The sequence below is a fragment of the Lygodium microphyllum genome, chromosome 2 (genome assembly GCF_053477565.2).
Source record: "Lygodium microphyllum isolate KBCC chromosome 2, Lygodium_microphyllum_v1.1.10, whole genome shotgun sequence".
NCBI lineage: Eukaryota > Viridiplantae > Streptophyta > Polypodiopsida > Schizaeales > Lygodiaceae > Lygodium > Lygodium microphyllum.
In genome coordinates this window covers 40,168,648-40,240,736 of record NC_141136.1, presented here as the reverse complement: position 1 = coordinate 40,240,736, position 72,089 = coordinate 40,168,648, and the positions used below count along the sequence as shown (strand labels likewise).

Below are 72,089 nucleotides of genomic sequence, written 5' to 3'. Positions count from 1 at the left end.
GATCTAATAGTTCACCTGACCCACACTAGATAACTATGTCTAAGCCACCTTTCCCTTACATGTAGTCTATCTACAAGTCATAGGTCAAAAGCTTTGTCTTCTTGCCTTTGTACTTCTTCTAAGTTTGCAATCCATAAGATGCAACATCTACGGCAACATAAGATGACCATATAGACATATCCACTAAAATCTTCTTCATGCCACCCTTGCCAAAGTTTTTAGCAATAGGTAGACCTATCTCATTGGTACATATCTTTCCATCCTTCTAGAAAATTAGATGTTTCCACATAGCATCTCTATAGGATTCACAATCCTGGTAGTCATGCTTAGCACTATAGCATCACATACATCTACGAACAGATTCACTCCTAGGTAGTAGGAAAAGTCTACGAAGGAGCAGCTCTCCCAAGGTCTTCCATTTTAGCCAATTTTATCTATAGATTCCCCATATTCTTTACAAGTTGGAAGACCTTGGGAGAGAATATGAGAGATCTATAGATAAAATTGGGTAAACTGGAATATGGGTGTAGAAGGTTGTGGTTGAGGCAAAAGGCCCTCCATAGGCAACCAAATCTCATGATGCGATCAATTGTGCTCTCCTTCTTTGCCTCTTGGCTATTTCATATGACATAGCTATCTATACACCACCTCAATCAATCTTTAATTCTTGCTCTATAGCATCATCTTCAAGAAGTTTCTCCAATTTGATATGAAGTGGTGGATCTACAACCTACAAGGAAGAGGAACCTCCTCTATCTCTAAAGTCACTAGTTGTGTTGTCCTTAGTTATGTAGGTAGTTCAGACCACCACTTAGGGTAACCTCTTTGATAGTTCTTTTTAGCTTGGCTGTGTTGCAGCAGTTGGATAGTGACTAGCTTCGAAACCTTTTATCAGATTATGCTAGGCCTACTCCTTGTGGATGTCATGCCTCGGTTTTGTCAGGGGGTAGGGTGAGCATTGTGTTGTGCTTTAAGTTTATGTCTATTTTGTATCAGCTTGATGCTTCCTTTGGTTGTGTTGTGCAGATCCATTGTGAGATTCGACAGGCTAGGTCGCCCTATCCCGTGGGCCAATAAGAGCGAAATTTTGGTGTCAAGAAGTTCTTAAAAATAGCTAAAAATTATGAATATCAAGGGAAAAATATTCAACGTCGAAGGCAGTGGCTCGATCTAGGACGATTTTAAGCGCCAGAGTGCTTTAGAGGCGCCCGAGCAACACTTGTTGATTTTTCATAATTTTTCAAACTGTCGTGTGGGTTGACAAGAGTTGCTGGCCAATGCGGGATGCCAAGCCGGACGCCCAGGATTTTTCAGAGCTCAATTCGAAGTCCGGACGGGGAAATGGCCAAGAAACCGATCAAGATGCGAAGAGGTGAACAAATTTAGCCAAAATGGGCAAGTGACCCTTAGAAGCCCAACTTTTAATGTGGTATGAAACTTTCATGCAAAAGAGAGATGCAAGAATCGTGGAGAGAAGGCGCCAAACCACGCCTAAAAATTGCACTTCTTGGTTGATGGAGGCATCATGGCTGCTGCAAACAACCCCCCCAATTGATCATGGGACTTGAATCCCCCCTACTTGCTGGTCTTATCACCGTACTTCGCTCCTCCAATGGCAGTCTCTATGAAGAATTCTGATTTCAGTATTTCTCTCTCCTCCCTCTCTCTCCCCTAAAGGCAGATTCATGTGGTGAAGAAGAAGAAGAAGAAAAATGGATGACGAATGCTTGTCCAATGAAGATTGGATTGCTCCATGGTTCAAGAGGAATGAAGATTGCTGATTGTGGATTGTCATGAGTATTAATGGCTGCTGGAAATCAGTCCCGAGATATGACAAATAAAAACCTGCAACCCGCAAAGAACGGTAATCTCATTTTTACAAAGGAAATTGATGTTTTATGCAATTTGCTTCATGAATATTTGTTCCCATGGGATGATTATGCATTACAATGTTGTTTGCAATGTCTTCCAACTATTTGAAATCAGAAAATCAAAAAATCATAAGTGTTGTGGATGAAATTAGTAGTGTAAAACCCGTAAAATACATGAAATATGGGAAAATTGGGTGTTTTTGAGATATAAATGAAAAATATAGTAAGACACACCAACTAAATCTGTGTTTTTTCTGCAAATGAACCTAAGGGCCACAGCCCACAACTCACTTTGTATTTTTAGTCATTTAATATTGCAAAAAAATATAAGAAAATAGGAAAAAACCATTAAAAATAAGAAAAAAATAGATTTTGAGTGTCGAAAATTAAGGAAAAATAAGAACCATGTTTGTGGATGTATGGGGGGTCTGAAGTATGAGGTTTAGCCTCAACTCAGTCCTACCTTTATGTTTTAGTGAGTTTTTATTGCTTTTCGTACAATGAAAATGTAGAAAATGAACCCTAAACCTATGCACCATGCACAACCTGAACGGGTGAGGGGGTAGAGTGTATAAAAAGTTTTTAAATGCTGAATGGAATGATGAAAATCTTGTTGGTTTCTATGCATACCATTTAGGTTGGTCGATAATTTAAATTAAGGACCTAGTAGCACAAGGGTTTCTCGGTGCTAGGTTCATGCTTGCATGAAGCATGAAATGATAAAATGTATCAGACAATACCTCCTGGATACATGGCAATTGCTTTCTAGAGGAATGTGACCAACATTGAGTGAGTAAGTTTGTCCAAGCTGTAGGCTAGGCGTTGGGTCTAAAGGGAAAGAAAGTGAGGTATGGTACATTACTAGATACGATCAATTAGTACCTTGAGTGAAAATGTGTGTGATATTGTGTTATATATGTTTAGCGACGCATCGAGGGGTCAATCCCCAAGGTGTAGGAGAGTCGCAGTGAGGTAGCGACAATCAGCCATGGGAGGACGTCCTATGTTTGTACTTCGTGCTATTTGGCAATGTGCTCAGACTCCCTCTGAGGAGTGTTAATTGGGTTAGAGTTGGACTATGAGACGTGATACAAACACAATATGTTTAGGAAGATGATGTACGTGTCATTAACGCTCCTGGTCCGCGAGGCCGTGGGGTTGTTGAGTGCATGATAGAGGTCTGGCTAGTGCATGAACCAGTGCCGGCCCGTTTCAAGTCCCATCATTTTGGGACAAGATATAGAGTGGAGTATCTTTAAAATTTTCTTGAGCTTAGATACATAGATTATGTAGTTGGGATGAAACTTTTGGTTATATGTCTAAGATTATGTAGTTGGGATGAAACTTTTGGTTATATGTCTAATACTCACTGAAGCTTTTAAGTCCTTAGTGATGCAAGATGATTCTAATGATAAAAATATGCTTTGTGCACAGAAGATACAATAAGTTGTGGATTCGAGTGTACAAATAATTGAGCTTGGATATGTCACTTATGAATTTTGAAAGAGGTTTAGGGGTTTATGTATGAGTCTTGTTGTGGCATATAATTATCAACAATAGATGATTTATCGAGAAAGGGTGAAACGTGAAGTGAAAGAACAAAGGATTCATGAGGAGCAGCCTTCACTCCTTGCTACCGAGGCTGAGCATCAAATTGCTAAGAATATTTCTAATGAGCTTATTGAGGATTGGAGCACTTATGCTATAGAGGAGGCTTATGCAATGACTAGTGATGCTTTGAGATGCCATACTGATGAGTTCTTTATAATTATTATGGATGCTTTGAGCCACCACATAGATGATGTTTATGCAAATACTTTTTTTAGTTGTGAGTACCTATGATGATGATGTCTTAAATAAGCCTCAAGTGGATGATAGGGATAATGCATATGTAGATTTTCTGAGTGCTTATTACGAGGAAGCCTATAAGTCCCATGTACTAATGGATGCAAAAAGTAAAAAGTGTTTGTAGAGACTAGTGATGCATTGATGACTAGCTATAACATGGATGCCTTGGAAGAGCTTGTTGTGGAAGAGTTAGCCATTGCATATGCAAATTTTATTGGTGTGCATGAAGAGTCGTACAAAGCTCATGTTTACTTAATGTAGGGAATCAAAGGGAGATTGGTGACTTGTTGGATGTACATGATTTGCAACACATAGTTACTCTCTTTGAGACAGTTCATGAGGTAGAGGCTATGCATATAGAGAATCCTCTGTATAATGCTCCACCGCTAGAGAATCTTTTGGATGCTTTGTCAGAGGCCTTGATAGGTAATTCAAGGATGCTTCAAGATATGGACTGCTTCACTATTGTCGGTCATGGTCAACATGTGTTGGATGCAAGTGAGGCTCAATTTATGTTTGATGTGGTACACAATTGTCAATATAAGTAGCTTTCCATGTGTTGGATCCTAAAAGAGTAGGCATGTTGTGATAGGTGTGGTTCAACAGGTATAGATGTTGACTAATAGGATCTATGATCCAAGTGGATGGTTGCTAATATACATGATCAAGGAAGCACTCGTTATTTGGATGTTTGACCTAGGTGGATGCATCGGTGGCATATACCAGAGGATGTTCAAGTTCAGAAGGGTGGATGTCATGCTACTACACGAACGTAGTGTGAAAAACCCTTGAGTGCATCACCATCTGGCTTTCTTATTAATCTAGAGAGTCAATATCATATTAATCATCAGTGTTAGTGTCCATAGTATGGATGGTTTAAAATTACGGGCATTTTGGACCATTTTAGCTTATTTTTGGTATTTTGGATATTATTTCTTGTAGATATCCTCAAAAGGTGGAGTAAACTTCTAGAATAGGGTGTCACGCATAAAGTAAGTTGCTTTTTAGCCAATTTTGGAGATCTCATGCAAAAAGAAGAACTCTCAAATTCGCATCACACACATTGCAGTTTGAAGGCACCAAACAACACTCTAAATGAGAGGAGGGGAGAAGGAGTGATCCGGGAGAGTTCTGATTTAGGTTTCTTAAAGTTCTATCCCCCCTTTTGAAGCCAACCGAACCATCAGATTTTGCATCTGAGTAGCAGAGCAGAAGCTAGTGTTTGGTGCAAGTTTTGGATATAACAAGGTGAAACAGGATATGATGAAGGGGAGACTCGTTGTAAACAGGTTTTCTTAATCAGGGATTTTTTTGGGATACTTTGAGCCTTAGATCTTCTGCATGTATGTCGTCTCTCGTTAGTCTCTACTCTATGTAATCTCTATCATCATCTTTGCTCTCATACAAGAATCTACCTAATCTCTTACTACCATTAATCCTTACTTAAAATCCCTCTAACATCATATACATCTATCTATCCATTACTACTCTAATTCACTCCCACAAACAAAGACCCGGTGTGTTCCCGCATATGCACAGATTATTGTGACAATAGATTGTGGTAAGCCTTCTTATTATAGGGAAGCTATGACTAAGGATGATAATCATAAGTGGCAAAGAGCTATGCAATCAGAGATGGATTCTTTGGAAAAGAATGTCAACTAGGAGTTAGTTCATGCAATGCCATGTAAGTGGTCTATAAGCTGAAGGTATCTCCATCTTATACATTGCCTAAGTACAAGGAAAGTTTGGTGTCCAAAGTATTTAAGTAGGACAAGGGGATTAACTTTGATGCAAGATCAAGATAAAAAGATACTCTATTTGTGTTAGAAGGAATACATTGGGGAAATACTGGAGCATTTCAATATGGAGAGGGGAAAGATTATGTGTTCCATTGCCTCCATATGGGAAACTTAGCTAGGATGACAACCTCAAGTCAAATAAGCAAAAGGTTAAAATGGCCAAGGTTTCTTATACATCCATAGTTGGTAGCTAGTTATACACCATGGTTGCTACACATCTAGACATTACCTATGCACAGCAGGAGTTGTTAGCAAGTAAATGGCAAACCCTAGCAAAAAGCATTGGGAGGTAACAAAGAGTATCATGAGACACTTGAACGATACCATGTCTATGTGCATATACTTCCGAAAGAAGAATGCATCTATTCTCATATATTTAGGTGTTGATTTTGTAGGTCTACTACAGGTATTTTCTTCACTTTCATAGGTCATACGGTCTCTTGGATCTCTTGATTATAATGTTGGGGGCTTAAAAGTTACATGTGCCTAGCCACCTACTTGTACTTACCACCTACACACTTGTATACTATGGGTGGCATCTGCCCATCACTATCACTTTATTTTTTATTCTTACTATGACAATAGAATAAGGAAAGGCAAGTCGCACATTGTGACTATTGTAGTTCCCATGCATTGGTCTCTCTCTTCTTTGCTTAAAGCTCCATAGCTCGTACTTTCGATCATGCTTCCACTTTTTCTCCACCTTTCAACTAGTATCAGACGAATGAGCTTCTTCGACATTTGTTTCAGTCCAAGAATAAAAACTTGCTTCAAGTTTTCATGGTAGCCCACCCTTCATTCTTCCAAGATCTACATTTAGGCTACACTTTTTTCCACCTTTTTGAAGCTTGTTCTATGGACTCTTGAGGCTCCATTGTGGCCTATACAACCAACAGCCCTTCAAGATAGCAACAAATAGTTTGTGTTGTTTTTTATAGTCCCTATATTTGACCTAGAGCTCACCTTCAAACATTGTCTTAGCTCCTCTAGCCATCACTTGGCATTTCTCCTAGGGTCTTTAGCTCACATTTGGGAAACCTTTTGGAGAGTCTACCTTCAATCACTACTTTAGATTTGGAGTGAGATTTTGGCTGCTTAGCAAGTCAGCCTGTGTTGCATTACATATTGCTTCTCTAATGCCTATGGCATGCTACTAATGTACCCTGATGTTATGCTAATGCATGAGGTGTTATTTGGATTGGATAGAGCTTATTTAGCTCAGTTTTAGCAAAGTTCATTCCTATAATAAGATCCAGACAGCAAGCATTCAACAATGGAGATTTATATATTGCATGCCTACATGCTATTCAGGTCTTCCATATGCTTATATTGATGCTCGGCATTGATGCTTATGCCTAAATATGTTAATGGTGACCTTCAAAGCTTGGATTCGAGCTTCATTGGATGTATTTGGATGTTAGCCATTTGGTTCAATGATTCTTCACTTGCGGGTTGAAGACATATTAGATGTTTACGATTTGGATGTATCATTGATGCACTTGGGCTTCCCAGATGTTATGTGCCTGATGTATTGAGCCTTGTTGTGCTCTTGAACATATTAGATTTGCGTCCAGTGGGAGACATTTGTATTTACATTGTAGAGCTTAGTTCTTTGAGTCAACGGAAGACTCTTTATATGCTCTTGGTTTATGCATACACTGTTAATTGCAAATATTCATGAATGTGGATTGATTTGCTTTTGAGCTTGGATGCCTTGTACCTATCCTATCATTGTCACAGGGGTTTCAATGGTGGATACATGCTTGATATACACTGTTGTATGTATCTAAGTATTTAACACCTTGGATGTCTTAACAGTTCATCGATATTTCGAGGTTTATGCTTGTCTTGTACTACTAGTTGTATTACATATCCCATTTGCTACCCAAATATTCCCAACAATGGGAGCTTACTGTTGTGGTCATTTGCCTACAGATGTATGGTCATTTATTGTAGTTTTATAGACAGCAATGCTAAAAACTATTTATGAGCACTTTATTTGAGAGCAAATGCCTTGTTTAAGTACCCTATTACCTATTGTTTGTGGACAGCTATATGCTATTTAGTGCCCCACTCTTCATTCAGTTTTGGGACTGTTTTGCTATGATTACAGCAACCCATACTGTTATACTTTGTCATCCTTTGCAGACATAATGGCAGGTACTTCAAATGCATCCAATGACAATGCTATTTTCAATATCAAGAAGTTGGATGATGGTAACAACTCTCAGTAGTATTGGAAGACACAAATACTTGAAGGGTATGTATCAATGAGTTTTGGAGGCTATGTTTGTCAAAGCCAATTGAGGATTCCAAGAGTGGTTTATTGACATGCATTAGAACCTTGAGTTATACTGATTGAGGCCTAGAATGGGAGCAGCAAATCACTGTGGATTCTGGAATTTGCACATGTTTTTATGTCATGGAAATGGACAGCATCAACAACTAACGTACATGATGATTGTTGTGGACTAATGTATGGGGCATGTCTAGCACTATTGAGTGCTTATCATTGACTTGATATCATGAACCACATTACACCATTTGCAATAGTAGGTCTAGCTATAATTCAGCATGCTTCTGGCTGTTTTTTTATTCTTACTTGGTAGAACAACATGGTATATGGGTAGCATAACATATATTGGGACTATTGGTGGCTATTTCTTGGAGCCTCTCGAGAATTATGGTGTATCCATAAAATAGCATTTGTTGCATATCTGAAATTTGTCTAAAATATGAGTGGACAATAGCTCAAATTGTCCCTAATGGCTATCCTACACTGGTAGTGACTAAGAGCACTCTTGATGTAGCACTAAAGTATGTATTTGCACCTACCAATGCTTGGTTAGGTTCATATGGTTGTGACCTCAATTGTGGCTGGTCATGAGCATTGAATGCTCAATTTTGGATAGTTTTGTTGCCGGTTATACAGTTCATTTGTTGGTTACAACTTGTAAGAAGCTTATCTAGTACTTCCACTATTTATATGAACATTTGTTGATGCCTATATGCCTCTACATTGACTCCAAAGGGTTATGAAACATGTCAAAGATGTATTATAGCCATTTTAAGATATGAATACTCATGTTTTAACAGACAACATACTATTATAGATTGCTTGTCTATCCACTGTTAGACAATGTGGTTGCATAAGGGGTAACAGACAAATATACTATTGGTTGCTGCTTATAGATTGCTTGTCTATCCATTGTTAGACAGTGTGGTTGCATAAGGGGTATGCAGGAGACGAAGTCCACATGAATAGGATTCGTGTCTAGATGATTTGCCACATGTTTGGGGGTGTTTTTGACATGTTTGTAAGCAAAAATTTATTGGTTATTGAAGAATTTTATTGTCATAAAGTTAGCATATTGAAACTATCCTACTTTATAGTGAGCTATCTATGCATCCAGAATGAAAGGTTTGGAACTTCCATGTCTACAATATCCTCAAATGAGCTGAATTGAATTGATTGAAGGGTACAAACTGATGTACTTGTGATGTTTGGATGCTATTAAAATATCTTGATTAGTGAAAGATTTACTTGGTTCCAGTTAAGCTTCCAGACAGACATCCAACTCTCCTGAACAAAAGGCACATCGTGCTTGGCTTGAACATGCTCATAAAGTCTTGCATTGGCTCTCATTGTGCATTAAGAATGCAATGGTCATGCAAATAATGAATTGCAGTCTCCTAAAGATGCTTGGGAAATCTTGATGAAGTATTATGGCACTACCACTAGTGCACATAAAATTCAACTAAAGCAAAAGTTCAACACCACAGAGAGGAAAGGATAGTCTGTAAATACAAGATTATGTAATGGAGATAAAGACTCTTGCATATTAGTTGGCAACTATGAAATTGAAGTAGAGGATGAGGATTTAGTTGCAGTGACCTTGAATGGTCTTGGACCTGTATACAAGTCATTTGACACATCTACATCAATGAGATCCAAAATGCCTGACCTTAATGAGCTAGTTGCATTGCTTATTCATGAAGAGGTGAAACTGGGTTTAGCTATTGGCTCCAGTAGCTCAAAAGGTAAAGATGTAGTGTTCTATTCTAATTAAAGAGATCGTGGCAACTGTGGTAGGGGTTTCTTCCATGGTCAAGGGACTCTACAAAATGTATCTCAGTATGTACGAAATCAACAACAAGGACATATTGCTAGAGGTGGTGAATACTCCCAGGCAAGGGGAGATCCAACTCTAGAGGCACAGGATATTGGCAATCACAGAGTATGCATGATAATGCAAACAAGGATAAGGACTATCAATACTATGGGAAATATAGCCACATTGCTAAAGAGTGCTGGAAGAAGCAAGCGAATCAAAGAGGCAGAGGCAGCAACTATGCCTCATTGTCCAATCATGCAAAGCATGAGAGTGGTGACAAGTTATTTGCCATGGCATATATACGGAATAAGGCTACTAATCAAGAAAAGTTAGATGATATTTGGTACATAGATTCAAGATCATTTTAAATCATATGATATCACATGGCGAGTGGTTTGATGAAATGAAAGCAGGTACAAATGGTTATGTATACACTGGAGAGATGACACCCAGCATGACCTAACTCATATAGGAGTTAATATGTTTGTTATGCATGATGGCAAGAAGAAAAAACTATATGATGTCTTGCATATTTTGTCAATCACGAAGAATCTACTATCTGTTGGTCAAATGGCTAAACAAAATTTGCAAGTACGGTTTAACAAAGATGGTTGTTTTATTGAGGAATATGGCAAAGGTTACAAGCTAATGGCCAAGGGAAAAAGACATGGCAGAATGTTTATATTGGATGCAAATATTCCTAAGTTGAAAGCTGCAATGTTTTCTCATGATGATAGAAGTGTCAAAGACATAGATATCTAGCATAAACGCATTGGATACATAAATGTTTAAAGACTGAAAAATATGCAATAAAAGGATATTGTTTCAGGGTTGCCAAAGTTTAAATATGTTCATTTTGTCAATTTGGCAAACAAGCCCGCTTTCCATTTGTTAGACATATACAGAATAGCAATAGACCCTTGCAGCTTAGATTCAAATGTATGGGGACCCGCACATAATGTATGTCTTGGAGGGCCTCAGTATTATGTAACTTTTGTGGATGATTTCAGTAGCTATACTTGGATATACATTCTGAAACATAAAGATGAGGTTCTGGATAGCTTTATGGATTTCAAATCTCATGTAGAGAAAGAGTTCAACTATTATATCTCATGGCTATGGTCTAATGGTAGTGGTGAATATGTGTCAAAGGAGTTTGACATGTACTTGACTAAGCATGGGATTAGGAAACAGTTGACATGCAATTATACTCTACAACAAAATGGAGTGGATGAACGAAAAAATAGAATGATTACGGAAGCAGCCAAGGCAATGTTGAATGAGAAATATATGCCTCTTTCTTACTAGACTGAAGCAGTTCTAATTATAGTTTACGTTGTGAATCAAACAGTTATAGCTAGTATACATGAGAAGACACCATATGAGCAGCTTTATGGATGTAAGCCTGATATTGGACACTTGAAATTATTTGCAAGCATTGCATAAGTCCATGTACCTGATGAGAAAAGGAAGAAGCTTAATCTAAAAGCAGTAAAGTCTGTCTTTATTGGTTACTTGCAAGAACAAATGGCTTAAAAGTGTTATATTCTATCTACTTATGAGACTTTGATCAGTCATGATGTAGTATTTGATGAGCTAACATCCTAGTATGGTGCTAACCAAGTGTATCAGTTCATGATGAATCTTCTCAAAGTACATATGCAGAAAATGGAATGCATGATACTACTATTGCTAGTGGACTTACCATGATGTAGCTGCCACTATGAGTCCTTGGACAAGTAGATTGCATAATCATAGATCTCATTCCGCTGACACGGATATGTTAGTGAGGGGGGGATTCGACATGGGTAAAGGCAAAGGGAAGGCACTTGATGATGTAACAGGTCAATTGACATCAGGGTATGATTCCACTGATAATCTAGATAGTGAGTTTGGAATACCTCAAATTGTTATGTCTGGTATTAAGCAAAGGTATGTACCACCTTCATGAGAGAGCAGAATCACATAGTGCACCTTAGCTACGAAGATTGTAGAGAGAAAGAAAACCTGTTGATGACAGATTTCCTTATACTGGGTACTCAGCAAAACACTATGCATGCAACATGACAGAAGTAATGAAGTACAAAGAACCCACGTCATTTGCAAAAGTAGTTAAGGGTAAGAACTAATGTAAAGCAATGGATAAAGGGTATGATGCCTTGCTAAAAAATGTAACTTGGGTTTTAGTCAAGCTACTTGAAGGCAAGATGTCTATTGGATATGCAAGTGGGTTTACAATGTCAAATTAAATCAGATGGCTCGCTTGAGAGATACAAAGCCAGGTTGGTTGTGAAGGGTTGTACCCAACAGTATGGGTTGGACTATGAAGAGACTTTTAGTCCTATTGCAAAGATGGCAACTATACGGATTGTCATTGCATTAGCTGCATCCAAAGGTTGAAATCTATATCAAATGGACGTAAAGAATACCTTCCTGAATGGTGATTTGATGAAAAAAGTTTATATGAATCAGTCAAAGTATGTACATGATGAATATCCATCTTATGTTTGCAAATTGAAGAAAGCCTTATATGGATTGAAACAAGCACCACATGCATGAAATGCAAAAATCAACTCATTCTTACAAAATCTTGGATTTTAGATAGGTAAAGGTGATCATAGCTTGTTTACTAAGAAGGCAAAGAATGGCTATGTGATTTTGGTGGAGTATGTAGATGACTTGGTAATTACACGTGATGACACACAAGGTATTGATGAGATCAAATCTATACCACATGAAGAGTTTCAAATAAAAGATTTGGGAGATCTAAAATTTTTTCTCATTATTGAGGTCATACAAACACCTCAAGAAACCTAGATGTTACAAAAGCAGTATGCACATAACATGTTGGAAAAGTATGGTACGTTGGAGTGGAAGCCCATGGATACTCCACTAAAGCAGAATGTCAAGCTGATAGTTGATACAAGAAATTAGATTCAAAATGTCTAGCTTGATTTATCTTACCATCGCTCGATCTAATCGTAGTTATTTAGTTTGGTTGATCAATCAATTCATGCAAAGCCCAAGAAAACCTCACTTAGATACTATGAGAAGAATTATGATGTATGTAAAGGCTACACTATATTATGGGCTATTTTGTGAGTATGATATGCCTCTTGAGCTTAAAGAATACAGTGATGCAAATTAGGCTAGATGTACATATGGCAAAAGATCGAGAAGTGGGTATGCATTTGGCCTTGGTAGCAATATGATTAGTTGAAGCAATAAAAGATAATCCATTGTGCTCTCTCAAATACTGAAGTAGACTACAAAGGTATAGCCTTAGCTGCATACCAAGCTATTTAGCTAGTTAAGATGTTAGACGACTTGGGAGTATATGTGAATAAACCAATTAAGTTGTATTGGTGTGCTTCTGGTAAGTAATCATGTTTATCATGCCAAAACAAAACAAAAAAGTATATTACCATTTCTATGAATAAACTAATTAAGTTGTATTTGTGTGCTTCTGACAAGTAATCCTGTTTATCATGCTGAAACAAAATACAAAAGTATATTATCATTTCATCATAGAAATGGTACTTTAAAACAAGATAGATCTTATTCATGTGAAAACAAAAGACCGGGTGGTGGATATCTTTACCAAATCACTCGATATGGATAAGTTTACTCACTTCAGATTGCTACTTGGGATAGATATTGTGAGACTGAAGCTTGAGGAGTGTGAAGAATCAAGCTCAATAAATGTATCGACTCTCTCCAACAATAGGGTAGCTAGTTTATAGACGTATCATAATAATGTCAATCAAAAATAATTGCAATAACGACCAAGCCTCTTTCACATTGTTATGTAGACTTGGGCCTTACATGGTTGTGTGTAAGTTAGAAAGAATGCAAAATAGAAAAGAAAAAGACCATAGAGAGGATTGGCTCTCTGTGCTTCTCATATGTATGTGTCTCTCTCCCTCTCTATATCTCAAACAAAGCTAACACCATATCTTGGCTTTGACCAAAAGCCATATCTCTACTCGACAATTGGATTACGACACATACCATATATATTTTGGTAACTCTACATGGAAGATCACTCGTGGTAGCCTTAATGATAGCCACTTAACTTGACATAGCATTTATAGTGAGAGTTCTAGCACTTATTTTGGCTAAACGTAGCAAGCAATACTGAAACACCGTGAAAGATATCATGAGATACCTTAAGGACACTCCAGATATGTATATTCGTTATGGTGGCCAAGATATTGAAGTCATGGGCTACACAAACTCTAATTATGCAAGACATGCAAATAGTGGAAGCCTAACACCTCTAGCTATATCCACCTTTACTAAAGGTGGTTATCCTTGAATATTAAGGGTGCAAAGTATGCAAGTATATTACTGCATTCAAAACACCTAGGATGTGTATTCACTGTGGATGCTCATGTAAAAATGCTTTCTTTGCCTCATGTAAGATATATCTTCTAGGCTTCATTTAGGGTTTGATCATACTCCGATTGCATGTTGCACTCCAACCAAAGAATCAAGCACTGCTACAATACAAATGCTTTAGTGTGTTGCGCATTGCCATGTATGATCTAGATACTTCACAAAAATCCGCGTATGTTTCATTAACAATGGACATTAAGGTTCACTTGAGACTCCACTTTGCTTGCTATGATTCATCCAATGCTTACTAGAAAATAACAATTCAATCATTCCTAATTGATGAGTTCTAAATTGTTGATTTATTGAAAATCTGACTTATTGACAGACCTAATTTCTAGGTCCATTATCTTGAACATACTGTTGGTTCACCATAGATTTACTTAAATCTATACTGACACAGCAAAGTCGTAATCTATTGGTCTACCATTGAATATACTTACAATCTAAACTGCCAACAAGTCTATAAGGTAGCAATTAACCAGACTCTGTAGGAGATTTTACACATCTGAAGAAAGAGGTCTCAGAAATTTTGTACTACCTGCAGAATAGTTTATGCTTGGAAGAGACCCAGAAAGGACTGGCCATATCTTACATTTAAATTTTCTCCTTTAAGGTTGCTCATCAGATAAAGATTATTCATTTTTCCTGTTTCTTGCTAGACATATCACAGTTATACAAGGTTGTCATTAAAAGAGAGTTTATCATCTTAGGTTATCATTTGCACATGTTATTAGCGTATATAATATCAGAATGGCCACCTTACCTATTAGAGTGTAGGGCCTTCAACAACCATCAAATGTGATTTAGAGCGTCATAAAATTGCAAGATGTCAGCAGAACCCAGACATCATGGTGACATCAAACACATTATGGGGATCAATCAAGCACATCTTATTCTATCTAACATTTTCATGCTCAACGCTAAACTCTCATAAAACTGTGGACAGCATCTAAAGATAAAAGACAGGAAGTTCAGCTTCTTGTATTTCTGGGGATGAGCAGGAAGAATATGAATTTCTTCCAAAAAAAATTTGCCTATAAGCAGCCTGAACATTATTTCAAATGATAATTCAACACAGCATTAAATTGTGAAATAGACCAATTCATAACTTTCAGAATGTCCTGAAGAATTGTCAGTGGTTGCCTTTCTTCAGGTATATTTTGCACATGAATACCAAGAACACCCCCAGCCCTCTCCTTTTGCTCTGTGTAGAATTTTCTATACACCATTACACCTGTTATGCCCTCCCCCAAAGAAAAAAAATCAAGAAAAGCAATAGATGCCTGCACCTAAGTAGCAGGAACAAAAAAAATGCAGAAAGCACAATTTGAAGTAGATATCATAACCATATGACGTGATTACTGCACAACCTAGTCCAAAAACATATTAGCTTTGGAAAATTCCAGGGGCCCTGCTAGAGCTATGTTGTATTGAACGATCGCTCAATGGCCTGGTAGAGCTGCATTACCATGATATAATTTATAGAAATGTTATTCCCTATGTATGAAACTCTAGAAACAAAACTGTGTACCTTCAGTGAGAGTTTGAACACTCGGAAGAACCGTCCTCAACCCTTCTGTCTTTAGCATTTCTTCAAAAGACACATATTTACGTACAGCCTGCAAAAAGTCAATGAAAGGCCACTCAAATTCAGCTGACACAAGACTTGATTAAAGCACCTGCATCTACAAAAGAATAACAATCAAACAAACTCTTAACTCTATAAATAATTTGTCAGTCAAAATACAGTAATGCAGTTATATAATATATATATACATTCCTCGTGGTTTAATGAAGTTGATTTTAATAACAACTTGTGCGCTCTTCCAATATCCAAGTGTGCAATGGTGCAGAAGGTGCAGATAACCATCACTAGCATAGGGAGGTGCAAATTATTTGAGGTGATTAAAAGTGTCCATCTTCAACATATGTTGGATGAATAGGTAAGCATCATAGTTAACCCGCATGGAAATTAGGTGACTTCGTATGTTTACTTTGTGATCACATTTACAAGGCCAAAATTCTCCACATGGAGGGCAGCTGACACTAGACTGACATGGTTATGCAGCCCTGATATAACTAGAGAGGCAGAGCTGACAGATTCAGTCCCAAGGTCCCTTGCTGGGGACTATGGGTTATTAGCACAGTATGAGCTGAGAGTCAAACACTGATGGTGTCAGGATTCCAAGAGGCAACTCAAATTTGGTACTCAGGTGCCAACATTCCAGCAGCAAACCATCTAAAGTCAAGTTCAGGTTTATTTCTCTATTTCATATGCAGCTCTTCTTGGTAGGAACAACAGGAAGGAGACCAAAAGCAGGCAGTTATGAGAAATCGATGAAAAAACTTAGTAACATTCCTCAGCTTCTAAAGGCTATACTAGACAGTAGTGCCATGCCCATAAGGCTAAATGCAATTTGAAATTCATTAAAAGCATGGTTTGCCAGTGCCTTGGCACTTTTAAATGATGAGGTGGCAGCTACCATGCGTTGCTTCAAGGGGGTTCCTCATTCCTCATTTTCCTCATTTTTGAGTAGGGATTGGTTGTATGGGAAAAGGACGTGTTTGGTCTTGTCAATCTCTCCACAAAACCATCTGTAAGGCATGCACTATCCAAGATAATGCTACTTCGCAAATTTCTTTTGTTTTTATCATGGTTGTAAACATGGATGTAATCTTTTGTAGGCTTTTACTTCCATTCAAATTGAGGTCCCCATCAATACTGCAAATTCACATTGGCAAGAAAGATCGCACATGAGAGAAAGACTGCATCACAGGGTCGTGAACTTTTTAACTTATTTTCGTTGGACAACAAAGTTGTGCATGTGTGAGATTAAGTTAAAATGTCAAAGGGGTTAGAGAATCAAATCATCTAATGACTTGGACTAAGGTTTGTGGAAGCTACAAACACTTTCAGGTTCAAAGTGGTTAGGCATTTGAAATTGAGGCTGTGCAGTGGCCAAGACTTTGGCAGGTCCCAATTATTTTTCAATTTGCTGAATTACAATGAGTGGGAATTTCAATTGCAGGTTGCTGTTTGCATCAGCAGGTCTGCCACATGTCAGAGATAGACCTGCTACGTGGCAGCCAGCCTCTCCAAGGAGCCATGCAGGTTGGGGAAAGGGCACAGAAGGGAGGGCACGAGCTGGACAACCTGTTCCAGTACAGTTTGGGCCAGAAAAAATACCGTTTCTTCTCTCCTACTGCTGTTCATTCTCTCTCCCAGCCTGTAGATGCTGTCACCAGCCTAATCTGGGCCTCTAGATGCTGTCGCCAGCTTGGACAGGGACTGTTCAATTTGGGGCTGAAGTGCTGCTATTCACAATTTGCTGCTCTTGGGGCTGGGGATTCAACAGAAATTAGGGTTTGCATGCCTGTCTTGGAATGTATGAATGCGCATTTCAGTCAGTATCAAGAATTGCTGCTGTAAATCAGAGGATTATCAGCAGATTTGAAGAGATTGGTGATCCCCAACAAGGGTGACTTGCATGCAACTGGATAAGACTCAATTGGCTCCCCATGCATCCAAATCAAGGGGCCAAAAACAGCAAATGGTTCCAGAATGGTCAGAGATTGTGACTTGGCTTGCTGGAATTGGGGGAATTTCAGTTGAAGGAACTTGGAGGAATTTTGAGTTCTCCGCCTGGTTTTTAATTTTTAGAGCTTTGGCTTCTCTCTATTGTATCCATCAATTTCTAGAATAAAGATCAAAGAAACACCACAAAGGACACCAGGGTTTGGGGCCAATCAGTGTCAATTGTCTCAATTGATTGATAAAGTGCTGAATTTGTTTAGTCATTTAGATTTTTCTTGCTGTAGTTACTTGTAAATCATGGATCCGCCACACTTCTCAACAAGGCAAGCAGGTTTCATGATTCATTGTAGGACACATCAACTCCCTTGAGTAGGTGGGCTGATTGCAAGCAATTTGCTGAAATTGTTGTCAGCTGTGGTAAAATCCAGTAAGCATGTCTTCAAGCAATGAAGAATCTCATTATGATGATGCCTCTTTGTCTAAGAAATCTGAACACAATGGAAATACGCAAGGTTGCGTCATGAATTGATACTTCAATGCCTTGAGATGCTGAAAATCTGCAAGAGAAAGAGGATTAGGTCCTCAGATTTCCAATCTAAGACTTAACTCATGGCAGTAGTGGAGACCTTGTCTCAGCTTACCAAGGGCCCAGGTTTTACTGAATTTATGCAGTCACTGAAGACAGGCAGCAAGGACAAAAACAAGAAAGCACCTCTTGATGCTTCAGGACAGCATATAACTCCGAAAGTGGATGTGCTACAACCTCCAAATGCACCAAATGCATCTAATGAACAGATGCAAATGTTTGCTTTGGGACATGGTCTGAAAATGCATGGGAATCTTGAAATGCATACTCTATGCTTTTGGGACAGCAAACTATGTCTCAACATGCACAACACCCAGGATACTTTGGTCATGGATCTGTGTTTCATCCTATGGCTGGTCATGGTACTAGTTCTTTTGGTGTACATGGGACAGACATGTTTGATTATCAGCCAAGAATACATGGAATGCCAAGACATGTGTATCCTCGTATGGCAGTCGGTATGCAAATCCCATCTATACTCATATTGGTATGATACCTAGCATGCAAACTCGGATGTTTAGAAATTTGGAAGAGTACAACAAGAAGTTTTGGGGCACATTGTTGCCAATCACTTCTTATCAATTTGAGCCTCTCTTTGAGCAAATTGAAAAATATTGTTGTGGTTTGCCCTAAAAAAAACAATAGGATTTGTGTTAAGATAACTGTAACCAGCATATCTCAACTGATAGAGACATGGACAGCAGATGCTTTGCTGTGTGCCAAGGGGGAGGTTCGCCAGTTTGGCTGCATTTCAGCTATTTATAGCTGATCAGTTTGGCTGGGGCAGACATTCACTTTCTGTCTTGTAGGTGCTTTGTCAAGTGCCTATAGTCTTCCCCATCTCCGTCGTGGACAGCAGGCTGCACACTCTCCATCTCTGTAACCATCACCATCTCCTTCACCGTCAAAGGTACTATCGTCATTATTCAGCCTAATCTCGTGCCCTCACTAATGCCTTGGGCTGCATGTAGGGTGAAACCGGTCTATGACTCACATAAACCTCAATAGAAGTGCAAAGAAGACACAAAACTGTACCTTCAATGGAATCAGCCCATCATGCAGAGCATTTTCTCTGAGAATAGAGAGAGAGTTGACCAAAGGGAGCAAGCTCTACCTCCGTACATGAGTCAGAGACGAAGAAGTACTCTCCATAGCTGATGAACTTGTAGCAATCTGTCCTTAGCTCCTCAAAACTTCATTCTCCGATCCGCCCCTCATGCATATTACGTTTTTTTTTAATGCTCTCTTTTAGGAATTTGTGCCACATGGCATATATGTAACAATTTAAAATTCTCTATGATCGGTGCAAAATTTGACCTTGGTACAGACCAGAGAATTAATCCTTGTGCAAAAACGAAGATAATGATATGAACAGATTCTAGGGTCCAAAAATAGTAACTCCCTAAATTTTAGCCTGCATAGTTGTCAAGTACGAAAGGTACGATATGGTACGGTACGATAAAATACGGTACTAAATGGTACCTTAAGATTTTATAAGGTACGGTACGATATTAGTACGACAAAAAAATAACTTGATTATTTTAGAAAAAAGATAATAGAATAGATATTTCAAGTCTAAATAGCAATGCTATTAGAGCGTATAAGATGAGTACTTGAGGGTAACATGCCAAAACCTAATGCGAAATGCCCAACACGCACTACTGCTACCTACAACTTATAACTACATAGATGGGTGTGGATACATCATACATGCATGATCGTACAAATAAGAGAAGTGTGGGCTTGAGAGAGAGAAGGTTGAGAGAAATTGTTTGAATCTCAAATAACCTAATCTCATGGGAGAATCATATTAATATAAGGAGCATTTATGTCATCCCAAAGTGTAGTTCGAATGGGAAAGATGCATCCATTAAGTTGGTACCTTATGGTACTAATACGTAAGCTACGGTACCTAAAGTATGGTTTAGTATTAAACCTTTCGTACGTGATACTAGTTCAACTAGAGAGAGGAAGAGGCTAGAGAGAGAGAGAGAGAGAGAGAAGAGGCTTGAGAGAAAAAGAGGGTGTGAGAAGCTTGAGAGAGAAAGAGGCTTGGGGGAGAAATAAGAAAGAAAGAAGGGAAAAAAAAAAGGAAAAAGAAAAAAAGAAAGTTGTAGACTTAAAGTAGAGTGGCCAAAAAGTGCCCATTTTTTCATACTAAATCGTACGGATACGTACTGTACCGTACAGTACGAAACGTACCGTACAGATCAATCCGTACTATATACAGAGACAACCCTGATTTTAGGGATGGTGACCCATGCATTCCTCAAGTTGTTCTAAGCAACTTTTATCATTGCAACCACATCAAAAAGTGTAATGTGTCTCAATTACGGTGACTTTTATTCCGTGAGCATTCTCACATGTGCATCTTCTGTCTTGGCCAGGCTCATTGTCTTACACCATCTCCAATGGCTAAGCACACAATCCCAAACCACTAGCATTCTATTCTTTAGTGCCCATTCAATATGGAGCCGGTCCTAAGACTCAGGCAAACCATTAGTCCAATTTGTCCCAATGGCTGCTTCTTCTGGCCATGCAAAGTTCTCGGCTTAATCCAAGAGAACTCTGGGGATAAAAAGTAACATCAACTTAAAAAAAGAAAAATAAAATATTTATATATGTAAATAAGGAAAGCAATTGTAAAAAGTATCACCACCTGGTGACATACCCCCCTTTTGAAATAAGCAAGCGACCTCAATTGCATGCCACACATGCTAACAGATGACACAGGACAATAACAAGATTCTCCATGATATTAGTGCCCCATCACATGTATCACTTGCTAACAGATGACACAAGGCGATGGTAGGAGTTTCCCCACTACCATTTGTGTCATTGTAAGTTCAAGTCTTACATAGGTGGAGGATCGCATCCTGTATCCAACTATGACTACTAGGAGCCTTTTTAATATACATGTTTCCGGATGCAACACAGAGCAATAGCACGTATTCCCGAACTATTAGTGTCACAACATGTATAATCATTCAATTGAAGTGTAACAAATACAACTTCAAAGCACTAAGATTTCATTCAATGATACACATGTTAATGCTAAGTGTAAACCATACATTGTGTATTATTCAATGAGATGCAGTATTCAACTGTACAATAGAGAATGTACATTGCTTCAAAAAGCATTCTAAGTCATTGTAAATTCCAGTAAGAAAGCTTCTCGGTAAAGTTAGCAATAACTGAGGCGAATCTGTCAATTCAGCCTCTTCCATCCATTTGGCATCCATTGGTGAATAGTTCTTGAACTTCACCAAAAATCTTCTTATAACTCTACCTTTCACTTTCCTATCCTTATGTGCCAGGATTTGCTCAAGAACTAGAATCTCATCTAATTCCTCTACTTCAGGCCGTTTCTCTTGAACCATATCTTCTTACACTTCACCAATAAAATGCCTCAATAGGCTCACATGGAATGCATTATGAATTTTCCAATTCTCTAGCAATTTCACCCTATATGCCACGTCATTGATCTTCTCAGAGACATGAAAAGGGGCATAGTAACGCATACTCGGCTTTGGAAACATACGTTCCTTGCTCTTCTGTTTTCTCAAATGTGCCTTTTCAAAACGCAATAAGACCCAATCATCCTTTTTGAACAAGAGTCCTGACAATGACTATCAACAACTCTTTTCTGTTTAGCTTGTGACTTTTCTAAGGCATACTTAACCTTTTTATATGCTTCTTCCTAATCTTTTACATAACAATCTACTTCAAAAATGTTATCTTTTGTCTGCAAAATGGGAGGCAATTTCTTTCCACCTTCCACAATCTCAAAAGGTGCTTTGCCAATAGATGAGTGCACTGTATTATTGTATGCATACTCAACCAATGGCAAGTAGTGTTCCCAAGAAGTCTTATGATCTGAAACATAACACTTCAGTAGATCTACAACAGTCGAATTTGCTTCTTCAGACTGTCCATTAGTTTGTGGATAGAAAGAAGATGAAAATTTCAGCGTAGTGCCCATGTTTTCAAACAATGCTTTCCAAAACAAGCTAGTCATTCTTGGGTCTCTATCACTGACAATTGACCGTGGCATTCCATGGTATTTGAAGATATTATGCATAAATATCTTTACCATGTGTTCTGACTTAACCTCTTTCCTTATAAGAATAAAATGTGCCTGTTTGCTGAATCTGCAAATGATAGTCCAAATTCCATCATTCCCTGAAGAAGTTCTTGGAAGACCAAAAATGAAATCCATGGCAATAGTTTCCCATGGCCTTTCTGGAATAGGCACTGGTTGAAATTGAAACAGCTGACACCTGTGGTTTGCAAGATAAAGCATCTGTAGCTATATTCTTCTTGCCTTCCACATGAACTATCTAAAAATGAAACATAGATAGGAAATTTGCCCAACGCATGTGTTTCTCTAACAATTTAGCCTGTGTGAGAAAGTATCTAAGTGTTTGATGATCCATTTACACTACAAAATCAGCACCAAGCAAATAGTGCTTCCAACTAGAAAGTGCATGGATCATAGGCAATATCTCTTTCTCATAAATTTGGTAAGTCCTTTCAATGATAAAAAGTACTCTACTCTCGCATGCCACAACTCGGCCATTCTACATTAATACAGCACCAATGTTGTTTCCATATGCATCACACTGCACTACGAATGGCATAGACAGATCTGGCAAAATAAGTACTGGATCTATAGTCATTTTCCCCTTCAAACATCTAAATGTTGATTTCTCTTTGTCAGTCCATTGCCATTTGACATCCTTCTTTTTAAGCGCATGTCAACGAGAAGCAATCTTTGCAAAGTGTCTTACAAATCTTCTGTAGTAAGAGCATAGGCCAAGGAAACCGCGGACATCATAAACGGTTTTCAAGTCTGGCCAAGAGACAATTGCTTCTATCTTTGCAGGATCCATCTTCACACCATCTTTAGAAACTATGTACCCAAGGAAGTGAATCTCTTCCAAAAAGAATTCACTCTTCTTGCCATTAATGAGCAATTTGTTATGCTTAAGCTCATTAAAGACTGTAACTAAGTGTTTTCTATGCTCCTCTTCATTCTTTGAAAAGATAATCGTATCATCAAAGAATGTGCCAACAAAGCTTCGATAAGGGCAGAAAATTCTATCCATCATCCTGTTAAACGTAGCAAGAGCATTGGTCAATCCAAACGGCATGACTAAAAATTTACAGAGACCAAATGTTGTTCTAAAAGCAATCTTATGGATATCCTCTGGCTTGATTCTGATCTGATGGTACCCACTTTTCAAATCTATCCTGCTAAACATTTTTGCTCCTTGTAATCGATCAAGAATGTTATCTATCCTCAAAATTTAAAACCTATTCTTGACTTCTTATTCAAGGCTCTATAGTCAATACACATTCGCCAAGAGCCGTCTTTTTTTTGAACTAGCAACACAAGTGAACAAAACGAAGAACTACTGGGCTGAATTAGTCCCTTCTCTAAAAGCTCATTAACTTGTATCATAATCTCTTTCTGCTACACTGCACTGACCCTGTACGGTGGCCTATTAGGCGGACAAGTCCCTCGAATAAGATCTATGGTATGATCTTCGGGCCTCTTAGAGGGTAGCTCTCCTAGTGACGAATCTAAGAAACAATCACTGAATTTTTCCAAGAAAGCCCTTCTACTTTCATCTGGTACAGACACATTATTGTCAACTTCATTAGCTTGCTTTGCAAAAACCAAGTACGCACAAATATGATTTTTCATTACAGAAGTAATTGCAGAAGCAAAAACAACCGGGACATACTCTCCTTTAAGCTTCACATCTAACACATGAGTCTTGCTCCTATGTACAAGAGTAATAGTTCTATTGTAAGTATCCAAGATAGCATGCTTCCTGTGGCACCATGGAATACCTAACAAATCATCATAGCCCTCTAAAGGCATAATATGGAACTCCTCTGTGTCCACATAGCTTTGAATGTGCATATGGAATTTGCCAATAAAGGGGGTCACAGGTTCAATATGTCCTAGGCATGCCAAATCAGCCTATCCAACTCATCCCATTTCCTCGGGACGTATACCCAGCTTAGCTGCCAATGCCAGTAAGATAAAGTTTACAAGAGCTCCAGGATCAAAGAAAATAAGCATTGTGGAATCTCTTATCTTTCCCCAAGCTCTGCACAATTCTGTAGCATCATCAGTTGATTGATCTCCCACCATATAAGGCACTAAGCCAATGTTGAGCTTCTTTTTACTTGGCGCATCTTTATCCTCCGCATCTTTAGAAGATTGTTGTGGACACTTAGAAGTAATATGGCCTTTTTTGTTCATGAATAAAGCATTTCCCAGCCATCATTAAAGCTTTTCTTTCTACAAATGATTTGCCAAAAAGTGGCCTCTACTGTCCTTTGCCCTGTTTAAAAGAAGTGTAAGGCTGTGCTGAAATCTTTTCTTCCAAAAAGACTTCTTTGTAAAGCTGGTCTTTTCTGGAAATTGCTTCTTCTTCTTACCAAAATCCTGCTTAAACTCAGAATCCTCCTTTTCGGTGCCTTTAGAGCTGTCAACTTTTCCTTTCAACAATGCATTTGCCACACCAGCATTTTCAATTAACTGCACCATATTTGTAACCCTAGTCTTGGTACAATAATCCTTGATGGCTTCGATCAAACCGCAACAGTACATTTCAATTTGTTCTGACAGGGGCACTGTCCTATAAGAACTCACGAGCAAAAGTGCTTCCCAAATTTCTTATTGTACTCTTCTAAATCCGCACAATTTGCCACATCCAATTTATGCCATGCAATCGTGATATCTACTTCAAACGTGTTAGTTAACCATGAGGCTGCAAACAATTGTTTAAAATGGACCCAAGTGGCAAGTGCATATCCTTGCATCAACAATATATTCCACCATTGTAAAGCATTACCTTTCAAAAAAGTTGCAGCCTTTTGCACCTTAGAAGTCTCAATAAAATTCCCTCCAGTGTAAGCTGCATCAAACTGTTGTATAAATGTCAAACCTTTCAACTTATCTTGCATACTACTGAAGGTTTCAGACTTTAATGCCTGACCACCCTCTTTATGGTCTTTAGGTTTTGCACTTTTTTGTGTCAGGTTATCATAAACAGGTGGATGTAAAATGGGAAGCCCCTTAGGCGCATTATCAGCATTCATTTCACCCGTCTTAGCTGCCATATGCCCACTAGGCTGAAAAAAAACCAATCGCTGCATTTTGTACTCCAGGCATCAAATAAGGACTCTGCAAAGACTGATAACCAGGCTACAGACCAATATTAGCATAAAGTGGGTTCACTGCCTCAATAGGCATCATTCCTGGTGGCCCTCTAGGCAAGTATCCCTGGTAACACGTGGGTAATCCAACCATTGCTTGAAAAATTGACCCACCACCAAAGTAACCAAGATAAGTAGCAAGCTGAGAAGGAATAGTCTGTTGTGCTACTTGTGCTTAACTGCCTTGACCATTCACTCCTTGATCCTGTGCTTGTGCTTCTTGTTGCATGGACATGTCTCCATGTTTGGTGTCTTTTCCACATACTCACGCACATTAGAGATTTGCCTTTTTGAGCGCTCCATGGTATGATGTGATGACTCATCCTGAGATACCTCATTATGTGGCTTCAAAAAATTTTGCATCTGAGGATTCTTTACAGGCTATTGGGAAGAGCCAACCATACTGAGGAGTTGTGCCATAAACAAGTCCTCTTGTTCTTGCTCCTCATCCTATGGTTCAATCTCAGTTCTAGAAGGTACTGACACCTCTGCACCAATACTCTCTCTTCGGTATCTATGAGCAGAAGAAGAACACTCTTCTTCATGAGGGAGTTTTCCTTTGCCTTTATTCACGTATGCCATCTCTCTAGTCCTATAAACTTTGTAAAACCTATATCTATAGCCTTTTCACCCAAAACTGTCCGAGCTTAAATTCTTACAAAAAAGAATTCAAATCCTGGGGATGGAACCATAAAACCGGTCTATGACTCACATAAAGCAGTAGTTCCTTCAATCAATACCTGGTCTTTTCACACACACACAAAAACAGAGACCTCACTCCCTCGCTCAACACCAAATTGGCCCCGAAGACCAGCACCCCTCTCGGTATTTCTTTATCAATTAAAAGATGGAAAGTTACAAAAATGAAATATTCCAAAATACATAACTTGTGAATAGTTGGTTCTCATCTTTTCTGAGTAAATCCCAACTGCATAAGGACAGTACAGCATGACCAAAACAACATGCCTTTTAGGAAAGCATTTTCTAACTCAATAATTCATGTGCAAAATTACAGTCTGCAGAACTCTGTATTTACTGTTTTTTTACTATCCAACATATCCAAAACAACATCCCTTTTAGGAAAACATTTTCTGTGACCATACCTCAATGATTCATGTGCAAAATTACAGTCTGCAGAACTCCGTATTTGTTGTTTTTTTACTATCCAACATATCCTAAACAATATCCCTTTTACCTTGGCATCATTCCAACAGTAAAACAAACCCACAAACAGCACTTAATCAGAGCTGAAAATCCATTTTCCTGTGTGGCAGGGTCATCACATTCTTTTCCTGCATTGGAAAAGCCAACAGCTGCTCCTGAACCTGGACAGTGAGGCTCTTGCCTCAGCAAAAGTGCAAAGAAAACACAGAACTGTACCTTCAACAGAATCAACCCATCATGAAGAGCATTTTCTCTGCAAATAGAGAGAGAGTTTACCAGAGGGAGCAAGCCCTACCTCCGTACATGAGTCAGAGACAAAGAAGTACTCTCCATAGCTGATGAACTTACAACAATCTGCCCTCAGCTCCTCAAAACTTCATTCTTCGATCTATCCCTCATGCCTATTACGTTTTTTTTTAAATGCTCTCTCTCTCTTTTGGGAATTTGTGCCACATGGCATCATGTAACAATTTTCCCCTTTAAACCTTCCGGTCTAAAATTATTCATGATCGGTGCAAAATTTGACCTTGGCACGGACCAAAGAATTAATCCTCGTGCAAAAACGAAAATAATGACGTGAATAGATTCTAGGGTCTAAAAATAGTAACTCCCTAAATTTTAGGGATGGTGACCCTTGCATTCCTCAAGTTGTTCTAAGCAGCTTTTATCATTGCAACCACATCAAAAAGTGTAATGTGGCTCAATTATGGTAACTTTTATTCCGTGAGCATTCTCACATGTGCATCTTCTGTCTTGACCAGGCTCATTGTCTTGCACCATCTCCAGTGGCTAAGCACACAGTCCCAAACCACTAGCATTCTATTCTCCAGGGCCCATTCGATATGGAGCTGGTCCTAAGGCTCAGACAAACCATTAGTCCAATTTGTCCCAATGGCTGTCTCTTCTAGCCATGCAAAGATTCCGACTTAATCCAAGAGAACTCTAGGGGTAAAAAGCAACAGCAACTAAAAAAAAGAAAAATAAAATATTTATATAAGTAAATAAGGAAAGCAACTGCAAAAAGTATCTCCACCTGGTGACATTTGTACAAGCTCCAAGATCAAAGAAAATAAGCATTGTGGAACCTCTGATCTTTCCCCAAGCTCTGTACAATTCTGTAGCATCATCCTGATTGATCTCCCATATATCACGCACTAAGCGAATGCTGGGCTTCTTTTTACTTGACACATCTTTCTCCTCCGCATCTTTACAAGATTGTTGTGGGCACTTAGAAGCAATATGGTCTTTTGTTCACATATAAAGCATTTCTCAACCATCATTAAAGCCTTTCTTTCTTCAAATGATTTGCCAAAAAGTGGCCTCTTCTGTCCTTTGCCCTGTTTAAAAGAAGTCTGAGGTTGCTACTGAAATCTTTTCTTCCAAAAAGACTTCTTTGTAAAGCTGGTCTTTTCTAGAAATTGCTTCTTCTTCTTGCCAAAATCCTACTTAAACTGAGAATCCTTCTTTTCAATGCCTTTAAAGCTGTCAACTTTCCTTTCAACAATGCATTTGCCACACCAGCATTTTCAATTAATTGCACCATATTTGTAACCCTAGTCTTGGTACAATAACCCCTGATGGCTTCGGGCAAACCGCAACAGTACTTTTCAATTTGTTCTGACAAGGGCACTGTCCTATAAGAACTCACGAGCAAAAGTACTTCCCAACATTTCTTATTCAACTCTTCTAAATCCGCACAATTTGCCACGTCCAATTTATGCCATGCAATCGTGACATCTACTTCAAACGTGTTAGTTAACAATGAGGCTGCAAACAACTGTTCAAAATGGACCCAAGTGGCAAGTGCATATCCTTGCATCAACAATATATTCCACCACTGCAAAGCATTACCTTTCAAAAAAGTTACAGCCTTCTGCACCTTAGAAGTCTCAATAAAATTCCCTTCAATGTGAGCTGCATCAAACTGTTGTATAAATGTCAAACCTTTCAACTTATCTTGCATACTACTGAAGGTTTCAAACTTTAATGCCTGACCACCCTCTTTATGATCTTTAGGCTTTGCACTTTTTGGTGTCAGGTTATCATAGACAAGTGGCTGTAAAATGGGAAGTCCCTTAGGCGCATTATCAGCATTCATTTCACCTGTCTTAGCTGCCATATGCCCACTAGGCTGAAAAAAACCAATCGCTGCATTTTGTACTCCAGGCATCAAATAAGGACTCTGCAAAGACTGATAACCAGGCTATAGACCAATATTAGCATAAAGTGGGTTCACTGCCTCAATAGGCATCATTCCTAGTGGCCCTCTAGGCAAGTATCCCTGGTAACACGTGGGTAATCCAACCATTGCTTGAAAAATTGACCCACCACCAAAGTAACCAAGATAAGTAGCAAGCTGAGAAGGAATAGTCTGTTGTGCCACTTGTGCTTAACTGCCTTGACCATTCACTCCTTGATCCTGTGCTTGTGCTTCTTGTTGCATTGGACATGTCTCCATGTTTGGTGTCTTTTCCACATACTCACGCACATTAGAGATTTGCCTTTTTGAGCGCTCCATGGTATAATGTGATGACTCAGCCTGAGATACCTCATTATGTGGCTTCAAAAATTTTTGCATTCGAGGATTCTTTACAAGCTATTGGGAAGAGCCAACCATACTGAGGAGTTGTGCCATAAACAAGTCCTCTTGTTCTTGCTCCTCATCCTGTGGTTCAATCTCGGTTCTAGAAGGTGCTAACAGTTGTGCACCAATACTCTCTCTTTGGTATCTATGAGCAGAACAAGAACACTCTTCTTCATGAGGGAGTTTTCCTTTGCCTTTATCCATGTCTAACATCTCTCTAGGTCCTGTATCTAGCAAATATTGTATCCAAGAAAAATCTCGTAGTCTTTCTCATCTATAATCTCTGAAAAACCTCTGTGTATGGCCTTTTCACCCAAAACTGTCGGAGCTTAAATTCTTATATAAAAGAATTCAAATCCCGAGGATGGAACCATGAAACCGGTCCATGACTCACATAAAGCAATAGTTCCTTCAATTAATACCTAGTCTTTTCACACACACACAAACAAAAACCTCACTCCCTTGCTCAACACCAGATTGGCCCCGAAGACCGGTGCCCCTCTCGAGATTTCTTTATCAATTAAAAGATGGAAAGTTACAAAAAAGAAATGTTCCAAAATACATAACCTGTGAACAGTTGGTTTTCATCTTTTCTGAGTAAATCCCAGCTACATAAGGACTATACAGCATGACCAAAACAACATCCTGTTTAGGAAAGCATTTTCTGTGACCATAACTCAATAATTCATGTGCAGAATTGCAGTCTGCAGAACTGTGTATTTATTGTTTTTTTACTATCCAGCATATCCAGAACAACATTCCTTTTAGGAAAGCATTTTCTGTGACCATAACTCATACTCTTATTTACTATTGTTACTTTCCAGCATATCTAGAACAACTCCCTTTTAGGAAAGCATTTTCTATGACCATAACTCAATAATTCATGTGCAAAATTGCAGTTTGCAAAACTCTGTATTTATTGTTTTTTTTACTGTCCAGCATATACAGAACAACATCTCTTTTACCTTGGCATCATTCCAGTAGTAAAACAAACCCACACACAAACAGCACTAAATCAAAGCTGAAAAACCCTGTTCTTATCTGGTATGGTCATCACTTTTTTTAGTTCCTGCATTGGAGAAGCCAACAGCTGCTCCTGAACCTTGACAATGAGACTCTTGCCTCACCAAAAGTGCAAAGAAAACACAGAATTGTACCTTTGATGGAATCATCCCATCATGCAGAGCATTTTCTCTGAGAATAGAGAGAGAGTTGATCAGAGGAAGCAAGCTCTACCTCCATACATGAATCAAAGAAGAAGAACTACTCTCCATAGCTGATGAACTTGCAACAATCTACCCTCAGTTCCTCAAAACTTCATTCTCCGATCTGCCCCTCATGCCTATTACGTTTTTTTTAATGCTCTCTCTCTCCCTCTTTTGGGAATTTGTGTCACATGACATACATGTAACAATTTTCCCGTTTAAACCTTCCGGTCTAAAATTCTCCATGATTGGTGCAAGTTTTGACCTTAGCATAAACCAGAGAATTAAATCCTCGTGCAAAAACGAACATAATGATGCGAACAAATTCTAGGGTCCAAAAATAGTAACTCCCTAAATTTTAGGGATGGTGACCCCTACATTCCTCAACTTGTTATGAGCAACTTTTATCATTGCAACCACATCAAAAGGTGTAATGTGGCTCAATTACGATGACTTTTATTCCATGAGCATTCTTACATGTGCATCTTTTGTCTTGGCCAGGCTCAATGTCTTGCACCATCTCCAATGGCTAAGCACAAGTCCCAAACCACTAGCATTCTATTCTTCAGTGCCCATTCAATATGGAACCAGTCCTAAGGCTCAAATAAATTATTAGTCCACTTTGTCCCAATGGCTATCTCTTCTGACCATGCAAAGATCTCGACTTAATCCAAGAGAACTCTAGGGGTAAAAAGCAACATCAACTAAAGAAACGAAAAATAAAATATTTATATAAGTAAATAAGGAAAGCAACTGCAAAAAGTATCACCACCTGGTGACATAGGGGCTAATCAATCCTCATTGTATTCAATCTTTTTCTTTGTTCAATGCAAATCATTCTTCTCTTTCTGCTTTCTCTTCTTCTCTCCTCTTCTCTCCATGTTTGTGATTCTCTTCCATTGCACACTCTCACATGGTTTCATCACCAAAGTGAGGACACAAAGGTACCCCATCAAGAGAACACCCCCCAGGCTGAAAATGCAAATTTTCAGCACTCTGTTCCTTGCTGAAAACGCAGATTCTCTGCGAAGATTGGTCCATACGACTTAGGCGAGACATCTATAGTTTTTCCTTTGCAAAGGTGAAGCTGATTTCCAACATTTGGGGCTGTCTCCAAAAAACACAGATTTTTGTGGATATTTGCCGATGTGAAAGGTGTCTTGCCACTAGTTCAATGGCTTTGATGAATATGACAAGGAGATTTCTCATCACTCCTTTGACAGATGGTATGATCATCGAGAAGAACAAAGGTCTCCAAGCCCTTTCATTCGATCTCATTGTTCAGAGCAACCTTATCCTTATTCTCTCCATGTTTGCCATAGAACCCGTTCTACTAGCTTTAAATTGCCCAACATGGCACTACCTATTCAAGTGCTTGTTCTCCCTTCTTTACCCAAAGAAGACCAACTAGATGACTCCAACTATTTGCTTTGGTCTTGTAACATGGAATGCAATTGTTGACACCTTTGATCTTTGGGAGCTTGTTACCCTACCTATACCCTATCCCATGGAGGATCCTTGTGTTTGAATAGCAATGGATCGGGCCCTATGGGATCAACTCAATTCTCGAGCCCAATCCTTCCTTTTCATGAGCTTATAAGATTCTGTCTTGGTACATCTGCAAGTTGAAAACAATGACACAAGTGTAGTCGAAGCTTACATCTTTGTATCATAAAAAGACTTTTCCTCATAGGATTTCTCCTAAGAAGAAACTTCGAATGCTCAATGTTGATGACTTCCCTTCCGTGAAGGATCACATCGACAAACTGGAGAACCTGAGCTTGCATCCCTTGAGAGGACTATATCTTCAAAGGATATGGCAATGATTCTCGACTCAATTGACATCTACAAAGTTTGATGTGTTCCACACCGGCCTTCTAATATCGAGGACCCAAGAAACTCTTCTTTGGAAGGAGCTTGCCTTGCTAGTCTTAGAGCATTTAGAGTGGCTCAAAGAGGTAGATAGCAGTGGATCTGACTCCACAAAGTCTTTCACAGCACATTTTGGAGGAGAGAAGGAGAATGCGAAGCCAAAGGCAAAGAAACAAAATGATGAAAAAGAGGACATGAAGGAGTTTCTAGGCTACTGACCGTGGAGAGACTGCCCTCGGGCTTTACAAGGTGTGAGATCTTTGAGGTGGAGACGTACGCAAGCATACTCTTTGTACCCATATACATATCTGCATCCTTATACAGCATTCTTCACTGCAGATTTTCTATGTTCCACTGTCTCTTTCTCTATCTCTGTTCACACTTTGTCTCGGTCATACGCTTCCGCATTGCTTCACTCAAATAGTGGGGTGGTAGAAGTATGAATGAAGTGACTGATTGTTTATAGGTATAAGCCGTCCAGGTTGGTGCACCACTGTGTGGGCACCCACTAAAAAAGTGGCCAAAATGTGGACACCAGCCCTGTTTGGGGCTATCAATGCAAAACCCTAAATGAAGTGTGCGAACTCGAGAAGTGATGTCTCAACATGAGCCGTTAGAGAGGGAGCCTTCTTCTTTTGATGAGGGGGGTTTACTTTCCCTTCCACAAATAGGTGCGTTGTAGGTACTAGAGGCTACTCAGTCCCTTTTGCAGCAAGATGAGCCTATCACCATTCCTAGGTGGTACCAGTGGCTCATGCAAGAGTCAAGTATTACTCATTTCCCTAAGACATGTACTGGCCCGCGCAGATCAGCTAGGATACAAGGCCGACGGAATCATTAACTTTGTGTCAACTATTCCCTTATGTCCTAGATTCTTCAAGACCATTAGCCTACTACCATTGATGAGGCTCTTGTACAAGAGGTTTAGCACACTATTATGCAGCACGCTAAGCTCGATTCTATTGAGTAGAACCAAACTTGGAAGTTGGTTCCACATCCCAAGAGGCGGAAGGTGATTGGTGTAAAGTGGGTCTATAAGACCAAGTATCTCGCCAATGGATCCTTGGACAAGCATAAGGCATGACTTATTGCCAAGAGCTTTGCCCAACGAGCAGGGTTGATTACTCAGAGATCTTCGCCCCTGCAACTCAAATGTCTACTATTCACTCTATCTTGGCTCTTACAACTCATCACCATTGGCATGTTTTCCAAATGGGTGTCAAGTCTACCTTTCTAAATGCCTTGATTACTCAGAGATCTTCGCCAATGCAACTCAAATGTCCACGATTCACTCTATCTTAGCTCTTACAACTCATCACCATTAGCATGTTTTCCAAATGGGTGTCAAGTCTACCTTTCTAAACGCCATCCTAAAGAGGAGATTTATATTTCATAGCCTCCTAATTTTCTTGTGCAGGGGAAGGAGGACCGAGCTTATAGGTTGCAGAAGGCCTCTATAGCTTGAAACAAGCTCCGTGCGCTTGGTACTAGAGGATTGACCGATTCTTCTTACAAAGTGGCTTTCATCGATCATGACCCCAACCTTTATTGTAAAGTTACAGGTGGCACAACCTGGAATCAAGCCTTTGTCTTCCCCCAACAGCAGGAAGTATCCTCCCTAAAAATGAGACAAAGTAGATCTCTCGCGGGTAAAGTAGGAGAAAATCCCTATACCAGGACTTCACCCCTTTACCTCTCACCCCTACTAGGATGATAGCCTATCCCCCTATCTATTCACTCGTTGCACTCACTAACCCATCTACATATACAATCCAATAGGAAGCCCAAGGTCACTACAACAATGCCCAAGCGTGATACGAGTGTTACTCCATAGTGATACCTTGGAGAGCCCAATCCCCAAAAGCCTACCTTCCATATACCCACCCCCACGATAGAGCTTGAAGCCCGCTTCAAGCCGAGTTATGGGAGTCCCACTACCAATGTAAGCTTCCCCCAATTAAGCTCTCTCTCAAATGCATATATGTACATTGTGATTCATGATGCCTTCCTTAGTAGTGATTGTAAATTTTGACAAGCAAGTCACGCACCTTCTCAAGCACATCTAGCACTCGAACCCAAGTGCCTTCTTTCACTGGTTTGCCGTTCCACTTAACTAGAAATTTAGGCCAACGGTTGATGTTCCGCAACTGCAAGATAGTTTCTGGCTCTAAAGGAAAATTGGCATGACAAGTGGGCAAAGGTACTTGCCTCCCAAATTTGGTATTGCCATAGAAGCAGCACAAGAGTTGCACATGGAAGGCATCATGAATACAGACTCCCTATGGTAGTTGGAGCTTGTCGCTAACATCGTTGAGTTGCTCCACTACCTTGTACGGTCCATAATACCTGTGATTGAATTTAGGTGTCAAATTCTTAAGGAGTGTCATGTTTTTCTACCAGAACAAGGTTGTCTCGAAAGAACTTGACTCGCTAGTGTCGGGCATTGAGCTACTTTGCCATGACCACTTTACTTTCCATAAGGCTCTCCTTGGCAGCTTTCATGCAATCTTGCCACTTGTTGAGAAATTCTTCAACATCAAGATTCTCAATGTATGAAATCTGTTTTATGGCAAGAGCTAGAGGAATGATCATATTCATCTAGTAGCCAACTCAAAGGGAGAGAAGTCCATGGCACTATGGAAAGAGGAGTTGTAGTGAAACTTCAACGCATCTAGGTACTTGGCCCAATCCTTTTGATTGGCTTTGACATAGTTGCGCAATTCCTCAATGCCCTAATTAATCCATTTTGTTTGGCCATCTGTTTGTGGGTGATATGCAAAGGAGAAGAGGAGGTGGGTAGCCAAGAGCTTAAACAACTCCCTCCACATGTTGCCCATGGAGAGCACCTCTCCATTAGAGACAATGGCCATAGACAAGTCGTGATACTTGATACTATTGAAGTACTTGGCCACATTTGGAGTTGTGAGTGGCATGGTCATGGGAACAATGAGTCTATTTGGGAAAGTAGTCCACCCCAACGAAAATGGTGTTGTACCCACGGGAAAGGGGCAAATCCATAATGAAGTGCATGCTTACCACATCCCAAAGGCATAAGGGCAAATGCATGGGTTGGAGCATACCAGCAGGTTTGAGTCTTTGGGCCTTCACAATTTGACAAGTTGGGCACAAGCATACATAATCAATGACTTCCTCCCATAACTTGGTCCTGTAGAAAAAACATTGGGTGTTTTCTACAGCACAGGTTTGCTTTGCATGCCCGGCAATCTTATAATCATGATACTCTTGTAAGAGAATCTTCTTAAGCTCCAAATTATCAAGACAGATTTTCCTTTGAGTGTAAACCACTCCATTCTTTAGAATGCACATGCCCCGTGGTGTTTTTCTTGCTTCTATGTTGCCAATGAGCTGCTGAATACCTACATTCTGTGCTGTCACCTGTTGTACAGATTTCAGAAATTTGCTTCGAGCATGTTGTCGCCTAAAGCCTCGCTTGCCGGCTCAGAGCATTGGGCATCTTGTCGCTTGGGTAAAATTTCATATCGAATTCGGCCAAAAAATCTTGCTTGCTTGGACATCAGCTTACGGTGCGTTTGAAAATATTTGAGGGAGATGTTGTCAGTGTAAACCTTCATGTGCTTGTCCTGCACATAAAGCCGCCACTTTCAAAGGCAATGAGCTACAGCCAACATCTCCTTTTCATGTGTGGTCCATCGCCACTCTATTGGAGAGAGTTTCTTTGATTCATACCAGACTAGGTGACTTTCTTGAAACAGTACTCCCCCAAGTGCATATTCAAAGGCGTTTGTATGAATTTCGAAAGGCTTGGTGAAGTTTGGCATTTTGAGAACTAGCATGGAGCTCATAGCGTTTTTGAGGGTCTGCAATGCTTTTTGCTCTACATCTCCCCATCCAGACTTGACATTGTTGCTTGTATGTTCAGCAAAGGCCATGTGATGTGGCTATACCCCTGAATGTATTTCTGACAAAAAACTGTGAAGCCCAAAAACTCCCTCACTTGGTGTGGAGTTTGGGGTAGTTCCCACGATTGTAGTGCCTCCACTTTTTTTGGGTCCATTGTGATGACTCTTTACTTGACAATGAAGCCCAAGAACTCTACTTCCTTAACTACAAATTGACATTTCTTAGGCTTGGCATAGAGTTTATCCTCCCTTCGGCACTGGAGTACCTTGGTCAAATGCTCCATGTGTTCTTCTAGATTTTTGCTGAAAACTAAGAGGTCATCAATGTATACCACCACAAAATCATTCATATAATCTTTGAAAGAGTCATCCATTAGAGTGCAAAATGTTGTAGGTGCACTGGCTATCCAACACTAACCATTCAAAACTCCCATATCTAGTTCACAAGACCATCTTTTCCACATCTCCTTCCTCGATCTGAATCTAATGATAGCCAAATCGAAGGTCTATCTTAGAAAAATACTTTGCACCGTTCAGCTGATCAAGTCGGTCCACCACCAATGTGGTAATCTTGTTGAGGGCCCCATAGTCCATGCATAAGCGCAGGCTACATTCCTTTTCTTCACAAATAATATCGGTGCTCCATACGATGATTTGCTCCTTTGAATAAAACCCGCCTCCAGGAGCTCATTGAGTTGCTTTTTCAGTTCACCCAATTCTTCATTCGTCATTCAATAAGCTAGATGGGACGGAGGCATGGACCCTAGTATCAATTCTATGTTGTGCTCGATTGCCCTTTTTTGTGGTAGCCCAAGCAATAGGTTGACAAGCATCACATCTTGGAAACAATCTAGCATTGCTCGAATAGTTGGATTGCCCACCAAGGGTCCCTTTCTACCTTCTTCACCCAAGTCCTCCGCCTGCATGATGCATAAGTGTGTTGATCCAAGCTTTTCCAATTCCTTATCCACTTGCTTAGCACTCTATAGCCCCCAACTTGAGTTGTTCACCTTGTTGGCTCCCATTTGAGCTGTTGTCATGTATGCACTCTTCCTGACCTCGTCACACTGAGGCCGAATGTAAGGGATCCAGTGGCATTCTCCATCTTTTACCAAAATGACCTCATTTACATCTTTCCCTAGTATAGAGATAAAATGTTTGTCAAATCATCTAAGGCCCAAAATTCCCTCGAAGCCATCAAAATCCAAACAGTGCTACCAACTTCCAAGCTACACGAATACATTGTAAGCCATCCGAGTGTTTGATTCATGCCCCTTACCAAAGTTCGTTGTGAACATTTCAAGCTTTCCCACCTTGATTCCTCACCGCTCTGCCGATTGTGGGGTCATGAAATTATGTGTTGCACCCGTGTTAGCAAAGTTCACTACAAACATTTTGGGCTTCCCCACCTTGATTTCTAGCTGCTTTGTCAATTGCAAGGTCATGAAATCATGTGTTGCTCCCGTGTCAATCATGAGACCCTACAAATGAGCATTGATAATCCCTTCCATGTGGATGAGCTTGATGAGTGGAGCCTTGCTGCCATCAGCCGCGCAGACACATTTGCATCACTCCCACCTTTGGATGATCTGCATCATCACTCGCTTCTTGGGAGTTGCCATCCAAATCTCAAATCCTAACTGAGATTGAAGCTACATTGTGATAACCCTGTGTTTTCAAAGTCCCTTTTTTCCCCTTTTGCCACCATTTGCGCTATAGAGGCCTCTTAACATCTTGGCCACAATCTCTTCGATCATTGCTTGGACCTCAAGGTCCAGAATTGAATGTCATAATGGACCTGTCCCATCTACCCTTCTATCTCCCTTTCTTAGGGTATCTCGTCTACTTCTGTTTCGAGAAACTCCCTTTCGTCTTCTATGTCATTTGCTTCGGACCCGAAGACTTGAAATCTCCGCCAATTTCTAGATAGCCTAGACAACTTGCTGCCTCTCACAATGAAGACAATCTACTTTGCGAGAGGTTAGCTTTGATACCAAGTGTTACAAACCTTCCCCTTGGGACGGGTGTTCCATCCCCTTGGTGTCACAGCATTGTGCGATTCGAACTCAAGCCTTGGTCTCCCTACAATGGACGAGGAGCACCCTTTTCTACCCCCTTCGTGCCACAGTGCTACATGATCTAGAATCAAGCCTCTGTCTTTCCCCAACGGGTGAGGAATATCCTTCCTAAAAATGAGACAAAGTTGGGTTGTCATGGGCAAAGTAAAAGGAAACCCCCATGTCGGGATTTCACCCCCTTACCTCTCACCCCTACTAGGATGATGGCCCATCCCCCTATCAATTCACTTGTCGCATTCACCAACCCGCTTACATAAATACATGCAATCTGATAGAAAGCCCAAGGCCACTACAACCATGCCCAAGCATGATATGAGAGTTACCCCACAATGGACTTTTGAGAGCCCAATCGCTAGAGGCCTACCTCCCATAAGTGACAAATGTGTCTTAGTCATTTTGTATGTTGATGACCTCATAATCACAGAGAGTGACCCACAAGAGGTTGATCAAACTCTTGTGAACTTGAGACAAGAGCTCGACATGACGGATCTGTCAGAGTGAAGTAATGCGGAAGCAAATGACCGTGACAAAGAGTGAATAGAGAGAGGAGAGAGAGAGAGAGAGAGAGAGAAAGAGACAATGAAACACAGAAAATCTGCAGTGAAGAATGTTGTATAAGGATGCAGAACTATACACAGGTACAGAGAAAATATCTGTGTATGTCTCCGCGTCAAGGATCTCAATCTTTCATCAGCCCCGAGAGCAATCTCCGCAATCAGCAGGCTGAAATTTGTGAGAGACGATATACCAAGACTGCTAGAAACTCAGTCTATTTATAGGCTGGAAATAATGCCAATAATTGATCAAGTTGGCTGCATTAAATGCAGCCGACTCATGCAGTCCAACTGATGCCACGTGGCAGCCTTGGCATCACACCCAAAAACGCTGAAGTAAGAAACATCGGGCTTTGATCCAAAGTACACCTCAAAAGGAGTCATACCAACAATAGTAGAAGTAGGGAAACGATTAAGGATGTGAACTGAAGTAGCCACAGCCTCAGCCCATAGACACTGAGGTGTCTGACGATGCTCCGTCATGGTACAAGCCATCTCGATCACACTGCGATTCTTCCACTCCAAAATGCCATTCTCCTAAGGGGTGTTTGTATTGGCAAACTCTTGGTGTATGCCACAATCTGCACAAAACCAAGCAAACTCATTAGTAACAAATTCTCTGTCCTTATCCAATCGTAAGGTCTTCAACTTCCGCCCTGATCAGTTCTCCTCAAAGAGCAACCAATCCTTGAAGTTGGAGAAAGCCTCTGACTTCAACTTCAAAAAATAGACCCATGTCATCCTGCTATAATCATCTACAACGAGCATGAAATACAAACTCCCTCGAAGGGAATCTGTCCCCATCGGTCCACAAAGATCGGTGGAAACAAGCTCCAAGGGTGCTAAAGACCACCTCGAAGCCTTGCTGAGAACATCACGAGTCTGCTTCCCATGGATGCAGGATACACAAGGCTGGGAACTCACCGCAATATCTGACAAACCTCAAACAAACTGGTCCTTAGATGCCTTCCAAAGGTATTCATAATGGAAGTGACCAAACCGAGCATGCCAAAGCTCGGACTGAGTTTGAAATGTAAGAAAAAGAGAAGTCAAGGCATAAGAAGACCGCAACTTGTAGATTCCATTCTCCTCATAACCTGAAGAAAGAACCGCTCTCAATCCTCAATCAAGAATCCGTAAAGAAACCACATCAAATTCGACCAAGAGGCCGAGGGCACAAATCTTGTGCACCGAAAGAAGATGATACCCCAAAGCCGACACATAAAGTATCTTAGATGCATGGGCACCACCACGCCCATCTGGAATAAGATACATGTTGCCCCATCCCAGAATAGAAATAGATAAACTATCTCCAATAAGAATCTGACCATGAGAAGGCTGCATATGAGTAACACCTACTGAAGGAGTCGTGTGCCTAGAAGCACCACTGTCAACAATCCACTCCTGAGTAACATCAACGCAGCATCAGAAGCCGGCAATGTCAAATCCTCAACCACCTCCAAATGGAGAAAGCAACTTATGAGGAAGCAGCCACCGCTCTGAGATCCTTTGAAGATTTCTCCTTCTTCTCCTTCTCCTTCTTCTCCTTCTCGGAGGCAATCCTTCTTCAAATGACCTGTTTTGCCACACATATGACAAGTAGACTCCTTGTCTTTGCCCTTCTTAGATTTGTCTTCCTTCTTCTTCTTTTAGTCCTTCCCCTTCTTTTGAGAGGATTGACGAACCAAAGCTTCAAATTTCAAAGCATCGATTCCTTTTAGTTGCTTCTCTTGGTCCAAGACCATAGGAACCAACTCTTACCACTGAAGAGTCTCAAACCGCCCTGAAGCAATCAAGGCGGAATTAAAACCACTGCAGCAAGGCGGTAACTATGACAGAAGAGTTATCGCCATGCCTCCAGAAGTGATCACATTCCTTGCATTTTGAACCTGCATCTGAAGTTACCTTAGCTTGTTGATATGCTCCCAAATGGATGATGACTTATTGACACTCATAGTCCTCATTTGCACTTCCAAAGAAACTCGCTTCATGACGGTCATCCGATTAAACATCTAATCCAACTCCAGCCATATCTCTCTAGCCACCATCAAATGCTCTATAAGAGAGAGAACAACTACAATACATGAGAGAAATAAAAACAAGCGAAAGCGAGCATTGAGTTTATCCCAATGTGCCTGATCCTTTGCCAACTCCGCCTTCTCACTGGAAGAGAGTCTGGATTCGTCTCGCAAAGAAGGACAATTAATAGCCTTTGTAACAAGCTCCACCAAATTATAGGACTCCAATATGGCAGGCATCATGACCTGCCAGATGCGGTAGTTCTCACCATCAACCTTTTGATCTGAAGGAAAAGCCAGTAGGACAAGCACCTTCCGGTCCATGATCACCTAAAACTCTATCTCGGCCTCAAAAGATATCTTTACCTACAATGCCTGCACAAAACACAAAAAGCAACGCCCTCTGACTGTGAAAATACAGCCTGCTAGGGCTGAGGTTCGCTCATCCCATTCCTTCTTCACTCGCTGGGAGGTGATGAAAAGGTAAAATATGCACTTGAAGACCAAAAACGCAGCCTTCTTCCTTCTCTAACAGAAAAAACGACAATAGCTTCAACAAATCTTCTCTTTTCTCGCACACCCACGCTTGCCTCAGACTTGTTCTAATACGCAGCCCACTTGCTCACACTTGAATGTTGAAAACATAGTTTTGTCTCCTCTTCATATAGGTCCAGTCCTTCAATGCTCTGACACCATGTCAAAGTGAAGCAATGCGGAAGTGAATGGCCGTGACAAAGAGTGAATAGAGAGAGGAGAGAGAGAGAGAGAGAGAGAGAGAGACAATGAAACACAAAAAATCTGCAATGAAGAATGCTGTATAAGGATGCAGAAGTATACACAGGTACAAAGAGAATATCTACGTAGGTCTCCACCTCGAGGATCTCGATCTACATCAGCCCAAAGAGCAATCTCCGCAGTCATCAACAAGCTGAAATCTGTGAGAGACGATTGTCAAAGTGAAGCAATGCAGAAGCGAATGACCATGACAAAGAGTGAACGGAGAGAGGAGACAGAGAGAGAGAGAGAGAAAGAGACAGTGAAACGCAGAAAATCTGCAATGAAGAATGCTGTATAAGAATGCAGAATTATACACAGGTGCAGAGAGAATATCTGCGTATGTCTTCGCCTTGAGGACCTCGATCTTTGTTAACCCAGTGCTGTCTCCGTCACCAACAGGGTGAAATCTGTCAAATACAAGTGATCAAAACTGCTGGAAACTCGGCCTTTAAAAGGCTAAAATGAATGCCTCCTAAGATGCCAAAATAGGCAGGTCAGCTGCACAGTCCACAAACTAAAGTCAGACAGTCCGACTGCTGCCGCGTGGCACTGCTGACATTGCAGGGAGCTGACTGCTAACACCCCCTCTCAGATCTTGGACAAGGCAGCAGATGTAGGGATCTCGAATGTCAATGAAGCAAAGCCTAGGGAAGTGCCTTCGTAAACAAATCTACAAGATTGGCTTCAGTCTTACAGTACTCCACATCAATGGTCGCATTCAGAAGCTTCTCCCTGATGAAGTGATATTGAATCTCGATGTGCTTTGTTCGAGCATGGAAGACGAGATTCCGTGCCAAGGCAATGCAACTCTCATTGTCGCACCGCAAGATAGTAGGACTAGTCTAGGGGCAGCCAAGCTCCTCCAACAACCCACCAAAGCCACACAGCCTCATGTAGTACAAGACACAACCCGATACTTTGCCTCAGTCGAAGATAGGGCTACCATGGGCTGCTTCTTGCTGCTCCAAGAGATAGCACCAACACCCAAGGTAAAACAATAACTTGTAGTAGATTGCCTGTGATCCACATCACTAGCCCAATCTGAATCACTCCAACCTACAAGAACAAGATCAGAAGCACTTGTACCTACTGGATAATGAATCCCTAAGCCGGAGGTCCCCCTCAGATACCGTAGTATCCTCTGAGTAGCCTGCCAATGCACCTGGTGAGGCGCACTCATGTACCTAGCCAAGAGACCTACAGCAAAGCATAGATCAACCCATGTGCTAAGGAGCCAAATCAATGAGCCAATTAGCTGATAGTAGCGGTAGCATCTGCCAAAGAAGAATCTGCGTGTGAAGTGGCCTTCCAGTTCGGATCCATAGGAGTAGAAATGGACCGACAATCCTCCATCTCAAAAGTCACCAAGAGCTCCTATGCATACCTCTACTGAGAGATGAAAATCCCCCTCTGAGACTGAAAATTCTCATGGCCCAAAAAGAAATGGAGAAGTCCTAAATCCGTCACCTCGAACTTCTGATGTAGGACTGCCTTCGTCTCTGCGACCATCTGCATATGAGCACCTGCAATAATCAAGTCATCAACATACAAAACAAAAAACATACGACCTTCCTCGGAAGTGCACACATAAAGCTCGGATCAACCCTAGAATGCCAATATCCCAACTTGGCCTAGAGAAACAAGTCAATCTTCTCATTCCAAGCACGCAGAGCCTGCTTCAAGCCATACAAGGCCTTCTTTAACCTGTAAACCTACCCATCTAAAAAACCAAATCCAAGAGGTTGCTCTACATAGATCTCCTCCTTCAAATCACCATTCAAAAAGGCTGACTTCACATCTAACTTAAAAACAGGCCATCTCCTATGGCCAGCCAAGGCAAGAACACACAAATAGTCGCCATGCGAGCTATAGGGGCAAAAGTATCATGGAAGTCAACACCTAGATGCTATGCAAAACCTTTAGCAACAAGGCGAGCCTTGTGCTTATCCAAGGAGCCATCACCATGGTACTTGGTCTTAAAGACCCATTTGACACCAATCACCTTCTTATGATAGGGATGTGGCACAAGGAACTAAGTGCCATTCCGTTCAATAACCTCCAACTCAGCTTCCATCACCTTCCGCCAATGATCAAACCGTAAAGCCTCCTTCACTGATGTAGGCTCTCTATCCTGCATAACACGGGACATCAAATAGTAGTTAGAGCAAACAAGCTCTATATTATGTGCCCGGTGCCTCCGTGACCTCCGCAGTCCATCTTGCGGTTCCCACTCCTCAAGGACCCCCTCGATCCTTGAATCTCGGAGGGTGTCATGAGCCCAATGAGAAGGAGGTAAAATCTCTCCTTGGGGCTCTCCATCCACTAAAGACACGGGTGCATCCACAGGCGGAATCTCCACTAGGGTGGCCAATGGAAGAGAAGACTTAGAATTCGAGGAAGAATCTCCATCAAGAGGCTTGGGCTCCAAAGGAGCTGTCGCGGGAGCCCAACTCTCCCTTGGATCTCCAAGTACGGGGTGCTCCTTACCCCCCTCTGTGGGCCGAAACTTCCACAAACCACACATCTAGGCTCGTGTGGACATCCCGCTTGATGGGATCAAACAAGTAATAACCTTGGGACTGAGAGCTATAGCCAACAAAGACCTGTCGTCGAGAAGCCACCTCAAACTTGTCACGCTGCGTCTTCGGGATGTGCATAGACGTCACACCCAAAGATCCTGAAATAAGAGACATCAGGCTTAGTCCCAAAGTAAGCCTCCAAAGGTATCATCCTGTCAACGGCCAAAGTGAGAGATCGATTGAGGATGTGAACTACTGTAGCCACTGCCTTGGCCCACAGAAGCTGAGGTGTCTGTCGATGCTCCATCATGGTGCACGCCATATCAATCACACTTTAATTCTTCCGCTCCAAAATGCCATTCTCTTGAGGAGTGTTGATATTAGCAAGCTCCTGGTGAATGCCCCTATCTGCACAAAAATGAGCAAACTCGTTAGAAACAAATTCACCACCCTTGTCTAATTGAAAGGTCTTCAATCTCCGACCAGATCGGTTCTCCTCAAAGAGAAGTCAATCCTTGAAGTGGGAGAAGGCCTCCGACTTCAACGTTAAGAAGTAGGCCCATGTCATCCTATTATAGTCATCTACGATCAACATGAAGTACAAGCTCCCCTTCAAGGACTCATTCCTCATTGGGCCACAAACATCTGTAGATACAAGCTCCATAGTTTAAGTAGACCACCTTGCAACTTTGGTGAAAATCGCATCCCTATGTTGTTTCCCACGAATGCAAGAGACACATGGCTACTGGTCACCACGATGTCTGGGCAAACCTCGAACAAGCAATCCTCGCGACGCCTTCCAAAGATACTCATAGTTTAGGTGGCCAAACCAAGCATGCCATAGCTCGGACTGTGTCTGAGAGGTAAGAGTGGAAGAAGACTTCAATTTGTAGATGCCATTCTCCTCATACCCAAAAGAGAGAACCTTCCTCGATCCACTATCAAGAACTCGAACAACATCAACGTCAAACTCCACCAAGAGACCAAGAGAACAAATCTTATGGACCAAAAGCAAATGATACCCTAAACTTGGCACATGCAGCACCTCGAAAGTGTGGGTACCATCACGTCCATCTGGAATCAACTGCATCTCACCCCATGTAGCAAAAGACACAGAAGAGTTGTCTCCAATGAGAATCTGCCCACGCGAGGGTCGCAAATGGGCAACACCAACTGTCAAAGGAGTCATGTGCCGTGAGGCACCACTATCCACGATCCACTCTTGAGCCTGGGGAACTATCATCGCAGCATCAGAAGTCTTTGGTGTAGGGTTCTCAATGATCGCTAAGTATAGAAAAGCAGCTGATGAAAGTGTAGCTACTACTAGAATCCTTCGTGTCCTTCTTCTTGGTGTCCTTTTTATCCTTGTCGGAGCAATCCTTCTTCTAATGGCCGGTCTTAACACAAATATGGCATGTCGATTTTTTCTCTTAGTCCTTCTTGGATTTGTTCTCCTCCTTCTCCTCCTTTTGGTCCTTCCTCTTTTTTTAAGAGGCTTGACCAACAATACCTCCGATTTGGAAGTATTTTGTCCCTTCAATTGTTCCTCTTGGTCCAAGACCATAGGAACCAACTCTTCCCATCGAAGAGTCGACTCCCGCCCTGAAGCAATAAGAGCGGAATAAAAAGCACCGAATCGTGGCGACAACTAGGACAATAAAGTGATCGCCATGTCTTTGGAGAAAATGGGCTTCACCGCATTTTGAACCTGCATCTAAAGCTATCGAAGCTTGTTGATGTGTTCCCGAAGTGAAGAAGACATTCACGGACAAGGTCCGCATCTGCACCTCCAAAGAAACCCTCTTTATAAGGGTCATCCGGTTGTACATTTGGTCAAGTTCCAACCATATCTCTCAAGCCACCGACAAGTGCTCGATATGGGCTATCACGGCTGTTGTATAAGACATGAAGAGAAAAGAACGAATCCTAGCATTCAGTTTGTCCCAATGAGACTGAGCTTTGGTTAGCTCGGCACAAGCACTGGAAGAAACTTTGGACTCATCTTTCTCCGAGAGTCAATCGATCTCCTCCATTACAAGCTCAACCAAATCATAAGACTCTAAGATGGCCAACATTATCACTCGCCAAATATGGTAATTGTCACTATCAAGCTTCTGATCCGATGGAATAGCCAGTAGGACAAGTACCTTCCGGTCCATGATCGCCTGGAACTCTACGTCGGTCTTTGTAGACATCTTCACTTGCTATGCCTGCACAAATGCAAAAGAAACCCCCTCTGATTGTGAAAACACAGCCTGCTAGGGCTCTTGTCTCCGATTCCCGAACCTTCTTCAGCCGCTGAAAGAAACCCCCTCTAACTGTAAAAACGCAACCTACTAGGACTCATCTCCAATTCCCGAACCTTCTTCAACCACCGAAGTCGATGAAAAGGTAAAATCTGCACTTGAAGCCAAAAACACAGCCTTCTTCCTTCTCTAATAGCTGGAAAAACAGCAACAACTTCAACAAATCTTCTCTTTTCTCACACCCACGCTCGCCCAGCCTTGTTCTGATGCACAGTCCACCTACTTGCACTTGAACGCTGAAAACACAGCCTTGTGTTGCACTGTAAACTCCTCTTCAAATAGGTCCACCCACTCCTTCAATGCTCTGATACCATGTCAAAGTGAAGCAATGCGGAAGCGAATGACCATGACAAAGAGTGAACGGAGAGAGAAGAGAGAGAGCGAGAGAGAGAGAGAGAGAGAGAAAGAGACAGTGAAATGCAGAAAATCTGCACTGAAGAATGTTGTATAAGAATGCAGAATTATACACAAGTGCACAGAGAATATCTGCGTATGTCTCTGCCCTGAGGACCTCCATCTTTGTCAACCCCAGTGCTATCTCCATCACCAATAGGCTGAAATCTGTCAAATAGAAGTGATCAAAACTGTTGGAAACTCAGCCTTTAAAAGGCTGAAAAGAATGACTGCTACCACGTGGCAAAAATGCCACGTAGCACTGCTGACATGGCAAGGAACTGACTATTAATAACAATATGCCAAGACTGCTGGAAACTCAGCCTATTTATAGGCTGGAAATAATGCCAATAATTGATCAAGTCAACTGCATTAAATGCAGTCCAACCGCTGCCACGTGGCAGCCTGCTGACATGGTGTCCAAGGAATGACTCTTAACAGGATCTAAGGAAACATGGAGATCTATCAAATGGCACATGGCATTTTCATATCCCAATACGGGTACATTTCCGAGTTACTTTCGAAGTTTGGCATGGTTGAGTGTCTTATCCCATGGACCCAAAGTCCAAGCTTTTGACGACCAGTAATCCCATCCAAATGCTACCCAATACACGTGCCTTGTTGCCTCGTTCATCTAGCTTATTCACACTCGACCCGATATTTTCTTTGTGATGGCATTGTTGTCTTCTTTTATGAGGCTCAATGGAGAGCCACTTTGCACGTTTTGTGCTCTATTTACAAGGGACTCCATCCTACATGATCGTATACAAAGAGTTGGTCACTCTTTTTGGAAGGAGTGACTCAAACTGGGCAGGTGATGTGTATTGAAGACAATCCACTACAAGTTCTGCTTTCTCCTTTGGATCGAGTACTATCTCATGGAGTAATAAGAAACAACCTACTATGGTACTTTCTACTATAGAGATTAAGTATTGCACCCTTTGTTCCACACCTATGGAGGCAATTTGGCTCTGCCAAATGTTGGCGAAGATCGACTTTCTGCAAAGCAAGTCCCACTCAGCTACGCATGGATAGCCAAAGTGCCTTAGCTCTATGGCCAAGAGCCCCATGTTTCATGCTCACATGAAACACATCAAGGTTCAATATCATTATGTACAGAAGTAAATTGTGGATTCCAATTTAGCAATGGTCTATTGTCCTACGGCAAAAAATACGGAAGATCTCTTCGCGAAGCCTTTGTCCAAGGCTTCTATGCTTCATCATGTGAGATTGTTGGGTCTTTAGACTCTCCCAGGATCTGAGAGGGGATGTCAACTTGCCTTATTTTGTCAATCTATCATCTCTTGGTTGTGAGCCCTAGTCAAAGTCTGACAAGAACATTTGGAGCTCGACTAGGTTTTCTTCTAGTTTAGTGTGCTTTTATTGTGTTTGTTATTGCCCAACATGCTACAATTTTCCTAGAGTGGCCACAATAATATTTATGCATTATTTTATTGCTGCTGACTGCGTTAAATGCAGTTGGCCAGATTTTTTGGCCATTTGGCTGCATTTCAGGTATTTATAGCTGATCAATTTGGCTAGGGCAAGCATTCACTTTCTATCTTGCAAGTGCTCCATCAAGTGGTTGCAGTCTTTCTCATCCCCATCATGGACAGCAAGCTGCACACTCTCTGTCACCGTTGAATGTGGGGTCATCGTTATTCAGCCTGATCTAGTGCCCTCACTGACACCCTGGACTGTGTGTAGGGACTGATCAGTCCTCATTGCTTCTTTGCTCAGTGCAGATCATTCTTCTCTTTCTGCTTGCTCTCCTTCTCTCCTTTTCTCCTTTTCTCTCCATGTTCGTGATTCTCTTTGGTTGCGCACTCTCACAGCAGCATCCTGAGAAAATACAGCTGGTAGATAGCTCAAAAGATGAACACTTGGCAACGATAAGATATGACTGAAGCAAACACCTCCATAATGTCGGGGACAACTTGCTAAGCATGGCTGCACATAGACAGGCACTAACAACAATATGGACAATGCTAGAGCTCCAAATGTCCCTATTTGATGTGCTAACACCTTGATACATACTCGTCTAAAAGTCATCATTTCTATACTCCCTTAGCATATTCTTTTGCAACCAGCCTAGCTTATACTTGTCTAAATACTTCAAATGGGACATCAAATACTTGAGCCCATAGATTACACCTCATACATTTTTTAACATGGGCAAAGCATTTCCATTTAACTCTTCCTTTCAAACAACACTTTCTGTTTGTCATTTCTGAACATAACAAAACTGGTGATATCTTTTCCCATACTCTATTCAAGAGTTTCTGAATTTGCATGTGTGCTAATGGATCATATGTTCTTCCCAAAAAGGGGAGCCCAGGAATCCCTGGTTCTGGATGTTTGATTGCGACAAAATCGAATGTATGAACTTGCAAATTATGAGTGCCTAGGCACTGTCTCACATTAATTCCCCCTCCATGCCAGATTGAAGGGTGACGACATTTATTACCTTTGATTCCATGACCATAGGTTGCACTTTAGTGACCTCAAGACATGGTTTTCAACACAGCAAACACATGTTCACAGAATGATAGAAAATGCTTGGAATTATCAATTCAACTGAAAGATAAAGTAGAAAATCGTTCATTGTAGTCCAATGCCTTATAACACTAGCACTTTACATGTCCAGGTTAGCATAGGAGTGAGACAAAATATCATCCAGCCTTTGTAGTCACTCAAAGTGCAATATTCCTTATCCCATTTTCAAAAGTTTAAAGGGGAAGCAACTTGCCTTGACTTCTTGTGTTAGTGATTCATTGAAAAGAATCACATCACCAACTGTCAATCTGCAAATACTCAATACAAAGTCGAAAGTTTAGATGTGATACTCTAATATTTCATTACATCAGGTATATGACAGCAGTGTACTACGTTAAAACAAACAGTGTACTGAGTTACAACAAACAGGGTTATTGATATATATTTCATTACATCAGGAATATGATAGCAGTGTACTACATTACAACAACAGGGTTATTGATATATATTTTACTACATCAGGTGTATGATAGCTGTGGATTATGCTATAACAAACAAGGTCATTCTACAGAACAAACAGGGTCGTTCTACAGACAGACTATGAAATATGACATTAAATCGGCAAGAGTTACACATCAAGCCATGACACAGAAAGAAAGAATTCCAATTTAATGGCACATAATGAATCATCAACTCCAAAAGCATGAACCTAAATTACCACTTCTTTTCACAAACACAATTCTCTAAGGTATGCTCAAAAAATGACATATATATTATCATCCTAGAAGCTTCTTTACGCAGTCCATGAAAATGACATTTCCAGGACAATTGAGACCATCAGAATCTCTAAAATCCAATTATGGCATCAAATGGCAAGATGAAGCATACATAACCAACTGCTTTCAATCATAACTGATCACACAACACCAGAGTTCAATTGTTGAGACTAGACATCAGCACTAGCTGGGAATAAGCCCCATCCATATTTCAGCCAAAGAAATTGTTCAAGGACTTTCCCTTTGATTTTTCTTTCTTGATTTGCTCACCATGCCTCTCAATGGTGGTTTCTTATCCTTCAAAAAATCAAAGGCCTTTGAAACCCCAGAACATGTGAGAAATCACTTGGAAAATCATGTCTATACGGCACCTTGGGATTCAAGAATCATGGCAGCACTGTACCTCTGGCATACTACACTGAGTCTGCAGGATGCATCAAGTTGCAGTAAATATTTCACTGTGAAGACAACAGTAAATTGATTACACGCACACACCCCTCTCCCCCCCAACCCCATGAACAGTTTAGAATTAATGAACAGAAATGCAAAAGCCTTCTGACCAGCCAAGCAGACTCAAAGACAAGTAAAATGACATAAGAACACAAAGGGCTACAAAAAGATAGGGCTACAATGACAAGAGAAGGCAATCATGAAGCAAGCACAACCAAGGTGGTGCAGATGATGTCCATCCATGGAGCAGACACCTCTGTAATGGTCACACCAGCAAAAAACCAGGGAACTAACTTGCCACTATAACAATCCTCAAACATAGCCCACATAACAATGGATGCCTGAATGCATTGCATGTCCATCAGATGTGCCAAAGACCAGCCCAATACAGAAAACAAAAGCAACAAGTATGCTCCAACTATAAATGACCATGGACAGCATCTTGCCCAAAACCCAAAAATGGATTATTGTATGCTCATGTGTAACTGAAGTCCATAGTTAGGAAATGGAACCCCAGACCTGTCTAGCAAAACTGAGAAAGAGATGAACAGGAGTCCCATTACATGCAGTACAAAAGACACATCTCTTGTGACGTTGCAGCATATCTCCTATGGGGAGACCCCCAATGAGACGCTTCCATATAGCAGCTTTCCTTCAATAGGGAAGCTTAGACCTCTATAATTCAAGAAACTAATCATGCCACATAACTTTACTATCGCAAGAAGACAAACCTTTATTGGCTTTCATGGTCACTCATCTCTTAGCTTCAATCATCATAGGATAAATCTGATATGGCTAATCATTTTAAGAAATCATCTGGGTGCACAAATGCCTAGTCCAACCATGGGGATGAAGGCTGAAATGCAAACAAAGGGAAATGCCACCAAAGCTATTCCTCCAAGCTGGTCTAAATCAGCATAAAAGGACTCAGGGGGCACCCCTAGCGAAGAGATTTGAGTGAGAACAATCTCTTCAATTATTCCCCCATTAAGCGCTGTGTGCCACTCCATTAGAGAGGATTGTATCAACAAGAGAAGTGATTTGAGGGCCAAAACCTATGGAAGAGATTAATTGTCTACGAAAGGACAAACAAACATGAGCAGAAGCCTCTTCAATATCAAACTAAATCATAACAATCTCCTAAGTAAAAGCTTTGGTCTAACCCATTCCAAATCGAGTCTTCCACATATTGCACACAACATTTCATCCCTTAACAAAATCATTTTGCCTTGATGAATCAACTCTAGGAAAAAAACATTTTGAAGCCTATTAGCAATGATATTGGAGAAGATTCTGTACAACGATCCCATAATGGAAATGGATCTCTGCTGCTAAAAAGCTTGAGGGAAGGAATCATTGGTAACAATCAAAGCACTACAATCTTCTAATCAAATGGCAGCTCGCCCATTCTCCAAACTTGTTGGCAGAGTCAAATGACTGGATCCTTGAGATTATCAACAATGATGGTCTGTTTTATGGTAAATTTGACCCTAAAGATTTGGGATCACTAAGCTAAGAATAGTTCATGTGAGAAAGATAAGACCTGCTGTAATCACCAGCTGCACACCTTCCTTCCACAGTCTTCAAACCGTCTGTAATTGGTGCAAAAGAAAAATCCTATTGGTTCCTGTGTGATGCATATATAATCTCCCTAAAGCATAAAGACCACATGAAAGCAGAAAACGCACAGCATGTCATTACCACATGTCACCTTTCAATTGTGAAAAATATGGTTCTTGTACATGTAGCTGGAACTTCACACATTGCATCACCTGCAGTCCAACACCAAATATCACCTGCATCAATCATGTAAGACCTCTTGAACCGTAAAATCAACCAAATAGGTAAAACGAGACTGTAAAGTTAGTGACTTCTTACATTGAGCATGTTTCATTTTGTAGGTTCTATGTTACCTTGACCAATGTAATAAGTAAATCAAGAGCCCTGGAATTCAATATCGGTAATGATGGTATAGTTGGATTGCCTTCTAGTGGTTGCTGAGTCAAACTGGAAGAGGCCGCACTGTCCATGTATTCCACTAAAGCAGCTGCTAGGTGTTTGCACCTAATCTCGGTTGCAATAGCTGCAGAGCAATGCTTTCAACAATTGGCTGATGTATAAAGCTTAAAGAAGCCACATATAGCGATCATATTCAATAAAGCTTTTTAGTTCACCCCAAGCCACAAATCATCCCCGCATGTGGCAGGTAGGTTTCGTCCTCCAAGGACAGGCTTTCCATTCTTCTACAATCAAGGGGGTGAAAAAAAACAGACCTAGGGAGTGATCCAATTAATTTGAGCCTCCTATTGCCTGAGAAAGATGAACCGTTTTCACTCAGCTACATGTCCATCTTCCTAGCTTCTCGGTTTTCTACAACTTCGCTGGACATCAAGCTTTACAATCATATGCGCTGCAGCTCAATATTCATATCTGAAGCCTTTACTCAGGATTTGCTTGAAAGAAAGTGCCAGACGTACAGAAAAGGAGACAAAACAGATACATGTAAATACCTGGAGAAGCTTGAGAGGGATGATCGATTGAAGTCTGAGAAAGGAAAGCGGTAAATTCCAGGAGCTCATTTTCTTCTGGTTGTCCAGGCGAGATAGATGATAGAACTGATGTGAGTTGAGTGAAGAGAGCATGCAGAAGAGCAGCAAGTTGATCTGCAAAACGCGAAGGTGGGACTCCAGGAGAAGGAGGAGGTGACGTCTCGCTCGACATTCCAGAGAGCTTGGACAAGACTGTTCTACTGTATCTGGCCAACCCCCGCCCACTGAGGCAATTTTCTTGTCGCGTACAATGCCCTGCTGGTCTTGTCTTAGAGGTGGTAGTCGCGAGGTTTGTTAAGGACTTGGAAAGCTTCCGAGGCTATCTTGTTTTTTTTTGTTAGCGAAGGGAAAATGGACAGTGCATTCTAAGATTTCTATTAGGGCTCAATTTTCATCACTCACTTGTAAGCATGTAAATGCACGATATCATTACATGTAAAGTGACTTTGGATGCCATGAGACTTCTTTTGAAAAGGTGACACATGTCTTGGGTATTCCGATTGTATCTTTTCAAATCTTTTTGGTTGTGAAGAATGAAAGATCTTCAAGCCAGTGCTTGTGGAGGGTTGTTGATGCTTGATTCTACTACTATGTTCTTGTTTCCTGAAAATTAATGTTGTTTGTAATAAGCTATCTATTCTGGAATGATTATGCTATGAGTATTTTTGTTGATCATTTTCAAGAGATCAATGCTTTGTGAACTATTATAATGTATATTTTATGTGTGCACAGTAATCCTAAAAAGTAAATGATTAATATGTTTGTAAATCAATTTAAGAAGTTGTTTGCAATAGTAGGAATATTTTAGGCAAAACTGGTACTTCTATGTTTTTGTTTTGGTCTTTTAAGGCCATAACACTTTAGCAATCCTATTGGTTTCATGGGCATAATTCTCATGATTTAGGCGCTAGGCGTGAAAGTAACTATCACAAAAATTGGTTGCAAGACTATAGGATGGTAATGGCGGTGATCATGTCTAAAGTGTTGTAGATGGGCAGCATTTATATTAAGGAGTCACACTCCATAAGCGAATTGCATTATCACAAGAGCCCGAGCAAAGAGAATTGAGAGAGGCCTTAAGAAGGGAAAATCGAAGGTTGTTGTTTGAGGCAAAAATTGAAGTACAAGTGGATAAAGAGATCCAAGATGACTCAAAGGGATACCCTTATGGACATCCTATTGAAGATCTATGTGTGGAAGAACTTAAATCCAAAAGCTGGCACCAGAAGATGTTTCTTTCACAAGTACTTCCAGGACAGGAAACAATCAGGAACTAGATCTAGATTCATACACCCCTCCTGATAATTTTAGAAGAAGAATACATGATGTTCTTCTAGTAAGTACTGCATTGTTTAATCCACCTGCAAAGAGACAATTAGTATACAATCCTTTAAACTTTAGAACCATACCAAAGAGAAAGATGGCATCTACGATACCACCTTTGACTAAGGTTCAGGCAGCAAAGTTTTTAAGAAAGAGAAGAGAGAACCTTGATTATCGTGTGGCCCAATTTGAGGCATGGTGGATAGCCAGTGGGTTCACTTTGTTATATGGAGATCAAGTCAAGAAGCAACAATTTGTAGCAAATTTATAAGGAAAAGCCATGGATTGATTTAGCAATTATGACATGGCAGCACTTAACACATATGATGTATTAAAAACTTCATTCTTAGGCAGGTTTAGAAAGGATAAAACTCCCAAGGACATATTGAGAAAGATTAAGAAGATACGGTAGAAGGATATGATGGTTGAGGTTTATGCTTAGAAGTTTAAGAACATGCTTAACAAGCTGGACATTGTGGATGCACCAATAGTAGAAATGTAAATTACTTATTTCATTAAGGGTCTAGGGGGTAAAATCACAAATCCAATTGCTAATGTGAAGATTGCTCCGAATGATACATTGGATACCATGATACCATGATCAGAGCTACTATGCGGGTGGAGAAAAAGCTTGATACTTCTCAATCAAAGATCCGTAAGGATGAGGATTCATCAAATTTAGATTCAGAATTAGGTAGTGATAGTGATGATGAGGAGAGTGACTTGAGTTCAGGATCAAAAGACGAATCCAATGATTCAAATGATAAATGGCTAATAGGAAGAAGCATAAGAAGAAGAAAAAGGAACCAAGTTCAACAAAGAACAAGAAGAATAAGCCAAAGAGCATAATTAAGAAGAAGACTGAGAACAATAAATTTGATAAGAAGAATAAGTAGAAGTTGAAAGCCTTAGGTCTTTCTAAAACTAAGAGGAAGGAGAAGTATTGTGACATATGCTAGAGGTATGGTCACGAAACCAAAACTTGTTTGTACAATCCCAATGTTTGCATGGCATAGCACATGCCAATGATGCAACCTAGGCCAAGAGATATGCAACCAGCTACAGCTAATCGGGTGATTACTAACACAATGCCTCAAAAACCTTCATGGGACCTAGAAGAATGCCAACAAGACAGCCATGGGAAATTTTCCAAGCATAGCAATAAACTACTCAAACAGGAGCATGCCATTATTGTGGAGGTCAAGGACATTTCATAGGACTAAACTGCGAACTATGGGCAAGGCATAGGACTGAGAGAGGAATGCCAGTTGTAAGGACCAGGAACAATGATGAAACACCTACAGAAGCACCTCATCAACAGAACCCACCTGTCCTAGTAGGAGTAATCTTGATAGTGCTACTTGACCAAGATGAGCAAAGGCAACCTCCTAAAGGTGCAGAGACTACTGACTCTCAATATGCATGTTTAATGTGACTGTTCTAATTGCATTAAAGTAGAGGAATGTCCTAAAGTAGCTATGATGCTAGCTATTACTAGAAGTCAAGCTAGTTTGAAACTTAACTAGCAAGAATAAGAAAAGGCCAGGAAGAAGGCAACTAAGCATGTCAGGAAGCTAGAGAGTGTGGCAAGTAAAGAAATACCTGAAGAGTTTGAAGATCATGAGTGGCAAGATAGCATGAGGCCTAATCAGGAAATCCAACAACCTAAAGATAGAACTTTAGGAAAGTTGTAGGGAGAAGGTTTTGATTATTTATTTCAAGCTCTAGTAAGATGTTCTCTATAGTTTACTCTAGATCAGATCTTGGGGTTGATACCTAGGTCCAAGGAAAGGCTTCTCTTGAAAATTAAATAGAAGCAATATGAAGTTCTTGAAGGAAAATCCTTGCAAATGTAGAAAACTCCTGAATGTCAAGTAGTCGTAGCAACACAAGTGGATGTGGTAGATTATGAGGTTCTGACAGTTCAGGTTGAATATGTTGGAGAAAATTCAGATGATGTCCTTCTTGATGGTGGCTCTGGACTGAAAAATTTGACAGAGGATAAATATTTGGCTAAGAAGCAGGGAACTCTATTGCATGTCCTTCTTGATGGTGCTGATGTAAGCCTACTTGGCTAAGCATACTGTAGACCCTCTCCTTGATAGCCCTATTTATGCGCTCAACCATACCATTTTGGGGAGGGGTGCAAGGGGCAGTCAACTGATGCTTAATACCCTGCTTGTCACAAAACTAATCAAATGCACATGAGACGTACTCACCCCCATTATCTATCCTTAGGCATTTCAGCCTATGCCTAGACTAATTCTCCACGAGAGCAAGCCAATGCTGAAAGATGGCTAAGACATTAGATTTCTCTTTATGGGATAAGCCCAAATCTTACGTGAATAATCGTCAATAAATGTAATAAAGTACTTAGCATCGCCTAATGATTGATAGGGCATGGGGCCACATACATTTGAATGCATAATAGCTAAAGGCTCATCCATGCATGGAATACCAGACTTTTTATTGCGAATTCCTAGTCTCCCTACCATATAAACAGTGATCACATGACTCAAAATAGAAGTAGTCAAAAGGTAGAAGATATTGCAAAGCACTAAGCATTTTCATTCCCTTAACCAACATGTGCCTAAGACGAGCATGCCGCAGAGATACATGTGGGATAGAACTCACCAACAAAACATGATCAATAGTACCAGATACAACCAAGGGGTAGAGACTGCCAGACTTGGCACCTCTTGCAATAACAAGCCTACCACGAGTTATCTTCAATGCAGAATCGCCAAAGCATATATGATAACCTGTACTGTCAAGTTGCCCAGCAAACATAAGGCTTTTATTAGTGCATGTACATGATATACACTATGTATAACAAAAGTGCTACTAGAGGGAAACTCTAGAGTGACATCACCAATGCTAACAAAAGCAAGCGACTGATCATCACCTAAGCGTACAGAACCAGATACACAATGATAGGTATGAAACCACTCATGATAGGTAGTCACATGAAAAGATGCACCCGAATTTGAGAGCCAACACTATGTATGCATAGACTAAGCCTCGGTTAATTGAGAGACATTAGATGAAGAGGTTATTAATATGTAATCATCATCATACTCCTCAGGCTACATGACATTTATCTCATTAATCTTTACATTGGACTTTGCAGGTATAATACTGCCATCATTGGACTTCTCCTACACTTTCTCTTTCCCCTTTTCTTTGCACTTGTCATTGCACATCTTATGGCACTGCCACTATATGTGACCTGCTTTCCCACAATAATGGCATGTAAGATCAGACTTACATCCACGGGACTTGTTGTATCCATGTGACTTAGACTTGGACTTCTGAGAGTCCTTCTCATGACGATCATTATCTTTCTTGCCACTTCTACTATCTTTAACGGATAAAACATGTGAACTGTAGGAAACATTGTTTTCCTGTTATTTTTTTAGTCAAAAGAGCACTCTCTACATCTTTCAATTTCAACCCATCAAGTTTGTTGGTATAGATCGTAGTGCAAAATATGTCCCAATACTCAAGTAAAGTGCAAAGCACAAACAAAGGATGCAAATCATCTTGAAACTCAATACCTTGTTGAAGTAGATTCTTCATGATAGAATGAAATTGGCTAAAGTGAGCAGACAATGGGATCCCCTCCTTCATGCAAAGATCCATCAACTGCTTAAGCCAATACATCTGTGAAGCAAGGCTCTACTTTGCATAAAGTTCCCAAATCTTTTCCCATAGATTCCATGCACTCTAATCTTCATATTCAACAACATTACTGTGGACCTCTTCAGAGAGTGATAAAAGGATAGTGGACTTACATAGTGCATCTAAATCAGCCCAATCATCATCATCCATATTCTCGAGTTTAATACCCTAGTTTCTTAGTGCTTAAAAATTTTGCACCAAAAGCTACCATATTCGAGACTTCCAGTAGCCATAGTTTGTGCCATCCAACTTGGCAATGTTAAACAAAGCCGTATCTTTGAGATGACCAATTATAATGAGTCAAACATAGGCAAACTATGCAGAAAACAGGCTATTGTAATTAGCAGTAAACACGCTAAAACCATTGCCAAAACAAACTAAAAATAAGAGGAACTACTAAAATGACCAGTTGTCCACCAAATATGACCAAAAGGGTGTCAAACAGTAATGATTGCCCTTAGAAAATGCTCACAGTCTGCAATTTACAGCTTGTTATAATAAATCACAACAGTAGGTAAAAGAAGTCAAAAGTGGAGCTATCACTAATACATGACCAACTGCAACTACCGGAAGCAAATACATCTAATAGTGATTGAAAAAGAGAAATGGGTACCAAGAACTATCAACCAAGCAGGGTGTTAGACAAGATACATCTCATAGACATAAAAGTCATGCATGTAACAAGTCTAAGGGTAACTTAAAATACCAAGCACAGACACAACTGATAAAGCAGTGTAAGTAAAGCTCAATACAGAGCCATTCAAGATGCATACATAACTGACAACACCATGATAGAGATAGGAGCCTACCTAAGAGTAGGGTCAGATTAGTCCACTAAGCATGAACTGCATACGTGAAGCACAAAGAGAGTAGATACATGTTAATGTCCCACAATCTCAAGCTCAACTATCAAGTCAAAGCTCTATATACATCCAAGTAGGCCAGAATCTCCACCTAGAAGGAAATTCAGATGCAGACAGAGCAAGCACTACTCAAATACATCAAGTACATATCATCAGACATCTGACATCCAAGTAGGATACATCCGGAGCATAAATCTCAAAATAGCTTAAGCTCGTAAAGCATAAACACTGAAGCTTCCAAAGTCCGGTAGTAGCTAGCAACCAAATAGAGTGTCCAAGATCTCCAAAATGCTTAAATGCAATCAAAGATAAAGTCCCAAATGTCGGTCAGACATAGACATTCCAAGTAGCATCCATTTCTGACATAAGCATCAAAGCATGAAGCCTAGATGTCAAGCATAGACAATAGGCATAAACTATCACAAAGAATGCCAAACAATTGTAGTCTAATGCCAATTAGTGTAGACTAAAATAGATCTTAATCATTGCTCAAAGCATTCTGGAACCAAATCAACGCATTTTCCAACCTCCATGTACATCCTATGGTCAAATGAATCACCCGGGAAACACCTATAAGCAATAGGTAGAGCATACACTGACCAAAATATGCTTTAGCCTTGGTTATACTATAATAAATTCACTATCAAAAGTGAGTAAACCAGTCCTCAAATCAAGCTCAAAGCCACCTCAAATCATGGATGTATGATATACCACTGTACTAGCATCATTGGTAGACATCAGTAGTGCATATAGAACACCCAAATCATAGACAAGAGCAATATGCATATAAAATCCATGTTAAAAGAGGTTCAGTTCTACTGTATACAAATAGTGAATATATCATCAAACTAAGCTATTTCAGTACCAAAATCAGCTTCAAATCCAACCCATAGCATGGGCGTAGCATTCCTATATATGTAGACATCAACCTAGCATAATCAGGCATCATCAAACCAACAAAGCTGACCATAGAAGCATCAAACAGGTTGCTGTCCTATTTTATGACAATTTGTGGACTATTATAATAGTTCAAAATGGAAGATTACCGCTCAAATAGAATGCTAAGAGTGGAAGGATCAATGCCAAGCATCAAAACCAAGTGTATAAGTGCTTATCTAGCTGCCCAATGAAGAAGATATGCTATAGGAGATGAAAAACGTGAGCTATTACTAGAAATAAGGCATGTTCCATGAAATATGATGCTACACCAGCATGGTGAGGGCTATGGGGGGCTGCTCCAAGACTTGCTTGAGAAGCTCAAAGAGTGCCCAAGAAGAATGCAACCGATAGAAAGCTCAAACAGAGTGGCTATGGTTGCCAACAAAGAAATGACTATTGTAGGTATTTGAATGGAAGCTGAGAGTGTGCCGGACCAAGCTCGAGCTCATGAAGAAGAAGGCTCTAATATGAGTTGAAGAGAGGTGAGCCCTAAAGTGGATGCATGAGCAGGAGCAAGAGCTATGGTGGAAGGAGAGAGAGAGAGAGAGAGAGAGAGAGAGAGAGAGAGAGAGAGCAAATGTGGGAAACTCCAATAGTCACAATGTATGATCGGCCTTTCCTTTATTCAAATGTCACTAAAAGAATAAAGAATGAAGTGACAGTGATGGGCACCTGCCGTTCTTGCAGTGTGTATATGTGGGTACTTTCAGTATAGTGATACATGGGTAGTTAGGCAGAGGCGCCTTTACCCCCAACACCTTTATCATGCAAGAAAAGGTTCATGATCACCTTTAGGATGCATGTTGGGGGGAGGATCTTTGTAAAAGGCAAGAAGGGTGAGGGAGCTTAAAAAGGCCAACAATGCATGGCGAAAATGAACCTTGCTAGAAAGGAGGCTAATTTTGTTGTGGGAGAAGCTTTACAAAGCTTTATGTAAAAGGAGGAGGATACAAGCTTTGAGAAACAAAGGTTGGATGTGCATGGGAGAGAAAAGGAAGCAAAAAAGCAATTTGTATGGAGGGAGGGAAGTGCATGCATGGTGAAGGGGAAAAAGCTTGAGGAGAGGATGGAGCCTACATAAGAGGTTAGAAGAGGAGACAAACATGGATAGAATCGGGGAGCAGGGGAACCCTATCAATATCGTGAAGACTATTATCATTTCAGTGCTGTTGGAACCTGGGAGATGGTATGCCACATCTGTGACTGTAGAAACTACCACCTTAATGAACATTTGGAGGAAGCCAAGTGATAGAAGAGGTTGAAAGCACCATTGCATGTAGCTGTGAAACTAGGATATTTCTTATGCTTTAGACAGAGACTCCCTATGCTATCTACATGGGCTTAGAGTCGTCATCTTGTGGAGCATATGACTACTTGCTTGTTCTAGGGAAAGATTGATGTAGTTACATATCTGGAAGGGAAGGCGTGACTAAGTCCTTCAATAGCTAGATATGGCATGGAAGCAGCGTGCAAGTGGGCAATGTAAGCCTTGTTCAAAGGATTCTTTGATGCATATGTGAACCTCGTCCTATCAATCATGGGAAGCATCGCATGGGATAAAATAAAATAGCATAAAGGTTATGGAAATGCAGGATTGAATCATGATTTCACCCTCTGTTATGTAAACCTTTGCCTTCCAATGATTGAACCACAAACAGAAACTTGATGTGACCATCAAGCATCAGAGAAAGGCAAAGTTGGAGCCAACAAGCTCGATAATATGGGCTATAGTCATGCAAACACCAAGGAGGGGAGAGTAGAAGCCAATGCTTATGTTGGAGAGTAGGCATTAAGACTGATGTGAAATGGAAAAAAGTAGGGCAACTTAGAGGTAATGACTTGCACTTGATTGGAAAGAGGGCCCAATTGCTATTGTAGATTTGGCTTAGGATGGCGAATATCTGCATGAGTTTGGACGTCATTCCAAAGTAGTGGGTGTCAGTTACAAATTATGCCTTGGAAGCTCTTCAACTATTTGATGGTATGATAAAAGTTGCCAATGCGAGTCAATGCTCTTGTGGGAAGAAAGCTACAGATATATCAAGGTTCTATCACATGTCAAAATACATGTCTAAGATTTTATGAGATTTGATCATGATTACTTTTAGGACTTATTTGGATCACTCCTAATCTACATAATGCTTGGAAGAGTTTGGGTTTAGCTTCGGTGACCACTCCTCCTAAGGGACATTATGCTTCGATGAAGTGGAGGACTAACAACTAAGAGTGTTTCTTATGTTTCTCTTATGAGGATGTGATTTGGGTCTAAAGGATTTGATAGGGCATGAATACTATGGTGTTTTCCTAGTTTTCTATCTCATTTTTCATAGGTACCAACTCTTGCTTTGTTGTTCTTGCTTTGTGAAACCCCGCGTCTTTTTAGCCATCGCACATGCAATGCTCTAACATCTTTGGTGAGCCAAATGTGAAGGCTAGGGTGAAATGTCATAAGGAGGTTGTATGGATGAAAAAATGCTTTCCATTCAAGATGTATAGCAAGTGGTGGATTCCAGTATATAGATGATTAAGCTTGGACATGTAGATTATGAATTTGGGAAGAAACTTGTGGATATATACATGAGGCTTGTTGCAGTGTATAGTCATCAACATCTAGTGAAACAGGAAGAGGAAGAACAAAGGAGGTGGGAAGAGGGAGAAGTAAGAATACAGACAAAGGATGCACTTCAGATGTGGAAAGAGGAAGAACTAAGGATGCAAATGTAGCTAGAGGAGGATGAACTTATAAAGGAGGCATAGGATTTTGCCCAGGTTTCACTACTTGCTACCGAAGTTGAACTTAGCCCTACTATAGATGTTTATGATGAGCCTACTAGGGTTTTGAGTACTTATGCAATGAATGCTTATGTTGAAAGGATCGATGCTATGATTAGCCATACTGAGTGAGCAAATTTTTGAGCATGTATATAGAGGTTCAAAAGCCTCAAGTGTACGAGAGCCACCCATGGGCCTGTGATCCTGGTGGGGATGCTTGGTGTGGTGCCAGTGTTGTGCGAATGACTATGATTTTTATCTATGATCCCAATGGATGCTTACTTTTGTGTATGCTCAGCAAAGAACTTGTTATTTGGGTGTTTGACAAGAGTGGTTACACCAGTGGCACATCTAGAGGATGCATAGATTTGGAGAGGGTGGATGCCGTGTTGCTTTTCATCCTCCTGTGAAACCTTAGTATGTTTCATGTGATGGGTCAACTATAAGCTAACGGGAATAATGTGATAAAGACATTATAGGAGTGGTTCATAATAACACTTTTAGCTACATGTATTGCCATATGCAAATAAAACCTTGCTTGTTTATCCTTTGTGCAAGAAAAGGCTCATGATTGCCTTTAGGATGCATGTTGAGGGGAGGATCTTTGTAAAAGACAAGAAGGGTAAAGTAGCTTAAAAAGGATAGCAATGCATGCAAAAAATGAACCTTGCCAGAAAGGAGGCAAATTTTTGTTATGGATGGAGCTTTATGAAGCTTCATGGAAAAGGAGGAGGATATTGGCTCTAAGGAACAAAGGCTAGATGTGCATGGGAGAGAATAAAGAAAAAAAGCAAGTTGAATGGAGGGAGGAAACTGGCCATGTGGAGAAGGGGAAAAGAGGTTGAGGTGACGATGGCACAACATTTGGAGGAAGCTAAGTGATAGAAGAGGTTGAAAGCACCATCACATGTAGATGTGAAACTATGACACGCCTTGTGCTTTAGGCAAGGAGTCTTTGCGGCTATACATGGACTTAGAGCCATTTTCTTATGGAGCATATGATTGCGTACTAGTTTTGGGAAAGATCACTACAGTTACAGATCTGGAGAGGAAGGTGTGACCCAGTCCTTCGATAGCCAGCTATGGCATGGCAACAATGTGCAAATGGGCAATGTGGGCCTTGTTCATAGGATTCTTTGCTACACCTATGAACCTCGTCCCATCAATAAGGAGAAGCATTGCATGGGATAAAATACAACATCATAAAAGGTAACGAACTACAACTGAAGCAAGGCTTCACCCTCTGTTTCACAAACCTTCACCTTCCAACGATAGAACCACAAACAAAAACTTGATGTGACCATCAAGTGTTAGAGAAAGGTAAAATTGGAGCCAATGAGCTCAATAATATGGGTTGTACATATGCAGACACTAAGGAGGGGATGATAAAACTTCAAGTAGAGGAAGACAAGGATGGAGCAAGTAGAGGTCAGAAGCTACATGCTCTCCTCCCCTTTGTTATTCTTCTCATTCTATCTTCTCTTTAATATTTTCTTACAAGTCTCTCACACACAGTTAATACCACCATGGATAAAGCTTAGGCTTTTTGCATTATTTCTCAATACTCCCCCTCAAGCTCAGAATGAGCTTGCAAAGGTAATACTCCAAGTGCACTCTTGAAATACTCAAACTTATCTTTACCTAATGTTTTGGTAAAGATATCAACAACTTGGTCATTTGTTTTGACATGGACCAAGTCAACCTCTCTATCAATGACCTTCTCTCTAATGAAGTGATAGTGCACTTCTATGTATTTCGTCCTAGCATGGTAGATTGGGTTCTTTGCCAACATAATGCTGCTAATGTTGTCACAATATATGATGACTCCACCATCAATTTCAATCCCCATGTCACATAAAACCAATTTCAGCCATGTTTGCTCACATGCTGCCAATACAATACTTCGATACTCAGCTTCTATACTTGATAAAGCAATTAAAGGTTGCTTTTTATTGCTCCAACTTACCATGGCTAATCCAAATAAAAATGCATAACCACTGGTGGATCTCCTATCCATAAGATTACATTCCCAGTCTACATCAGTATACCCAAATAAGGTAGGCTTTATTCGCTTCTCATAGAATAAGCCAAATCCAGTTATCTTCTTCACATACCTTAGAACTCTCCTCACTACATCCAAATGTGATTTACATTGTCTTTACATAAATTGGCTAATCAATCTAGCAACATAACTCAAATCTAGCCTTGTAATGGTTAACTAGATAAGACTACCGACCATTTTTCTAAACATAGTCCACATATTGCCCTTTATCAATCATTTTGATGCTCTAATCCAAGGGAGTATCCACTGGCTTACATCCTATCATGCCATACTTCTCCAACATCTCCAAGGAATATTGTCTTTGTACTGACCAAATACCATGAGGTGTATCTATGATCTCAATGCCCAAAAAATATCTCAACAAACCAAGTTCCTTTATGTCAAATTCCTTATGAAGACCATGCTTAACTTCAACAATCTCCCTCTCAGTCGTACCTGCAATAATGAGGTCATCAATATAGATGACAATCGCAACCATACCATCCTCTGTATGTCTCACATAGAGTGAGTAATCATCCGTACTCTGTTGAAATCTCATGCTACACAAGAATCTGCTAGTCCTCTCACACCAAGCTCTTGGTGCTCGCTTCAATCCATACAATGCCTTTTTCAATTTGCATACATAATGCGGGTATTTAGGATTCACATACCCTTTAAGCTGATCCATGTACACTTCCTCTTCTAAATTCCCATTCAAGAATATATTTTTCACATCCGTTCGATACAATATCTAGCCATATATAGAAGCCAAAGCAATCACTGATCTCAATGTAGTCATCTTTGCCATTGGGTTGAATGTCTCCTTGTAATCCAATCCATACGTTTGTGCATAACCCTTTGCAACTAGCCTTGCTTTATACCTTTCTAGAGAACCATTCGATTTGCACTTGACTTTGTATACCCATTTACAACCAATTGATTTCTTTCTATGAGGTAACTGCACTAAATCCCAAGTCTTGTTTTTCTTCAATGCATCCATCTCCTCATCCATAGCTTGTCTCCATTCTTTGCTTTCCATTGCTTCCTCAAAGTAAGTAGGTTCCACATGCTGTACATAAGAAACCATATAAGCATGATGTATCTTCATGAATCCATTATATGTCAATCTATTAACATGATATCTAACCCCTTTTTATCTCCTCAACTGAGATGCACTACTTGGAGTCTCAATTTCTCTTGCATGTAGTGGCACATATTTTCATGCACTTCTTAGTACCCAGAGTTTTTATATGAGGAATGCTATACTCATCATTGATAGATTCATCCTCTGAACTTAGAGCCATAGGCCTCTTGCCTTTTGCAATTTCCGAACTCTTTTGTAAACTCCTCAACCTACCACTCCATGGACTATAGCTACCACTGCTTTCTGCATTATCCTGAGGTCCAGACATATCTTCTAAGTGTTGATTTCCATGCTTACCATTTGCTGAAATTTTCTTCCCATGAGCATAATCATTACTCCTCATAAGAATCCAAGTCCACTGCAAGCTTGGGCTTATACCATGATTCATACTCACTGAATTTGACATCCTTGCTAATATAAACTTCCTTAGTCCTCACTGGATCATAGCATTTGTAACCCTTCTTCTCATCAAGATATCCAAGAAAGATGCATTTTATAGCCTTTGGCTCCATCTTCTTTCTTAAATCATCAGGAACATGAATATAACAAACATATCCAAAAACCCAGAAGTAGGCAACAACGGGTGTCCTACCATACATCTTTTCATACGATTAAACATGATGAGTCAATGCTGTAGGTGTCCTGTTCATGATATGTATTGCAGAAATCTCTGTAATGATACGGTTCTTCCTTTCTGCCACACCATTCTGTTGTGGTGTGTACTTGCATGTTACCTGTCTTTTGATTCCATGATCTCTCAAAAAATTTGAAAATTCATATGTGAGATGTACTCTCCTCCATTATCAGACCTCAAGCATTTTATGTAACAACCAAATTGTTTTTAAACATAGCTTTAAACTCCAAAAATATTTCAAAGGCTTCATTTTTATGCTGCATGAAATACACCCAAGTCATTTTGCTAAAGTCATTAATAAAAGTGATATAAAACCTGCATCTCCCACTCAATGAGAGATCCTGACATGGACCCCAAATATCAAAATGCACCATTTCCAAAGGATAACTGTTGATTCTCCCCCTTATTGGATATGGTTACTGTTTGCCTGTAGTTTTTTGTGGCAGGAATGAAGTCCCAGTCAAGCTGAAGCTACATAAAAATTTCTAGAATTTTTTGGCAAATTTTTTTGCCTTCAAAATGGCACCCAAAAATGGCATAAAACTAGCCTTCTAAGCCCCAAAAAATAGCTAGGTCAACTCCTTGCTTTACTCATATGGGGTGCTACAGTACTCATAGTTCATTTTGCATACATTCAAAATGAGGTGCCATTATGCTATTGGAACTCCATGAACAGTAGAGACACACGGTTTGTAAAGTCAAGTTCCTATCATGTGGCCATCCACCACCTGCATGCTCCCAAGAAAGTCATCTCACCCGGCTTTGTCTTTGGCCTCTCCTCCTTGAGTGGTATTATAGATTTGGCATTAAGGTAGAGTGTTAATATAACCTCAGCTCTCCCAAGAGCTACAATTAATGCTGCTTACTTAGGTAGCTGATGAGGCAATATCTAATCTAGTTTTAACCCCTGCTATATGCAGCAGCTTGACCACACCATTGATCTCTGATGATACAGCCTTAATCTAATCTTGATCCCTCATACACTTAACTGCTGCATTACTCTCTGATTTTCAATCATCTCTTCAATCAATTAAGGGGCAGATTAGCAGCAATCCTGTGTTTCATATAAATTTGTCAATCATTTCAGAGGGAGATCTCTGTAATGGTATGATCCAACAATATTAGAGCATTGCTGTTGTGCTACAGACTGGGTAGGGTTCATTTAGAGCCAGCCAACAAAACTAGTAGGTACAAAAATGAAGCTCTGTAAGATCTTTTTTCAACCTTCATGCAGTCTGGCTCGCTTAAGCATTTGACAAGCCCCATGGTTGCCTCCGTCTTTGCCATGAGCCAGAAGGATAATAGCCCCTTCGCTGCCTATTCCATGGCAGAGCTCGGGGCCACCCTTCCTTCCGTTCCTGGTCTCAATCCTGCTGATCGTGCTGCATCAGCTAACGTTTTCAGGGGAAAGCTTCAGAATCTGGATGGGATGTCATCTGGCTATATTGAATCACTTCCACCAAAAGTGAAGAGGCGTGTTCTTGCACTTTTGCTACTGACGAGCTCAAACGACAACCCCAGCGCTGCTTGAATGGCTGCCCCTTCAAGAAATCTTACAGGACCTAGAGAAAGAACATAGGTGCGCTGGTACCTTGGAGCATGCTGAAAGCGCATGAATTCCATAAAAGTTCTGAGGCTGCTGCTCTGGATGGAACAACTGATTCTGTATCTGCTAAAAGAGATGACTTGGCTTTAAATGTTGAGACTGGTGCGGCTTTCCCAACTACAGAATTAGAACTGTTGATGGCGATGAGGGAGGCAAGCATCAACTTATTGTTGGGACAGTTCCAATGGGAAGCTCTACCTCCCGAATGCTCTAATACCAACCGGTAAAACTTCAAGTAGAGGAAGACAAGGATGGAGCAAGTAGAGGTCCGGAGCTACATGCTCTCCTCCCCTTTGTTATTCTTCTCATTCTATCTTTTGTTCAATATTTCCTTACAATTCTCTCACACACACTTAATACCACCATGGATAAAGCTTAGGCTTTTTGCCTTATTTCTCAACAGGGGAGAGTAGAGGCCAAAGCTTATGCTAGAGAGTAGGTAGTGATTGATTTGAAATGGGAAAAAGCAGGCAGCTTAAAGGTGATCACCTGCACTTGATTGGAAAGATGCCCTAATTACCACTGGAGCTTTGGCTCGGGGTGGTGACTATCTACATGAGTTTGGATGTCATTCTAGAGTAGCAAGTGTCAACTACAGATTATGTCTCAAAAGCTCTTTAAATATGTGATACTATGATAAAAGTTGCCAATGTGAGTCAATGCTTTGTGGGAAGAAAACTATGAATATATCCAAGTTCTATTGCATGCCAAAAAGCATGTCTAAGCTTTGATGTGATTTGATCATGATTAATTTCAAGACTTAGTTTCGATCACTCCTAAGCTACATGATGCTCGAAAGAAGTGAGGGCTAAGTAGAGTTTAGGGTTAGCTTTGCCCACTCGTAAGCGATATTATGCTTGGACGAACTAGAGGGCTAACAATTGAGAGCGTTTCTTATGTTTCTCTTATGAGGACGTGTTTTGGATCTAAAGGATCTGGCATGGTGTAAATACTCTAATGTTTTTCTATTATTCTATCTTATTTTTCACAGGTACTAGCTCCTCCCTTATCATACCTGCTTCATGAGACCCCGTGTATTTCCGGCCATCACGTATGCAGTGCTTTGACACCACCACTTATAGTGTATAGGTGTGCAAGCACTAAGTATAGAGTAAATGTGGATGGCTAGGCACAAGTGGCCTTTAACCCGAAACAACCTCCCACTTAAAGACAATTTGCCTAAGTAAGGAGAAAACAAGAAAAAAGCGATAAAGTACAATGTGTATATATAAGTACAACTAGGTGAAGACTAAACATTATCTCATCTTACGTCCATCTTCCTAACGAAGGCATAGCATTCCGCTAGGAAACTTTTAGTGGACTGATCATTAGGACTCTTATTTGTAGAGATCTTGGTAAGCTCTATTTGCTTATCCTCAACCACCTCTCTATTAATGTGATAGTAAACCTCAATTTGCTTGGTCTTTACATGAAAGATCAAATTATGTGCCAACTACTTGGCACTCATAGAGTCGAATGCAATGTAGGAGTCATATTTATGATACCAACGTGTGCAACCAAGTGGCCTAAGAATAGGGCCTTGACATAATGCATACAGGGCTCATAAACAATCATGCAAGATTCTAATAGAGCATCTCCAAAATAGCTGGGGGGACTTGTACATTCTATCCTTCTTATTTAAAGTTATGATCCTACACAATAGGTAGATCTTAGGCCATTACATCATCAACAACTATAGGTTGTCTAAGGGGGACTAGATGTGTGATAACATGAGGCTCCTCTTGAAAGATCATGTGTGCACCTCAATCAAAGGCTTTGGTGGCTTATGCATCTTGCCCTCATAAAATATAATATCATACTTATAAATAAACTTTCAAACCTATGGATCCCTAAGGAGATAGCCGATCTCATCTACATCACCATATCCAAGAAAGATACATTTGACAGACTTTGGATCCATCTTGGTACATTTAAACATCTTTGGGAATATGGCAGAATGTCTCACATCCAAAAACTCACAAATGGACATATGAGAGAGATTTTCCTGAGCATTTCTCCTCTACAATTCTATCACGAAGAGTAGTGCATGGGGATCTATTAATCAAGTGAATAGTAGTAGCAACTGCCTTAGCTCAAAAAGTATGTGGTAAGCCTATCTAACTAAGGATATTGTAGACTCTTTCTTAAATAGTCTTATTCATGTGCCCTACAATACCACTTTGGGGTGGGGCTAATATTTAACACTCCTCTCATCACAAAACTACTCAAAAGCATGTGAGACATATTTACCCTCATATTAGATCATAGGTATTTTAGCTAATAACTAGACTAGTTCTCAACCAATAAGCAAAACCTCTGACTTTTTTAATGAGATAGGTCCACACTTTATGTGAATAATTATCAATGAATGTAATGAAATACTTTATGCCACCCAAGGATTGATAGGGCATGGGACCATAAACATTTTGGCTAGGGGTGCCAAGACGAGTCAAGAGTTTCATTCATTATAGGGACATATCCCCAAGATGGCAATGTCCAAAAGATACAGCTGAAAGATCAATAATCACAACCAAAACATGATTAGTAGTGCTAGATACATGTAAGGGATAAAGACTTCTAGTCTTGGCACCTCTATCCAAAATGAGATTTCCATTAGTGATTTTCCATGTAGAGTCACCAAACAACACATGATACCCAACATCATCTAACTATCCTACATAGATAAGGTTTTTAGTCATATGGCATACATTGTGTAACATAAATCAAGTATCGGTAGCAAATTTTGAATAAATATCCCCATGCCAACAATATCATAAACATGATCATTGCCCAATCTCACAAAACCTATCATATGACAATATATACAGAACTAAGCATGATGCAAGGTCACATTGAAGGAAGTCCCCTGAATTAAGCAAACAACACTGAGAGAAAGGTAACTAAGTGTCAATCAATTAGACATTAGATAAAGAAGCAACCAAAATGACTTATCAAAACTATACTCCAATGCATTTACCCCCTCAATCTTGATAGTAGGCTTTGTGATGCTATGATCATTCAAAGTCTTAGCATTATCATGTGCTTTTCCCTTGCCTACCCTAGTGCATTTTATGGCATTGTGGCCAGATATGACCCTAATGTCTGCAATAATGACATGTAATAGATGATTTGGGATCACAAGATTTACTACGACCCTACCCACAAGATTTAGAATTTGACATGCCCTATTGTGCACCTTTGCCACAACAATCGTTACCATATTTGCCATCATTACAACTTTTAACAATGAGTGCATAAGAGGCACATGTTGCATCAATAATATTTATATTTACTTCCTTAGTAAGCAAGTCACCCTCTACATCCTTGAGCCTTGATCTTAAAACCATTTGCATGAGCATTTGTACTTATGGCAGCGCAGAAAGTATCCCAAGTCTTAAGGAGAGTAACAAGCAATAACATAGCCCTAACATTCTTCTCAAAGGTAATCCCTTGTGAAGTAAGCTAGCTAGAAATGGAATGAAACTCATTTAAATGAGAAGACATAGTAGTGCCTTCCTTCGTACAAAGATCCGCGAGTTTCTTAAGCCAATACAACTACAAAGTAGGGCTTGCTTATCATAGAATTTACATATCTTCTCCCATTACTTCCAAGCATCAACCTCAATCTTAGTGACATTGAAGTAAACTTGCTTTGACAAATACAAGATAATAGTGGACTTGTATAACTCATCAAGATGAGTCCAAGCCTTTATATCAAACTCTTTTGATTTTATCCCTTTAGTGTTCAATGGTCAAATTTGCTTCTTTTGAACCAAAACTTGCCATATTTGGGTCTTCCAATAATTGGAGTTGTTGCCATCCAACTTATGTATGTTGAAAATGACACTATACCCAGAAGCACTTGAAGCAGCTGCCATTATGATTGCAAGGCAAAGAATGAATGGGCTTTTGTAATAATAATAAATTAGCCCCAAAATTAGCCTAAAACTAAATTCAAGCTAAGGTACAATACAATGCATGGCTAGCTATCCATAAAATAAATACTCAAACCAAGTATCAACTCTCAATAAACTAACTCAAAACTAAATTTTAGCATTGTTGGCTATAGAACC

General features: G+C 40.3%; 1 protein-coding gene across 2 annotated transcripts; it reads right to left on the bottom strand.

The window, feature by feature from the left end:
• Positions 1–14,986: 14,986 nt before the first annotated feature.
• Positions 14,987–53,392, bottom strand: LOC148039647 (uncharacterized). Of its 2 annotated transcripts, XM_087692311.1 has the most exons (7): positions 52,975–53,390; positions 52,378–52,547; positions 52,176–52,236; positions 52,008–52,056; positions 49,492–49,546; positions 15,566–15,653; positions 14,987–15,268 (listed from the first exon to the last, which is right to left on the bottom strand). In XM_087692311.1, the coding sequence occupies exons 1-7, from the start codon at positions 53,183–53,185 to the stop codon at positions 15,087–15,089; spliced, it is 816 nt and encodes a 271-aa protein (XP_087548437.1). In that variant the 5' UTR covers positions 53,186–53,390; the 3' UTR covers positions 14,987–15,086. The 2 variants fall into 2 exon arrangements, with proteins under 2 accessions (XP_087548437.1, XP_087548447.1); XM_087692321.1 differs by lacking the exon at positions 52,008–52,056 and having other exon boundaries at positions 52,449–52,547; positions 52,975–53,392.
• Between the last annotated feature and the right edge of the window lie 18,697 nt (positions 53,393–72,089).

Bases quoted from the DNA above. Each gene is read 5' to 3' on its own strand.
- LOC148039647 (XM_087692311.1), bottom strand. From the start codon at position 53,185: ATGTCGAGCGAGACGTCACCTCCTCCTTCTCCTGGAGTCCCACCTTCG. The intron at 52,237-52,377 runs GTAACATAGAAC...GTTGGACTGCAG, and splicing joins TACTTATTACATTGGTCAAG to GTGATGCAATGTGTGAAGTT. The intron at 15,654-49,491 runs GCAAGTTGCTTC...GACTTTTTGCAG, and splicing joins CACTAACACAAGAAGTCAAG to GCTGTACGTAAATATGTGTC.